This window comes from Callospermophilus lateralis, chromosome 18 (assembly GCF_048772815.1).
Source record: "Callospermophilus lateralis isolate mCalLat2 chromosome 18, mCalLat2.hap1, whole genome shotgun sequence".
Classification (NCBI taxonomy): Eukaryota; Metazoa; Chordata; class Mammalia; order Rodentia; family Sciuridae; genus Callospermophilus; species Callospermophilus lateralis.
The window spans coordinates 53,404,298-53,464,323 of record NC_135322.1 but is presented as its reverse complement, the minus strand read 5'-3'; the positions used below and the strand labels follow the sequence as shown (position 1 = coordinate 53,464,323).

Genomic DNA, 60,026 nt, shown 5'->3' with positions numbered 1-60,026 from the left:
GCTGGCTGCTTTAAAGAGGCCTGTGCTATTGCTCAGAATGGTAGAGGTTTCTACCCTTTGCAGGTATAATGGCTGCAAAGTAGTATAAAATGTCACTTACTGATTTTCATGTAAAAGTTGATCCTTATGATGGAATTGCTAGTCTTTTGTTGAACAGATTCTTAAATCTGTCGAAGTGGGTTTTTCAGTATTTGGCCCTTTGCACCAACCTCGGTCTTTGTGATTCCTTGGCCTTGGGCTTCTGCTAGATCTTGGTTGGCAGGAGTGCTGGGGCTGAGTTGCTGATGTGGTTGAGGCTCAGAAGCACCTCTGTGGGCCAGTGCTCAGGTCGAGCCCCTTGGTGCCTGGCTACTGTGCTGTAGATTCCAATCTCCCACTCCTTTCAAGATTTGAATTTCCTTAAGTTAAAATATATATCAATTTTGTGTACGATTTTGGAAACTCGGCTTTGCCAGCCAGCACTGGCTACCACCCCTACTTCGATCTCCATATCTCCAGTTGCCTTTATTGGGAATGACTTTTCAGGGCTCTGTGGTGAAGAGAGGCTTATAGCTGCTTGTCTGGGAAGGCTTCTGATCTCGGCCCTAGATTGAAGGGCTGGGAGAAGTGTGTCTGTTTATTCTGCAGGGAAAAGTTGGCTGGGGATGAAATCTTTAAAAATGGATTAAGGCTCAGGATGCAATGAAATAGGGAAAAGATTGGGGTTCCAGTTGGTAGTTTTATCACTAACAAGCTGTGACCTTTTTTTTTTTTTTTTTTTGTACCAGGGATTAAACCCAGGATGCTTAAGCTCTGGGCCACATCCCAGACCCTCCCCTCCTTTAATTTTTTTTTTTTTTTTTTTAAATTTTGAGACAGGGTCTCACCAAGTTGCTTAGAGCCTTGCTAAGTTGCTGAGGCTGCTGTGAATTTGTGATCCTCCTGCCTCAGCCCCCTGAATCACTGTGATTACAGGCATGTGCCACTGTGCCCAGCCACTCAGCTTCTTATCTAAAGTCTCTTAAGAAAAATTAGGCCAGACAGGTTATGAAAACTATATGTCCTATCCAACCTAGTTTAAAAGTAAGGAATCCCTGGCAAAGGACATTTGGTGTCCCAGGTGAGTGGGGGAGGTACCTGCTCCCCCAGCAGCTCTGTTTTAATGTTGGAACTGCCCAAGACTCTGTCTGGACCTACATCTCCAAGGTTTTCTTATAATTTTAGGCCCTTTTCATTTCACCCATCCTTGAGGTTCCTTTCAGCTATACCCCTGGTTCTCATTGGCTTCCTCAGATGATAATGATGCTTTCTCTAGAGGACAGAGCATTTCAATGACAATGTCTGTTCTCTGAAGTGGGCTCCTGAATCTAGCTTCAGGCCTCAGACTTGCTGGAGTGAGGGAACCGAGGACAGTTTTTACAAGAGGCCCTGGGCTCGGGCTCAGTCATGTGCCAGACAAAGTCATCTACTAGACAAAGTAGATGGGTACTGTAGACACTAGAGGTGTCAGTCATTAAAAGTCTGAGGCTGAGATGAGGGCTCCTGGGACCCCAGAGCTGGCTTGACAGGTCTTTTCTGCAGCAGATTCCCAACATGGTCCTCAATTGGGCTGCAAGGAAAAGGTTCAAAAGGAACGTTTATTTGCGGCAGATGGTGGTTCAGGCAGCTTCCCCTTCTCAGGGAGGAAGGTGGAACTTTAGTCAGGAAGGAGGTGGGCTGGGGGCTGATGTTTGCTCTGGATTCCTTTAGCTAAGGAGACCCATACTCCTGTGGGGAGAGGAGATCTGCTTCTAGCAGGATTCTGTTGTCACTGGTTTTCAAAAATGGAGTGCTGTCCTCACCCTGGGGGCCTGCGGTGCTTATTTATTTATAATCTCTTGGCTAAGTCCTAGCTTTGTAAGCATGTCTTTGCCATGACATGTGACTAAATTGGTCAGGGTCACTCCCGGTGAATTGGGCTAGCCAACAAATCGCACAGACACAGAAAGTACCTTTTTCTTGGGGTTCCCTGACAGCTCCTTTGCCTCAGCTCCCACAAGGGAGGCAAGAGGCCAGCAAGAGAGAGAGAGAAAAAAAGAGAGCATGCCCCCAAACCCTATTTTTTTGGGGGGGGAAGACACTTGAGAAAGTTCCACCCAAATGAGGCAAGGGATTGGGTTTCAGGGGTGTGTAGCCTAGTCCCATTGGGTGACACCCACTCCCAGAGCTGTAATTCCTGGCTGATGGAAGTTGAGGTCCACCTGCTTTCAGGCTGCAGCAGAGCCAGTTCCTACCTTCATTGCTCAAGGCTAAGGGTGTGTGCTCAGCTCCTATTCATGGTGGCCCTTGACATGTCTTTATTTTTTCCTTTCTAATTTTTATTGTAAAGTATACAAATCAAAATTTGCCATCTTTTTTTTAAAATTTTTTTTTTAAGAGAGAGAGAGAGAATTTCAATATTTTTCAGTTTTCGGCGGACACAACATCTTTGTTTGTATGTGGTGCTGAGGATTGAACCTGGGCCGCACGCATGCCAGGCAAGCGCGCTACCGCTTGAGCCACATCCCCAGCCCCAAAATTTGTCATCTTAACCTTTTTTTTTTGTGGTGCTGGGGATTGAACCCAGGGCCTTGTGCATGTGAGGCAAGCACTCCACCAAATGAGCTATACCCTAGCCCATCTTAACCATTTTTTTTTTTTAAAGAGAGAGAGAGAGAGAGAATTTTAATATTTATTTTTTAGTTCTCGGCGGACACAACATCTTTGTTTTGCATGTGGTGCTGAGGATCCAACCCGGGCTGCACGCATGCCAGGCAATCGCGCTACCTCTTGAGCCACATCCCCAGCCCCATCTTAACCATTTTTAAGTGTACAATTCGGTGACCTTAAATATATTCACAATGTTTTATAGCCATGGCCACTCATCCATCTTCAGAAGTTTTTATTTTTTTTCCTTTTCTCCCTCTCTCTCCAAGTGTAAAAGAATAGGATTTATTCAAGTGAGAAGAAAAGAAACTGAGTTCTTGCAGGGCGAGAGGGGACTCAATAGGGGTTGCCCAGGTCTTCTCATCTTGTAAAACTGAAACTCTGTACTCATTAAATGTTAACTCCCCATTTTCCTCTCCCCTGCCCCTGGGAACTACAATTCTTTGTGTCTCTGACTGTGACTACTCTAAGCACCTCACAGAAGTGGACTCATACAGTATTTTTCCTTTCGTGACTTTCACTTACAAAATGTCCTCAAGGTCTGTCCATGTTACAGCATATGCCAGAATTTCCTTTCTTCTTAAGGTTGAATAACATCTACTATATGTATCTACCACATTTTGCTTCTCCATTCATCTGTCCACAGATGCCTGGGTTGCTTCCATGTTTTAGTGATTGTGGATAATGCTGCTGTGAACATGTTATTAGGTCATATGGTAATCTATTCTCAGTTTTTTGGGTGTGTGTGTGTGTGTGTGTGTGTGGTGTTGGGAATTAAACAAGGACCTTATGCACGTACTACCACTGAGCCACATCCTAATCCATCTTTTTTTTTTAAATTTTATTTTATTTTAATCTTTTGTTGTTGTTGTTTACTTATTTATTTTTTTATGAGGTGATGGGGTTGAACCCAGGGCCACATACATGCTAGGCAAGTGCTTTACCACTGAGCTATCTCCCCAGCCTGAATTAATTTCTTTTTAATATAAGAAGTTCAAATTCCTTTTTGGGAACTCATTTCTTTGCTTTATTTCTTAAAGTGTTATAGCTAGGCAACACTCAGCTTCCCGACCTTCCTTCTATCTATAGAGAAACTGCATTTCTCTGAACCCATTCCCTCTACCCACTCAGGTCTTCTGCCCAGCTGGGCTTTCACAGCCTGATGGCTGGGTGACAGATCAATATTCTTCTACCTCTGTGCTCCCCAAAACACACAGCGTGCTTTGTTTGGTATAGTTACCCCTCAAGAAGTGAGTCAACTTTGGGAATAAATGCAATATTTATAGAATGTAAAGATTGGAATTTTGGTCAATGTATATGAAGCCTTGTGGAAAATTATAGAGATAAAATGCCTTTTTAGTAGACTAAATTTGGGATTTTAGTAACATTGAGCTTTTGTTTGAATAACTGGGCCATGCCTAGGACTAGGAAGCAATTTCATCAATACCATATTTTTCAGTCTTAGTTTTCTCTAGAAAATAAACCCTTATTCTAATCCAATTGGAGGGAAATAATCAAAAGAGCATAAACAGAGAACAACCAGAGAGGCTCATTCCTTATCTCACATGGCACTTCCAAGAACTTGCCCTTCCCACTGGCAGGAGCATCCATGAAACAAATCACTATTAGCAGTGGATTTTCTTGGCCTTTATTTGGCCAGGGAAGTGTGGGGCACTAAGGAACCTAACTTGCAGGCTGCTACCCGCTTCCTGGTCTGGGGGCCACATGTGGTTAAGATGACACCTGGCGGTCAGCCAGAAGGCTGTGCTGTGGGTTGTGATGAAAAATGGGACCACCTCTAGGATAGGCCCAGGACAGTTCATGCTTTCCCTTACAGCCCTACAGCCCTTTGTTCTGATTGGCTTCTGTACTCTATATTAGCTGTGTGTACTTCCTCAATAAACGAGATCCTGCCTTGACTGGTCTCCCTGACGCGTCTGATTGTCCTCCAGCGAGGGAGGACTACCCAGTCGGCCCTCTCCTTTCTTGGCTCGTCCTGGCCAGGTGTGCTCTCCCAATCTCTCCTGCAGGTCGGGAGGGAACGAGGACTAAAAACCCCGACAGGGAAGGAGTCAAGATTATTGAAAATCATCACCAACCAGTGGGTTTCTTTCTTCACTTTCCCTGACCCTCAGAAATGCAAGCTCTTTCATTCTTTCTCTTACTTTACCCTAGTAGCTATTTGTCTGCGTTACCTATAGACTAGAAATATACATTCTAGACATGTACTCAGTTTAACAAAATCTACAATAAAATACTTTAGCTGTCCTTGGAGTTTGTGATAATGGAATTTTACTTGTACTGAGGTGGCTAGGGAGAAAAATAAAATTGTTAAGTAGAGGAATGTAATATGGTGGCTTCCAGGGAGGAAGCAGATGGCTTGCTCTTGCTCCCTGACTTGGAAAATTCATCACTTTTTTTCTCTTTACTTTCTTTTGGGTCTCAGGATTACTTTCCTTTTTGGAAAAAAAGCTTTTTTTTTTTTTTGTATTTAAAATTCCAGACAGAGGGGCTGGGATTGTGGCTCAGAGGTAGAGTGCTTGCCTACATGCGTGAGGCACTGGGTTTGATCCTCAGCACCACATAAATATAAAAATAAAGACATTGTGTCCACCTATAACTAAAAAATAAATATTAAAAAAATTAAATTACAGACAGAGAGAGAAAGAAAAAACAAGAGCTAATTCAGCTCTTGTTGACTTAAAGATTAATCCAGGCAATCTGGAAGCTTGCTTTGGGAATGGTAGCTCCCTTACATAAGTGAAAGAGACCAGTCTCCTTTAGGATCCAGAGAAAACAGGGATGAGCATGTTGCCAAGACACCATCACTCACCCAGCCTGCTGTGCTCATGTCTTTATTTCAGAATTTGGACCTGGAGGTGGAAGTATGGTTCCTAGGCTTACTCCACTGCAGGAAAGTGGACAAAACTCAACAAAATGTTAGCATCTTGCAAAATAAGCCAGGGCCTTAACATATTTCTGTAAGAGCTAATCCAGGCCAAAAGAGAGGGTTGGGAACTCACTGTCTTCTGCAAACGTGCGTGGAAATGATGCTCAGGGCAAGGTGCTGATTTTAGCAATAAGAGGAACCTGAGGAACAGGGAGAAAAGGACAGTTTGATTTGAGAAGAAACAAATGAGGTGATTCCTCAAGGACTGACTGGCCTCAGGGTCCGGCAGCTCCGTTGGCGGTGCCTTCTTCCCTCTGGGGCCACATGGAGTTTTTGAGACTGTAGGGCTGAGTAGGGAACTGGGGCGCTCTGGGGGATTTCCATTCGCATGACTGGAGGAAGGCACCTATTCTCCCTTCCCCCACACTCCCCCAAAGGGACCGAGTCAGGGGAGGGGAGGGGTCTAGTATGTGATGTACTTGGATATCATCAAAATTCTTAGGTCAGAATGAGTCTTAATTTGCCTCTTCCATCATCAGAAGTGGAGACCGTTATCACCGGTTCAGGTTAACTAAGCAAATGAACCTGTCTTCTTCTCCCTATGTGAATTCCCATCTGATGATCTTTGAAAAAATAACATCACACTGTTGTTGTTTTGGCACATGGGACTAAGAAAGAAGACCTAACACAGTAGCAAGAGACAGATGGCAGACGTACCTGGGCAGTGAGGCATCCCAATGATCTTGGTGATGTCCACTTTTGGGCCCATTAGGCCACACACTTTCCCTCGCTGTGTGGGCTCCAGTTTGCTGGGGCCTAGGGCTTTGGTGCACATCTTTGAGTTCCCGGCCAATATCTTCTCCTCTATCTCATTCTTCAGCTTCTTGTTTTCCTGCTGCAGATGGACCATCACATTGTGCAGGTGGCTGTGAAAAGGAGAGGGAGGGGCACGTGGGTATTTGGTCTGCGTGACTCGCTTGGTTCCTTGCTGGAAAGAACCGATAAGGGTGTCGCAGGAAGGAAGGCAGGAAGGCACAGTACCTCTCAGAGCTGGGTTCTTAGTATACACTCTGGAAATGGAGGCCTGTGTGTGTCCCTTGGAAGAAATCCAGGTCTGGGGTTGGGGAGGACGACCCTGAACTAGGACTCCTGACTCCCTCTCTTAGCTGTGGATCCTTTTCTGTTCAATGGGGAAAATCAACTCTGACCTGCCTATTGGGTTCATGGAAAGATCCAGTTGGACAAATGGTAGAAATCTGAAGAGCCAGAAAGCTCTTCTGAACAATTATGATCACGTGTCCTTGGGTTCTCATGACTGTGCCTGGGCAACACTCACACGGTACAATGCCAAAGCCCCAGTTTTCTCAGCCTCCCTTTGCTTAAGAACAGGGAGCACAGGGACTTGCGGTCCTGTTGAGAATTCAGACAAATTCCTTACTCCCATTTCACAGATGAGGAAGTGGAGGCTGTGATGTAGGTGAAGGGAAAATAATTTAGCCTATTTCTCATGGATCAAAAAATGGCAACTATTATCAATAGTTGCATTTCTCTGAATTAATGTTGAGAACAGTGGATCACAATGGGTTCTGAAACAGGACTTCGGGAGTTGGAATTCTGGTTCTGCCACTTGCCGGCAGAGGCAAGTGACTGAGCCTTTCAGTTCCTCTCTTTGCTCATCTGTAAATGGTGCAACACCTACAGATAGTCCCTGACTTGTGATGGTTTGACTTACAGTTTTCTTTTCTTCACAGTGGTGTCAAAACCATACGCGTTCAAGTAGAAATCCTACTTAGAACTGGGCGTTTGGATCTTTTTCTGGGCTGACGATATGCAATACAATGTTTCCTTCAGATGCTGGCCAAAGCCGTACATTACAGCTCCCAGGCAGCCGCATGATCATGAGGGGAGGCAAATGAAGCTCTGTGGGGTACTGCGCTGTCGTGACTGGTAGGTTGGGGGTACTGGATGCATTTTTGACTTATTAATATTTCCAACTTCTAATGGGTTTATTCAGACATAACTCCACCTCAAGCTAGGAGCAGCTGCATGCTGAATTCATGAGGTTGTAGGAAAATGAACATGTGCAGCGCTTAGAACAGTGCATTGAACATGCAGAACAAGAAATATTAGTTGAGCTAGTAAGATTATTATTATTTTTTTTTCAAATAGGATCAGGCAAATTCTTGACTCCTTTGTGAAATAGGACTTCGGCAATTTGACACTATCTAAGAAAAGCCTGAAGTTATTGGCTAGTTTTCAGATTCGGATAACTTTTCTTTTCTAAAATCCCCTCGGGAATGTTTTTGTCCAGTAAAGAATGTCCTGGTCTTTTCTAGAAGAAACTGAGTAGTGAATCCTCAGCCTCTTCTCTGGGCCTATGCTCCGCCCTCTTGCTCTCCACAAGTCTTAAGCCATCTCTTTCTGTTGCTCCTCACTCCCCCAGGCTGGCTCACTCCCACTCTCTCTGGTGCCCTGTGGCCAGGCCAGCATCCCTGATGTCTTCAACATTCCAGCTGAAGTCCTGGCCATAGTTCAAGGACTATGTGGTCTTGTCCTTCCCTTCAGCTCAACGCCTGCCCCTCACCTAAAATCAAAGCCAAGGACCGAGCTTTGTGACTTGGAGCCACGAATGGGTTTCAGGAATGCTGCAGCCCAGTGCCCGCCAATCTTGGGGTAGGGTTTGAGGCAGCTGCTGCTCAGTCAAATTTGTGCAAAGCAGGCTCATCCCTTCTCATATAAGGTCCCAGGGAGCAGCCAGGGTGGTGTGGGTGGCTTACTCCTTTTCACCAGTCAGCTTGGCGATGTATTTGACCTGCTCACGGAGCTTGTTTCCTAGTTTCTCGTTGGCGATCCTGTAATAAAATCCACAATGGGAAAGAGTGGCTGGTTCCCCGGCCTCCTGTGAGCAAGGGCACAGGCTGGCTGGGTGGGGCACTGGGTTCTCTCAGCAAGGCTTCTGCTGGATCCCAGAGCCCCATGCATCATCCTGTCCCCAGAGCTAGAGTCTTCTTAGCGCCTGGCAACTAAGAGGACTCTCTGTACTTAAGTGCTGTGCAGAGTCACTGTGATCCCCAGGGGCGGTCAAAGGAGTGAGTTTAAGGGATCCAGGTGAAGCCAGATACCAAGTGGGAAGAGAAAACTTGGGCAGCCCTTCAATCTTGACTCTGCCCTATCCCTAAATCAACAGGACTTTCCTAACTTTCTCTAAGAGCTGGGCCCCCTCCATCTTATTCCCAACCCTTGAGTGTGAGCTGAGACTCCATCAGTTTCCAGGGACAGTGGGGGGGGGGTGTGTGACTAATTATTGGCATGTTGGTGCTTCCTCAGCTCAGCCTCGGCCCTGGGACCTGCCTCACTTTTCTCTTTCTTACTTACTTCTGCTCTTTTGCCCACTGTTCCATGTTGCACATAATCTGGTCGTTCTCTCGGTGGAGCCTACATGGGTCTTTGGGCACAGACCTCTGGGTCAGGCAGCAGGGCTTCCATACAAGAAGAAAATGAGACAGTAAGAGACGGGATCAGGCCCAAACACTTCCTTTTCCCCAAGCCAGGTCCCTTCTCTCTTCCTGGGAGAGAAAAATCAACTCTGCTGTCCAACCAGAGACCAGAGTTGCCACACCGGGACATTCATCTCCAGCTGCATTCTGCACAGAGGCGACACCTCGGAGGAGGCACCATTTAGAGTGCTCAGTTACAGCAGAGACCGTACATCTGTACACTTACAGTAATGGTTTTCAGGCCAAAGGCATTGACGTGACCTGTTCTAAGAAAAGCAGTATATTTTAACAGATAGGGAAAAACATCTGGAGGAAGAGATGGCTTCTTTCTAATTTTAACAAAGGCTTTGTAGCCACCTCAGAATGTCTTGAGGTCTCCTGCCGTGACCTTCACTGCTCAGGGAGTTGGGCACGGGGCATGTTCAGTTAGCCAATTCTACGGGTTGGGCCATGAGGCTGTCTAGGATGTGTTCTGGAAGGGGACTTCCTAGGAGGTCATCCGAGTCAGGGGTGTCTGATGTTCTTGAGTCGGGAATGGGGTCTTTGTTCTGGTCCATACCTCCCTAGCAATGAAGCCACCAACATAGGTGGTGGCCCTGGAGGACCCAGCCCTTGCATCGTGCTGAATGGAGGTAAGTAGGGTCCTTTCTTTTCTTCCAGCACCCCCACCTCACCGAGGGCTGCCTTGTTGGGGTGGACTGAGAGGAAGTGGCAGAAGCCGGGAGTGCCCACCTCCTTATCATCTGCGAGGAGGTTCTCCTTCAGCGTGGTCATCTCCTCCTGGAACTCCCTGAGCTGCATCTCTTTAGCTGCCAGCATCTTGAGGTCGTTCTGGTGCTGTTTCTGCCACTGCAGCACCTGGTTGCTCATCTCCTCTAGCTTCTTGTCGAAGGCGTGCACCTACTCAGGAATGCAAAGTGAGGAGGGGGACCCCAAAGACGGGCAGAGGGTGCCTTTCCAGCCTTGAAAGACTTGTTGGGGTATTTTATTTCCAGCGGCCAGCAGAGGGCACCCCTGCTCTGATCTTTGCTGCCTCTGCCTAAAGTTCCAGGAGCCAAGAAAATAGAGGGAACCCATGAGCCAAAGGGCATGCTTAGCGCTAAATAATTCGGGATGCGAACTGTGACCTTGTGGACTCCTAACGGGAGGCAGCTTGAGCGCCAGGCTTCTCCTCACCTCTAGCTCGCTCTGCTGGTGGAAGCCCTGCAGTTTTTTTAATTCCACATTGAGCTTTTTCATCCTGTCCTCATAAGCGACGATTTCATCCTCCAGGTGAGCTTTCTTGTCTTGGGCCTGTAACAAGCTTCGCTGCAGGTTCTTTGTCTCGGAGGTCACTTGATTGAGCTTCCGGTAAAGACAAAGGGATGAGAGTGGCTATCAGGACCCTCTGGCCCTCTCTGCTGAGTCCTGAATGGAAAAGGGTTCCAGTCCCTCCCTGTCCTCTGCCCAGGGTGGTGTAGATGGGTCCCTTACCTAGTGTTCCAGAGAGGGGGTGGGAAGTGACACTGGTTGGTGTTCTGAAGCCCTCACCTCGGCCCTCCATCCCACCCCCTATTTCTTTTTTTTTTTTAGGGGACAGGGTACCAGGGATTGAACTCAGGGGCCCTTGACCACTGAGCCACATCCCCAGCCCTATTTTGTATGTTATTTAGTGCCTCGCTAAATTGCCGAGGCTGGCTTTGCCTCATTTCTCCTCTTCCCAGTCTTTTGGCTGGATCTGGAGGCATGCTTAGCCCAGGGATGAGCACTCATTTCCCTGACAATCCTGGCATTGGGAAAACCTTGCCCCAAGTCATCCCTGAGGAGAAAGACTCGTTAGACTTGGCCTCCATCTTTTCCTCTCCCCTCAAAATAAAAGACACACTGAGAGGAAGCCATCCTTCTCTGGACAGAGAGCCTGTCGCAGGCAAGGGTTTGCAATGCCCTGAGGAGAGCCAGTTGTGCAGGAGAACTGGGGATGAGAAGGTGTGGCCTCACCTTCTCCAGGGCTTGCGTCAGGTCATCCTGGCAGGTGGTTGACTTCCGGCATAAGTTATCGTAGATTTCTTTAGCCACCATGGTCTGCATGCAGTGCTTCTCCTTCTGCAACGCCTTGTCCAGCTGGGCTTGCAGATTCGCTATGGCATCCTTGTGTTGGGCCATCTGTAGGGAGCAAGAGCATCACGGTCAGGTTCCAGTTCCTAGAGGTGCCCTCTCTGACCATAGGAAAGGGACAGGGGCTGGGCTCTTCTCTCTGCAGTAACCTGCAGAACAGTCTGTGTCAAGGTTCAAAGCCTGAGGTGTCTCTCCAGGCTCTTCTGCACCCCTCCCCCCACATTTCCTCCTTTGAGTTAGTATGCCCTCCAAATACAAGGAATGCCGGAAGTACTAGGGTGTGATAGGCCAAATATGTAAAAAGTCCCTTCCCCAGATTCTACAGCCTTTGATAAACACCTAGAATCCAATTCTAGGTTAGTCTTTTTTTTTTTTTTTTAATGATATTGGGGATTGAACCCAGGGGTACTTTTAACCAACACTTTTTTATATTTTAGAGATAGGGTCTTGCTGAATTAGTGCTCAGGGCCTCACTAAGTTGCTGAGGCTGGCTTTGAATTTGCAATCATCCTGCCTCAGCCTCTTGAGCTGTTGGAATGAAGTTTTTCAGATGGAATTTTGAGTATCATCAACTCTAGGAATCAGCGAGATGAAGAGCATTATATTGGACTTCTAATTCTATGTTTTACATGTCCTGGTGGTGAAACTGTTCCTAAAGATGAAATAATTTGGTTTTCTAGAAACTGAAGCACATTTTTTTTTTCTGGGGTTTTCCAAAAAAATGTGGAGTCAGCTGGGTCTCCCCAGTAACCTAGAGAAGTCATTAGGGAAATACAGTTCAGAGTGTTTGATAAGTGGTGGCTGAACAGAGAAATGTCACAATGAAGGTGAGATAGCAGAAAGAAGGGTGGTCAAAAAAATCATGGTGATGCTAGAAGCCAGAATGGAAGCTTTGGTAACATGAGTGATTTAGCTTAGAAAAATTGAGATGTAAATTACAGAATCAAGGAGTTCTAATGAAAGTTCTAATACAAGACCTACATTCTCTCCTGAAAAAGGCAGGCTATATATAGGTATAAATGGCTTTAGAGGTGCATTACATTAAGTCATCCCCAAATCTTTTTTTTTTTTTTCTTAGTTATTCCATCAGCAAGTCTGGTTGGTCTTGCCACTAAATTCCTCACTGACACCACTCTAGCCTGGACAGGAATAGCTCCTAACTCTGGCCTCCTTTGTTCCATACCAACTCCTTTCCAATCCATGATTGTGTGCCTGACTTCTGTTCTTTGGTATTCTAGTACACCTGTATCCTAAGCTGGTCACAAATACACAGAAACATACTCTTTCTTGCTTCATCTCCAGTAACTGTTCAATGTTTGAAGTTTGTACACACACACACACACACACGTATTTTTTGGGACATAAGACCTTCATTTATTTATTTTTATATGGTACCAAGAGTTAAACCCAGTGCCTCACACGTTCTAAGCAAGCACTCTACCACTGAGCCACAACCCCAGCCCTAGAGTTATATTTTGAAAACTGAAATCAGATCGAATCATCTATCTTATCCCTTTGAGGAAATATTATCAGATTAAGACCTATATGAGGGGCTGGGATGTGGCTCAAGTGGCGTGCTTGCCTGGTATGTGCGGGGCGCTGGGTTCGATCCTCAGCATCACATAAAAATAAAATAAAGATGCTGTGTCTACCGAAAACTAAAAAATAAATATTAAAAAATTCTCTCTCTCTCTCTCTCTCTTAAAAAAGAAAAAAGACCTATATGAACATAAAACCTCAAATTTCTTAACAAAAGCCTTAATGTCTGCCCCTGTCTAATTTTCTAATCTGATCATATACCAGTATTTCCCTTGATCAATACACTTCAGTAATACTGGCCTTATTTCACCAAGAATGTCCCAAGTGCCAAGTGTGTATTAAAGTGATACATGACACACATTCAGGATTTATACTAGAAATGCAAGGAGGGAACCAAATTAGGATCAGTTAATTAATTCACCAGATTTGAAAAGAAAGATATGATCATCTTGTTGGCTTTAAAAAAAGAACTTAAGAAAATTCTACATCTACTGCTAAAAACTTTTAGTAACTAAAGAATCAAAGAAACTTTAAAGGATAGCAATAAGAAGCCTACAAGGGTATCATACTAAAACAAGTGCATTCTACTTTAAAGTTAAGAAAGAAAAAGATGCCTGCTAACAGGGTTGCTGTTGACCATCATACGGAAGGTACTGACTGTCCAGTGCAAGAAAAATCAATATACATATTACAAAGAAATATTTATAAAACTGTTGTTTGCAAATGACATCATTATCTACTTAGAAAAATTCATGAGAATCAAGTGAAAAACTATTACAAATTATAAGTGAGCTTAATAAGATGTCCAAATTCAGAATCAATGTATAAAAGTGAAAGGAAAAAAAAAGCATATTTGGGCAAGAACTCAATTGTATTTTGCAAAATGGATCCATTGTAGAAAAAGCTGGTGATGGTTGTTTTTGGCTTTCTTCTGAGATAAAAATGAATAATTGCCACTTCTGTCTACACTTGGTCCATGTCAGATTTATTTCTTATTTGTGTAGGTCTTTTGAAGAGATTACTACTGTCTCTAACTCTAATTTTTGGATTAATAATTTGGCCTGCAATTTTCATTCAGAAACTAGCATGCTTCCTTCTGTTGTACTCTAGGCTGGGCTTGGACTCCGTATTTATGTACTTCTGGAAAAAGCTGTGCTGTAACTATACCTTAAAAAAGGAATTTAACTTCTCTTCCTAATTTATCTAATCAGAAATGCCTGTGCATCTGCTAATTTCTGGCAAAGGTGGGTCTCCAAAAAAGAAATTATCGTTTTAGAACTGCTTATGGCGTTAAGTATAAATAGGTCATTCCAGTTTTTGATAAAATGAAATCCCAAAATTTTATTGTGTCACATAGAAAATTAGTGACAGTACTATAATTGAAGTAGATCCTGAGACAAGAATTTGAAAGCAGACAATTTATTTGAGAGGCAATACAACCAGTAGAGAAATGGGTAGGTGATAAAGGGGGAAAAAAAAGAAATTAAAAACTGAAAAAAGGGAACTCTACAGTCTCTATTAGTTAACAGGTTTTTGTTGTGCCAATTTTAGGGGAAATGTTGAGGCTGGGAAATTACTATATGTATAGCCACGTGACAGAATGAATCATCTATAGATTTCCAGAGGATAGTTTTCCTATATTAAAGTGATTTCACTTCTGGTCACATCAAAGTTGTTCAGTTTTATTTAGATGATGTGTAGGTAGACTATTTGGATACAAATCCAAAGACATGTTTTGTAATTCAGAGAAATAAATGTTGATTTTGTAAACTGTCCTACCAAGAAAAGGTGAATGAACTTTCCTATTAAGAGTAATAAATTATATAATGTAGTGGAAAAATACACTACATCAAATACATTACAAGGATTCTATGATATATTGCCTTGTTTTCAGATGGGGAATTTTAATATCAACATATGGAATATTGATTAAAGGAAGTGCATTTTAGAAAGCAAAACGAATCCTATTTTTAATGGCTATTTCAATTGCTTCAATGAGTCTACCGTATGTGGGGTGTGCCTTTAGAAAAGTTGAACATGCTTACAAATCACAAAAGAAAAATCTTCCTGTTCAAGGAATTCTGAAATGAGTGCTTTGGTTTCCAAATGTACATGGAAATCTTTTGGCAAATGTGACAACGGGCCCATATAGTCAGTGTCCCTTTATGTTCAGACATGTAGGTGGCTTGTGGTTATAGTGTGGCTCAGATGTACAACTTTTCCATAATTACAGAAAGGCAGAAACTTATTGGACAGTCAATTCTTAGGATAGTCATACTATTTTAAGTTTTTAAACAGATTATGAAGAAGTAAGATCTGCTTGGTCCTTCATTTGTAACCCAAGTGACTATCTCCCAAGATACTACATATTTTTTTCTTGCCCAGAATGATGGAATGAACTCAGCTGGGAAAGTACTGCTGCTAGATGTTGAAGAGAGTGGGTGTTGGAACTGGACGGCCCAGGTTCAAACTCAGGCTCATCCCACCACTCCCTGCTTGGTGCCTTTGGAAATGGGGGATCACAGTAATGTATACCTTGCTGAGATGGAAGGTTTGTGAAGCGCTTATGCAGACATTAAATTAATGATGACTAAACTCAAAGCACAGGGCCTAGCATGTCAGATGCCACGTAGTTTTACTCATGCATTGAAAAATCTGCAGTGGAATGTCTCTGCTCGCTCCCTGTTTTTGTGCTTTGCCACGATTTTGGAAGTGTTCCCGAGCAAATTGCCCTGAACGACTAACTCACCCAACTCTGGTCTAAATTGTGGTAGTGGAAGACTTGATGCTGCAACCCAGCAAGTTTGGGGGCTCCACTAAATAGGAAATAAAACCTTCCACAGAGGAAGAAACATGTCTTGGCTTCAGAAACCAGGTCCTGAAGCGTTAACCCACTTCAAGCCTCAGGTGCCCGAGGCGCACAGTTGGCTGAGCCTGTTTGTGGCCTTGCTGTGGAATGGAGAGAGGGGTGGGGTTCCCATCTACTTACCTCTAAGTTGAGCTCTTCGATGAGTTGCTGGGAGGCGTTGTACTTGCTGAGAGACACTTCCAGCTGTGTAGCACATTGCTTCAGCTCTTCTTGGAGATTTTCTTTCTCTTCCTCCTGTTTCCTCAAATTTTCTCTCAACTGGTCACCCATTAAAGAGCAGAGCCCCAGAAAGTTGTGTTAACCACTCTCAAAGCTCCCTCCTCCTTCCCTTCCCAAGGTTCCCTTCTCTGCCCTGTGACTTTCCTACTCCGTCTCCTAAGCTCTGAGCACCCATGACCTCTGCATCCATCCTGACCCAGCTCCATCCACATCCATCCTGGGATTCGGGACCCAACCCTATCTACATTCTCCTTCTCACCATCTTTTCCTTCTTTTTATCTTCCTGTCGCAGAGCCTCAATTTCATCCTCCAAAAACTTCTCGTTTTCTTTGCTCTTTTTCAACTGCTCCCGTTTGTCCTTCAGGGTCTGTGTTAGCTCTGGTAACTCCTCTTCTAGCTTGTTTTTGGCTCCTAATAGGTCCCTGTTCTGAGAACATAAAGACTGGGCTGGAGGACAGCCTTGCACTGTATCATATTTGGGAAAAGATACGCAGACAGTTGCACCCGGGACGGTCCCTTAGTTTGATAGCATATATAACAAAAAAGTCTGCTTCGGTGCTCAGCAACATTTCTTCTTTGTTTAATTAATAGACCAATCAATTTTATTTATAGATCTAATTCCCACTGTGCCAGCCTTCTCCCACTTACTCTCTAAATCTTTTCACATAAAAACCTCTTGGAAAAAAGTTTTAAACAATCATAGAAAAGCATAAAAAGGATAATTCAGAGATCGAAGACTTAAAATTGGCTGACAAGGATAGCCTTTGGGTCCTAGTAAGAACAACACTGTTTCTTGATCATTTTTGAGCCTAACCCTTGAGAACACTTATAACTGGTGATGGGAACTGGTGACTGACGGAACATTCTACATAAATTCTGGATAATTCGTTTGCATGGTTTGATGGCAACCTCTTCTTAAATAATCTTCAGCAGGGCAGACCTTGGTGTCGGCTGCCTGCTTGCTGCCTACCTGGTACTGAACAAGTTTGACCTGGTCCTGCATGTCATTTAATTTCTGGTCCTGCTCTTCTGCTGTCTTCTGCAACTGCTTCTTTTCCTTGTCTGAGTTTTCCAGCTTCCCCAGGGTATCAGAGAGGTTTGAGGTCAGTTCATCTATCTGTTTCCTAAAGCAAAGGGACAACAGGTGGATGGACTTCAGTGCCTGTGTTGTTGGAAACTATGGAGCTGGCCCCATGATGAGTCTCTGATGTCCCACGCCTGGTGGCCGCCCACAGTGGTTGGCTCACAGGGACAGGGTTCTCTGGAGGTGAGCAGAAGGTACCTGTTGCTTGCCAGCTCCTCTCCAGCTGCTACGGATTCCGCCTGCAGCCTTTGAACCTCTCTCTGTAGATCCTGGATGGTGTCTGCTTTCTGCTGGTCTAGATAAATGCAGTCCTGCAGCTTCCTCTGGGTATCCTCCAGAGTGTTCCCCGCCTGCAAGGCCTCTTCCTTGTACTGGGCTGCTTGCTGAGCTGCAGAAACCAGGAGACAAGCTGGGGGCATGCATGTCCACAGGAGGAGGAGTGTGTGTCAAGAGCAGACTCTCAAATAAGACTGGCAAGGAAGTCTGTTCTTTCATTTTGTGACCTACTTCAATTCCCAATCTGTCCTCACTTCTTTCCATTTCATTATTGGTCCTAAAGAGCTCTGTTCAATTATCTGACTTCAACCACTCTCTAGCCAGGGGCTCTTCGGGACTAAAATGAAATAAATTGGTTAGAAATGGCTCAGTATGTCCTGTGTGACTCATCTTATCCTAAGGGACAAATCCTAACCTGCATGGAGTTTAGTCTGGAGAGGAAGGCATAGCCAGCCCACCTGTCATAGAGAACAGTGAAATGTTATTTATTTTTGGTGCTGGGCATTGAACCCAGGTCCTTGTGCACACTAAGCATGGGCTCTGCCCTCGAGTTACACCTCCAGCTAGAGATCACAGGAAGCTAAGCTCACATTGGGAACTCAGGAAGAGGATCCATGTGGGTTAGGATATTTATAGATGGTCTTGTGGAGGGACAGAGTTGATTGGGCCTTAGAGAAAGGAGAGTGGAGCTCCAGGTGTAGAACTATTAGAGTGAATGCACTGGATTGGGGGAGAATAGCAAGGACAGTTTGATTGGAAAGGGAAAAATGGAGGAATGGGGCAATGGAGTTGAGTAACAGGGTGGATTAGAGGGGGCTTTGGAGGATCATGAAAGCCTGAGAGAAATGTTTAAACTTGATTCAGTGAGAAGGGAAAGATGGGAATGCAATATTCCTTTGTCACACACCCTCACTCCATAGGGCAAGCACCCAGGGCTTACTTGGCAGAAGCACCCAAGTAGGTTCTCATTGCAGATCTTTTATGCTAAATATATTCCCTCGTCTGAACATTGTTCTCTCATTCCCTCTTCCAAGTTTCCTACCCAGGGATCCTGGAAGAAGGATGGCCTTACTACCAAAATAAAGGCATGCCTTGGAAGAAGGAGGGAGGAGGATTTAAAAAGCACTGGAAAGAGCTGGGGATGCAGCTCAGTGGTAGAGTGATTGCCTAGTATGTGCGAGGCCCTGGGTTCCATCCCAGCACTGGACCAAAAAAAGTGTTGGAGAGATAGGTTGTTTCGGAAATGCCTAGTGAGAGGAGGAGGTGGGTTGGCTCAGAGGAAGTTGTTCTCCAAAGACAAGACTCAGCACTGCTGCAAAGCCAGGGTAGGGGTTCTGAGTTTTGGAGGCATCAGCAGAGAAACATAGCTCTGGAGGAAGAGGGGAGCTCACAAAGCATAAAGAAGGGGAGGAGGAAGGTGGAGCACAGGTAGAGTCTTAAGGGATGGATGACTGTAGTTAGAGCAGGGGAAAAAAAGAGAAAAAGTGGTGATATTTGTGGAAGAACAAGAGAAAAACCCCTGAGAAATGTGGGTTCGGGTGCAGGCAGCTAATAGCCTCTGGAAATACAGAGTTAAAGGAAGGTGGGGAAGCAAGCAAGCTTCAGATCTTCTGTTGAATTAAAAGGAATTCGCATGACATAAGATTTACTATTTTAAAGTGTACGATTCAGTGGGTTTTAACATACTCACAACGCTGCGTAACCATCACCAATATCTAATTCCAGAACATTTCATCACCTCCAAAGAAACCCTGTACCTAAGGCAAGAAGCTATTGGTGACCTGAGAAAGCAGTCTCCTCAGGGGGTCCCTGACCCCAGTGCAAGCTGTGCAGAAGGGAGCGCGTTTGGAGGCAAAAAGGAGAGAGGGTGTTGAAGACCAGGGTGGTTGGGTGAAATGTGGGGTGAGGGGCCAGGGTCTTCTTCTGAGAGGGCTGAGAGAATGGGGGGAGGTAAGCTTGGGGTTGAGTGAGGAATTCAAGGGGACCCTGAGACGCAGGGGGCTGCTGTAGCCCCTGGGGTGGAGGCGTGCTGGCGCGGTGCCTGTTGGGACCTCACCTGCCAGCCTGTGCTGCTGTTTGGTGTCCTCAAGAGCGTCGCTCAGCTTCTGGATCTCGCCTTGCAGGGCCGCGTACTCCATCCTGGCTTTCTCCTTGAAGGTGATTTCGAGTTCCCTCAACAGGCAATGCTGCTCCTCCATCTCCACCTCCTTCTTCAGGAGGCTGTTCTGCACCTGCGCCAGCTTCTTCTCCAGCTCGTTCAGCATTTCGTCCTTTTCTTGGATTAACTGAGGAGAGCAAAGTGGGGGTGCTGAGAAAGGCCGGGAGCCGCCGCAGGTGGAGTCAGCCGGAGATGGTCCCAAGCCCTTATCTGAGTCATGTTCCCGCTAGCCTAGATACTGTGCTCCCAGCCACCACCACTGGTCCCCTTCATGCTGCTCCCAACGCAGACAGATGTTCTGCTTCTGCTCAGAACCCTCCACTACCTTCCATCTTACTTCGAGGATGGTGAGATGGGATGCGCATGGTCTGGTCCTGCCTCGGCCTCGTGTCTGGCCTCACCTCCTGCCATCTTACCCCTCGCTGCTTCGGGGACCTCCTGGACTGCTCTCAGCAGACCCACCGGGACCTTTGGATTTTGCTATGCTTTCTGTCTAGAATATTCTTCCTCAAGACATAGCCTGGGGAGTTCCCACTTCTCATGCAAATCTCTGCCCAAATGTCACTATCAGAGAGGTACTTCCATTACCACCCTGGGTAAAACAGTGGCCAAGCTGTTTCAGGAATTATCAGTCCCTAACTTCCAGATATCGGCATGGCACATTAATTTTGCTATTTATCGTCTGTCTCCCCACACTAGAATGGGAGCTCCACAGTGGCAGGGACACTGCATGCTTTGTTATATTCTCGGTGCCTACAACAGTGCTTGGCATATTGTAGTGCTCAAGAATATTTTTGAGTGGATAAATGAATGATTCAGAGCTCTTTATCCAGGCTCCTTGGTTTAGTGTGGCCATCTCTCCAGATACCTCCATTTTGACCAGTGGATTTCCTCCAGGCCTGGAAACATAGAGTTTTAATGACTGGCCAGCCAATCAGCTGGATTATTTTTAAGAGCTTGGATAAAAGTTCAGAGTTGGAATAGTACTGGCTATAAAAGCTTGCACCGGCTCCCCAACCTTTCTGTTTCTAGTTCCATTTCCAGGCTCTTCCAGGAACTTGATTTATGTTGGCAGTTACTGATCTTCGAGGGCAGAGCTCCATTAACATTTTCAAACTACCCCATCTGTGTATTCTTAGGATATTTTTAATTTTCAAAGGTGAAATTCACAATAAGGCTACACATTATTTTTATAGCATTTTCTTCTGCTATCAAGTGCTAAGGTAAGGGAGCAATGCAAGAAGGGAGTCTCACACTCTCTTGCGGCCCTTGCAGTGCTGGGGAAGAACGTTTTTCTTATAGCTCTTACAGAGTTGGTGTCTCTATTATGACCCCTGCATGGCCATGTCCTTTTATTATGTGGATAAGAAATACCAAGGAAGCACTGGAACCGTGCCTGGGCCCAGAAGCCCTCAGTCTGTCTCTGCTGAAGCTCCTGAAGCAATCACAACAGGTGGAGACCCAGAATGGGCAGATCCAAGGCCTGGCCTCACACCTGCCCCTGAGGCCTCAGGGAAATGGGCCTCACCTTTTCTTTCATGATTGCCAGCTTCTGGGTCTCAGTGAACTGCAGCTGCAACTCCTGCAGCCGGTGCTGCAGGAGGGCAGACTCTTTGTCCTTCCTCTCCATGTGGGTGGACGTCTCCTCCCGTAGCCCATGCAGGTCCAGCTCCAGCTTCATCATGTCTACACGGGGCAGGATGGGGTGGCTTGCTCAGAGGAAGCTCTACCTCCTTCCGGCTCCTGCTGCCCACCAGCCCTGGCTTTACCCTTCATGATGTTTTTCTTCTGTTCTGACACGGCCTCCAGTTCCGTGCTCAGGTCCTTCACGAGGCTCTGGTACTCCTCCACGTGCAGGCACTGGCTGTCTTTCTGTTCCTGCAAGTGCTTCAATATCTGGCAGTAAAAAGAGCAAGGCAGGATGAGGACACGGGGGAAGAACGCTTTCTAAAATGCCAGATGCCCAGAAAAAACAGGAGAGACAGGAGGCTGGGGAACAGGATGGGAATAACTGCAGGTGGTAGGGGTTTCTTTTGGGATGTTGAAAATGTTCTGAAATTAGATAGTGGTTGATGGTCACCCAACCTTGTAGATATACCGGAAAAAAAAAAAAGGATGAATTTTATGGTTTGTCAATTATATCTCAATTTAAAAAAGTTTTTGAAAAAGGATAATTTTAAAAAAGAATATGGCAGACTTCTCATGCTCACACAGAATGTGCACAAAAGACTAGTGTGAGCCTTCAAGTCCCCTGCAGTGCCTGCACTGGGTCACTCCTACTCCTTCCTCCCTGCAACAGGCAGTCATTGATGGAGCATCTACTCTGCACAGGGCCCTGTCCTTGGTGCTGAGGACAGTGGCGTGAAGAACACAGATGCTCGTTCTTGCCTTCTGGTGGGGTGAGGCAAAGAAAAATGAAATATTGATAAGCACCACGGGAGACAGAGGAGGGCAAAGTGGGTGTGGAGGTATGGGGGGTGGGGCAATTTTAGGAGATGGATTGGCTTCATGGAGAAGGTGGCCTCTGCGCAGGGACTTGCTGGAGGAGGGGGAGTGAGCCATGCTGTATCTAGGGGAAGGCCTTGCAGGCTAGTGACAAGTTCTTGGAGGGAGGACATAGGGAAGCTTAGTTGGGGTTAAAATGGGGCAAGGGATGGGGAGGATAGAGGAGAAGGGGAGGGAGTTCTGGGTGGTCACATGGTGCAGGGCTTGGAGTTCCTCTGCAAGAACTTTGGCTTCTCTCTGGAAGTCAGGGAGAGCCTTGTTTCTAACCCCGAGGAGGCAGGAATATGTGGCTGAGGAGCAGCAGCTGCTCATCTGGGCATCAGAGGATGCTGGGGAGGGTGGTTTGTGTGGTTTCAGAGTTGACAGAAAGGAGAGCTACAGCATGGAGACAGAAGAGGCGGCAGGAGAACTCCAAGGCCATCGCCAAGTGACCCAGCGTGGGCACTGCAGGGACTCGAAGGCTCACACTACTCCGTGCCAACTGAGGGAAGAAAGAGAGCCACTGGAAGGATCCCATGTGGATCGTTTCATTCCTAATAGCACATCCAGGTACTGTGAAGGCGTGGACAGGAAACGTAAAAAGGTGGGGGAAGGTATATTCCATTTTACAGGGAAGTTTGAATCATTTCAAAAGATGGGATGTCATGAGGCCTTGCCGGAGGTCAGGATGTGAGCAGCATGGAACTGATCTTTAAAACGAATATTGTCAGATATTTGTAGTTCCAAGGAAGAGCTACCAAGTTGAATGCCCTCCCATCCCTTTATTCATCCAACTTTCGGGGATTAGAAAGTCCTGGGAAGGGAAGAGCCTCTGCTTCTCCCACCAGGGGATCCCTTGGAGCACTTTACTCTCTCTGTCCCCTCTGCCCCATGGCAGCATCCTGCCTTGGCCTAAGCAGCCATTATCACTGCCTGCCACACAGCATGGTCGTGAGTGGCTGGGTTTGTCATATACATTAAGTTCAGGCATGACCTCACCTAGGGACCTGACCAAGTTTTGACTATTAGTTCATTGGATCTTGCAATTTGTTTGCATGGTATAAATGCTTATCCATTATAGAACCAACTGTTGGCACTGCTTTGAAGTTTACAGAATCTTCGAGAAGAGGTAATGAATTTGCATTAATAATCTTTTCTAAATTTGTAACTTTTGAACTCTGGCCAGACACTAAAAGCCTGGATGGTCCTTCTTCATCTGCCAAGCCAACAGGAGCGCTGTCTTTTTTAGAAGCTCTGTTTAGAAATAGGTACAGAGATAGGTGCAATTCCAAAATCTAATGATGCCACAATCTTGGGGACTTGGCATAGTCCCAGTATCCTTGTGGCAGGGCCAATGGTCCCATAAATATAAAATAAAATATAAATTATAACATAAACATAAAAAATCAGCAGAAAAACCTGTTTAGCCTTCTCCCACCAGGCACAAATTAACCAAAGTGCCCCACCTTTTTGATGTCCTCACAGTCTTCTGCGGTACAGGGAGGATGTCTGTGGGTAGCTGTGTAAGAAGCAAAGTCTGCTTGTAATTTTATCAAAGCCTCTTCACGCTCCAGAACCTGCAAATGAGAACAATTCAGGGTGAATGATCAATGCCACTTCTTTTTAAAAAAAATTTAATTTGTTTTAATTAGTTATAGGTGACAGTAGAACTCATTTATGCACTTCTATATATCATATATAGATAGGATGTAATTTCTCATTTTTCTGAGTGTACATGTTGCAGAATCATATTGGTCATGCAGTCATATATATATATATATATATATATATATATATTACTGTATATATATATGCATACAGTAATAAGGTCTGTTTCATTCTATTATCTTTCCTATCCCCACATCCCCTCCCCTCCCCTCCTATCACTTCCCTCTATCTAATCTAAGGTAATGTTATTCTTCCCTAGTGCCTCCCACCTTATTGTGAATTAGCATTCACATATTAGAGAAAACATCTGGCTTTTGGTTTATGGGATTGGCTTATTTCACTTAGCATGATATTCTCCAAGTTCAACTATTTACTGGCAAATGCCATAATTTCACTCTTCTTTAAAGCTGAGTAATATTCCATTGAGTATACATGCCACATTTTGTTTATTCATTCATCTATTGAGGGACACCTAGGTTGGTTCCATAGTTTAGCTATTGTGAATTGAGCTGCTATAAACGTTGATGTGGCTGCATTACTGTAGTATGCTGATTTTAAGTCCTTTGGGTATAAACAAGGAGTGGGATAGCTGGGTCAAATGGTGGTTCCATTCCCAGTTTTCAGAGGAATCTCCATATTGCTTTCCATAGTGGCTGCACCAATTTGCAGTCCTACCAGCAATGTATGAGTGTGCCTTTTTCACTACACCCTCACCAACATTTATTGTTGCCTATATTCTCAAGGATTGCCATTCTGACAGGAGTGAGATGAAATCTTAGAATAGTTCTTATTTGCATTTCTCTAATTGCTTGAGATGTTGAACACTTTTTATAGACTTGTAGACCAATGGTATAGAATAGAGGACACAGAGACAAACTCACATCAATATGGTTATCTCATACTAGACAAGAGTACCAAAAACATTCACTGGAGAAAAGATAGCCTCTTCAACAAATGGTGCTGGAAAAACTGGAAATCCATAGGTTGCAAAATGAAATTAAACCTCTATCTCTAAGCCTATATAAAAATCAACTCGAAGCAGATCAAAGACTTAGGCAATAGAATGGAGACCCTATGCCTAATAGAAGAAAAAGTAGGCCCAAATCTTCACCACGTCTTTTTAAAAAATATTTATTTTTATCTGGACACAATACCTTTATTTCACTTATTTATTTTTATGTGGTGCTGAGGATTGAACCCAGGGTCTCGCATGTGCGAGGCGAGTGCTCTCCCACTGAGCCCCACCCCCAGCCCTCACCACATTTTTTATCGTTGCTGTTTTTGCAGGGTGTTCCTTTCTGCAGCCTAAGTGTGTTGCATTGCTCTGTGATTTATTGTGCACGTCCTGTGGGGTGAGCAGGGAGAAGAAATTATGCTCTCAATCTTTTATCAAGGTTATCTAGGCACAGAGAGCAATCTGCATCAAGTGCTTGGGCAGCCACATTTTGGAACTCCATCCTGAACTTCTTGTGGGGTCCACTTTATGAGACAGAAGACAAATCTTGGAGGCCACAGTGGAGACTTGTGTCTAGTTGATCAGAGGACAAGGTAGGTTCAGAGTTTGAGAATTAAGGAAGGAGGTTCCTTATGGGGTGGATGAAGGTCTATGTACTTTCTTTTAAAAAAATTTTTAGTTATAGATGGACACAATATTTTTTATGTTTATTTATCTTTATGTGATGCTGAGGATCGAACCCAGTGCCACACATGCACCAGGCAAGTGTTCTACCACTGAGCTACAACCCCAGCCCTGTTTTTTCTTTTTGAAAATAATTTAAAAAAACATGAAATTTTTGTCTCATTGCTGTGATTTTTTGAAGTTGTTGAAAAGAATTCAAACAAAACCCAAACCTTGAAAAAATATGAAAATCTCCATATTATTTTCTCTACCCTCTCTCATTTCCACAAAGGGAGTATACTTTGCATTACAATAAAGAGATTTAAAGAAACAGGATTCTGTAACTTATTCTCAACCATGTATCACAAAGATCTGCTTCATCCCTTTTACCACCTGCATAATAAGCCTAACTCTTTCAGCATTTTTTTTCTTTCTTTTTCTTTTTCTTTTTCTTTTTTTTTTTTTGGTACTGGGGATTGAATTTAAGGGCGCTTGACCACTAAGCCACATTCCCAGCCCTATTTTGAATTTTATTTAGAGACAGGGTCTTGCTGAGTTCCTTAATGTCTCATGTTTGCTGAGGCTGGCTTTGAACTCGCTATCTTCCTGCCTCAGCCTCCCAAGCCGCTGGGATTATAGGCACGTGCCATGTGCCTGGCATTTTTGAGCATTTCTCTTAATCTCTTCAACCATTTACCTACTGATGGGTACTTAGGTTGTTGTGTGAGAAATTTTGAGTCTCTTTAGAATCTCCAACTTAATATAAAAATAGCTCCCTAATAGCATGCCACAGAGAATATGAACAAAGGGTGAGGGCAAGTATATGTGACATTGTTTAAAAATATTTACTTTTTAGTTGTATTTGAACCAATGCCTTTATTTAATTTATTTATATGTGGTGCTGAGGATCAAACCCAGGGCCTCGCTCCTGCTAGGTAAGTGCTCCACCACTGAGCCCCAGCCCCAGCCCTTATCTGTGACATTTAAGGATTCTGAAGGAAAGAGATTAATTTAGGTGACTCTTTCCCTCCCCTCTTTTCTCATAGTTTCAATATGGGTCTCTCAGAAAAATGTTCTAGAACGAGGAGCTTACCAAAGCATTACTGCAGGCCAGTTTATTTCGAAGCTCCTGGATTAGATCATCCTGCTCAGAGACCTTCTGCCAGACTTCAGACAGTCGCTTCATGGTCTCCTGGTGCTCTTGAATCATGCAGGGAGAAGGGTATAGACGCACCTTTGAGTGGTCACCCTTGTTCTCAGGCTCCTGGGATATTTAAAAACGATGAGTTAGTTTTGTTTGTAATTTGTGAGTTAACTTCCGAATTCCATGAGCATGGAAAAGCATATGTTCATATAATGGGAAGCATGGTTTCCCCAACAAAAGAAAAAAACAGTCACTAGTGCAGACACAGGGCCAAAAGTCTATCTAGTTATATGTTAGCCCTCTGGGACTCAGGTCCTGTCCTTGGTGACTGTCTGTGTCACCAGGATTCTGGGTACCCTTCCAAGGATACTCTATGATATTTGTGCATGCATAGGTGTGTATTTATGTAACCCCACTCATTTCCTTACACAAAAGACTTTTCTACATACTATTCTAAACTTTGTGTTTTTCACATCATTATTTGTAGACCTATCTTATTATTCTTTTAAAATTAATTCTAAATCAAACAAGTAACTATGTCTATGTTATCTTTCTAAAACACTCTACCATAAAGACTTTCTTTGACCAATACATCTTTCCCCTGTCCCTCTCTAATTTCCAGAGATGACAAACTGTGTGTCTCCTTCTAGAACTTTATCTATATATTTACCTACTATAAATGAATCTATAGAATATGGATTATGTTGGCTTTGTAAAGCACAAAGTGGATTTTTTTAACTTTACAAGATATCTTAGGGATTTATCCAAGTTGGTCCTAGTGCTTCTGAAATGTCTTTTAAAATTGTTTTTTTTTTTTTAAAATTCTTTATTTTTTTAGTTGTAGTTGGACACAACACCTTTATTTTACTTATTTATTTTTATGTGGTGCTGAGGATCGAACCCAGGGCCTTGTACCGTACTAGGCGAGCATTCTACCACTGAGCCACAACCCCAGCCCCTTAAATTGCTTTTATATGTTTTTATCCAGTTTCTTACTGATGGCAATATAGGTTATTTCTAATATGAAACTGAAGTGATTACTTTTGTCCATAAATCTTTGAGTACTTAACTTGGTAAATGTATAGATTAAATCTGTAGATGTAGGACCTGTTAGTTCATATTTAAAACTTAGATGTTGTACAATTGTCCTTCAAAAGAAACTGTAATAGTAGAACCCCATTAATCTGTTTTCTTTCCAAGAGCTGTATTTTTTTTTGTTTTAAAAATATCTATCCTAGATCATCTGAAATCATGCATGAAGGTCACTACCTTCCCAGTTTTCTGCACTGATAATGGGGTGAACTAATGCACATAGGAAAAAAAAAAAAGAGTAAAGAGTTCTAGTTTGCATGGTAGGTTCGTTTCCCATTAAGCCTGCCTCTACCTGAGCCTTTCAGGCCAAGTTAGAAATAGTTCATGTTCATTGAGCGTGAAAGCTGCACATGAGCAAGCTGCAGAAAGGCCAGTCAGAAATCTAAAATTAACCACAAATGTCATTTGTGTAAATAATTTAGTGTCTAAGAGGGCAAAGGCATCAAAAACATAACAGGAAAGTTAAAGAACAGGAAGAAGATATCCATAGGTTTTAATATCTTTTTAATACTTTGGGAAGGAAAATGGAAATTGATTTTAAAAGTAATAGAAGAAAAATTCTCTGAATCAAAGAAAAGTGTAGATCTTCAGATTAAAAGAGAGTAAAGTATTTTGAGGGGCTTAATGAAAGATAAAACATCCTTCACCTAAAAACCTCTCGAGTTCAAAGAGATGAAACAGATGACCTACAGACAACAGAATGACATCCCCAAACTGATCTTCAGTACTGGGTGGTGGGAGACCATGCAGCACTGTCTTCAAAGACTTAGGGGAAGGTGCTTTTGAAAGTTTATCTGTCCAGCCAAACTAGCATTCAAGAACGAGGTCAAAACAAACCTCATCCAGACATGAAAGTATGGAGAAAAATTTCCACTCACAACTGTTTCTGAAAGAATTAAGAAGAAATTATTACAGCAAAAGGAAAAGTTCAATAATGAAGAGGAGGGATAGTACACTGCTGAGCACAATGATGTGTAAAGTTTGGGTTTATTTGTGATCTTAAAGAAGTAGACATTTTGTATGTTATAGGAACAGGTGAAAATATAGGTGAAAAGCTTTTCAACTCATATTCGGATAGCAAAATTCAGACATCATTATGAGACGAGAGCACAAAAATGTAAGCCATAAAATAATCCTATTTCTGAAAATAAATGCAGAGAATAAAAATTTGACACTTTTTTCTTGAACTGGCTATTGATCTCAGGGGTACTTAACCACTGAGCCACATCCAGTCACCACAGCAAGACACAACCAGTCTTGCTGAGTTCCTTAGGGCCTAGCTAAGTTGCTGAGGCTGGCTTTGAACTCAAGATCCTCTGGCATCAGCTTCCCAAGCTGCTGGGATTACAGGTGTGCACCACCATGCCCAAACTTAAATAGTTAATTGTAAGTAAAGCAGTTTATTAAAAAAACACATCATGAGTAGAATTTATTTCAGGGACGTAGATTATTTTGTATGTTTTGAAAATCTATTAATCTGATTTCCTTCATTAAAAGATAGATGCTCATAAAACATCTGGTAAAATTCAACATTCATTTCTGATAAACATTCTTATAAGCCAGATATAGTCATACTTTTAATCTGAAAAAGGACATTACACAAGAAGCCACAACAGGCATTATGCTTAATAGTGAAATTCTAGAAACATTTCCTTTAAAGTAAGGAGCAAGGGCTGAGGCTGTGGCTCAGTGGTAAAGTGCTTGCCTAGCACGTGTGAGGTGCTGGTTTCGATCCTCAGCACCACCTAAAAATAAGTAAATAAATAAAAAAGTTAGGCATTGTGTCCAACTACAACTAAAAAAAATTAATAAGAAAAAATAAAAAAATTAATAAAGTAAGGAGCAAAACAAAGATACTGTATTTTACATTGTTCTGAAAGTTCTAGTTGGTACAGTGAGATAGAAAATAAGTTGTGTAAACTTAGAAAGTAAAATCAATTTGGAAAAATTCAAGATGTTTAGCTAAAAATCTCATAAGAACTCAGTAGGGTGGCAGGCTGAGAGATGTTTCCTACACCTACATTAAGTAGTAATTCTTAAGATTAAATACATAAAAAAGTTCTTACTCATAAAACTAATGGCAACTGTAACATATCTAGGAATAAACTTAGCAAGAAATATGTGAGATCTATAAAGAAAAGTATAAAATCTTAGTGAAAGGGTACATCCGAAAATCCGAATAAAAGAACAAATATGTCACATTCCGAGGGCATTCTAATTTCCCCTAAATTAATATATAATGTGAAAGTCAGTCAATGAAAGTCTAAATTTCATCCTGAAGAGATGTACAAAAATGGCTAAGAAAAATTTGAAATATAGAATAATGAATGAGGACTGGCTCTAAAAGGAGCTATAAAACATGTTATTGGTTAAAGTCACTAAAAAAACTCTGACATCTGTAAGAATTGGAAAGTAAAAGCAAAAGAAAGGTACCCAGAAAGAGCTCTGTATATGGAAGAATCAGTATTATGAATTGGTACCCAAACTAGTGGGGAAAAGTTGGGATGTTCAGCTAATGATGTGGGGGCCATTAGAGATCCACTTGGATAAATAAAAATCAGAGACATCTAATTATATATAATGATACATATATATGATATATATATATTCCAGATGGACTAAGGACAAAAACATAAAAATGCAAAACCTATATAAAAGTGCTAAAAGAAAATATGAGACAGACTTTCATAATCTTGGGAGTAGAGAAGAAAACCTAGGATCTATAAGGAAGGACTGACAGATTCAACTCTACAAAAATTATAAAACTTCTGTATGGTGAAAAGTTCTACTCATAAAGTTAAATGAAAAGTTACAGATCATGGAAAAAAATATTTGCAGCATCTGTGATAAAGCATTATTACCTGTAATATATTAAGAAGTCCCTATAAATCAACACAAAAAAGACTAACAACCCAGTAAAACATGGGTTAGGGATGAAAACAAATAATTTGTAAAACAAAACTCCCTATGACCCATATGAACGGTGGTCAATACACCCTCACATGTGGAGGTGACCGATGTGTCGCCCAGATTCCCTTTGACAGTGAAGAACTTGCTGGCCCAGCAGCTGCCAAGGGCTGCTGCCAGGAATCGGCCCTTTCTGGGGATTGCCTGGGCTGAGGAAAACCGCTTGCCCAAGGTCACACCTCTCCCAGGGGCAGCCCACATCCAATAATCCATCAACATGGAGGTACAAAGGCCAGGTCCCTTTTGCTGAGCTTAAGACTGCTCTGGGGTTGCATCCAGTCCCACCCACCATGGAGTCGGCTGAGCCTTCGTTGAGACAACACAGCCCGACTTCTCTGGCCATCTCTCTTCCTTCCCCTTCCTCTCATGGGGGTTAATAACACCAGCTGTCCCTAAATGTCCTGCATGCTCATCTGTCTTGGAGTCTCCTTCCTGGGGAACCCAACCTGTGACTATTAGAACTAATGAAATGAAAATTATTTAATAAATACTAAGAAAACTCCCGCCTCCACCGCTCTACTCCTTAGTTTAGCACAACTTCAAAAGACTGAAAACAGTGTGAGAAGGTGTGGAGGGGAAAAAAATCTTTTAGTTATTGTTGACAAAAGCGTAAACTGGTAACATCTTTTTGGTATATAATTTAGAAGTATTTTTAAACATTAAAAATAAGCATATCCCGTGACCCAGCAACCGTGCTTCGGAAATTACCCTGCAGAAATAAGGATGTTTATTACAACTTGTTTGTAACAGAAAATAAAATAAGTCAATAGATGGTACATCTAGAGGATACAAGTAGTGATGAAAATTGTTAAGATATGCATTTTAAAAGCTAGTTATGAAATCACATTTATAATGCCCATTTATGTAAAAAGAGAGCCCTGGCCACTTATATATGTAACTACATCACAGAAGCCCCGGGGTTCCCAGTGCAGTGACCGAAGGGCAAGGCAGGCTGACGGCAGACTTTCACATTTAACCTCCATACTTTGGTCTAGAGAGTCTACACCGTTACTTGTGAAATTAAATAATAATAATAATAATGAGAAAAGAAACAAGCCAGGCCCGTTGGTTCTTCCTCTTTACATTTCCTGGCCTTCTCCTGTTTGGTCCTGAAGTCATGGTGGCAGGAGTCCTGGGACCTAGAAGAGCTCACTACCAGACCTCCATGAGGACATGGAAGATTGGGGAGCTCACTGGCAATTCTCATTCTGCTTTATTGGAAGTGGTGGTTCTTGATAGTCATCAGGGAACCCTCAAAAAGCTAAGGAGTAACCCTAAAGAAAATATGAAACCTGGAAATTAAAAAGCTGAGGGCTGCAAAATTCAAGGGCAGGAGCTGACACCTGTTGAGGGTTTGGATTTCTGGTGAAGGACCATTGAAGGGAACCATGCGGGGGCCATTCTGCTTGCTGGGCTGAGGAGCCTGGTGTGCGTCCTACCTGACTGATGAGCCCGCTGAGCTCTCCTTCCAGCATCTTCACTTGGCACTCCAGCAACTCGATGTTGCTCAGGGAAGTCTGGTATTTATCCCTGTAGAGGTTCAGGCTCCTTTCGAGGGAGATGATCTTGTCCCCGGCCAAGGCAAGCTGCTCCTGTGCCAGATGGAGCTTCTCCCCTGCGTTCTCATGATTTCCCATTTCCTCCTCATAGAGAATCACCTGTTGGTGGAGGAACAAAACCACACAGAACCCGTGAAGCATCTAACCAGTAAAGGGCATGTTGTCAGACCCTAGGCAAAGCATTCCCAAGTCTAAACTGGAAACCTGGATGAAGGGAATAGGTGCAGTGCAGATCTAAAAGCCATGTGTGAATCAGGATGGGAATGATTAAAAATAGAAAAGGCGGTCCTATTTAGAACCAGGGACTATGCCTATTGGCTGGTATGTGGTAAGAACACAATAAATACTTGTTGAGCAGGAATGGATTTGTACTGCTCCATTTTTTTTAAAGAGCTTGAAATTCCAGTGTTCTTTTTTCCCTAGGAATTCTCTAGAGATCTAATTTGGAAAATGTAGAGTCCCTCATGTACGCTGGATCACATCAGTAAAATTCCCAAGAGATGGTGGGGAGGCACAAACCAAAGATCCCCTGAGATTTTCATGATCCTGATTTAGATTCCTTTTCTTCCAAATCAATCAATTAATCATCCATCTGACAGATATTTATTGAATGCTCATAAGCACTACTTAGGTGCAGAGGGGATATATGCATATGAGAGAGACTCATTTCTCAAAGAGTTAAAAACTCTCATAACCTTGGGGGGGATAGAATTTAAAATTAGCAAACAACTGTATACAGTTGAGTGTGCTAAATTGTATGGTTGGAACTACATGTCTTCAAGGAGTGAAGAGAAGAGGAATCATCATGGAAGACTTCATATTGGTTCCAATAGTCCAATGCTGATAGAACACATTCCATAAATATAAGCTTGACTTATTTAACTTGCCTCTCTATGTGCCTCCTGGAACTACCTCCTGAACTAACTACATACATGTATTCATATCCTGTCTTAGGGTTCAACTGTTGGCTGAACCTAACCCTAGGCAGCAGTCTGTTGCTTCTGTGTTACAAAGCACTGGGGGAATTTGGCAGAACACCTCAATAAATTTTCCAATACTAAGCCAGGCGCGGTGGTGCATGCCTGTATAATCCCCATGGCTCCGGAGGCTGAGACAGGAGAATTGTGAGTTCAAAGCCAGCCTCAGCAATGGCGAGGCACTTAGCAACTCAGTGAGACCTTGTTTCTAAATGACATACAAAATAGGGCTAGGGATGTGGCTCAGTGGTCGAGTGACCCTCAGTTCAATCCTGGGTACCAAAAAAAAATATTTTTTTTCCCCAATGCTTTCTCAGTGTCCATTACTTGCCAAATCCCATATCTATCCTCTTCCTCCTCCTCTTTAGTAGCAGAACCTTGACTTAATTGGTGCAGCAATACCCCTCTAAAAGCTCCACTTTTCCCAGGCTTCCCAAGAACTAGCTATAGCCATGTGACTAATTGTGGCCAATGATACATGAATGAAAGTGTTGTGCAGTTTCTGGAAAGTGTCCTTAAAAAGGAGTGTGCCTTTCTTTCCATCCTCCCGTTCCTCTCGATTATGTGGAACAGGGATGTGATGGTTGGAACTCCACCAACCCCTGCAGGTGACCTAGACAATGGAAGCTGTGTGGAACCAGCCAATATTAACACAGTTCCACTTTAGCTTTATGAAACCATGGTTTATGCTCACAGTCTTTGTCCCAAATTGTATGTTGTAGAATAACTCTCCTTTGTCCTTCCCTTCTCAATTCTTTTCAGCAAATTCTCACGGTAATCCCTTTAAAAAAATTCTGTATCTCCAAGGTCCCTCACAAACCCCTGGAGATGGTCCTAAGCAACAGCACCATCTAAAACCTCATTGGGATTTTCTTTAGATCTGGAGGAAGAAAATGCCAAGGGGAAACCCCCGGGTATAAGTTTGCCCGTCCATTACACAGAACCACGATTCTATTGCTGTTAGTGCTACTGGTTTTAGTTTTGCTGCTTCAAGTCTTTTGAATTGAGTCTTGGGATTCTACAGGGATGCTATTCTTTGGTTGGAAAGGTATTGCCCTGGAACATGAATATAAATGAATGTCCAGAATATACTTAAGCTGAATTTATAGGATCTAAAACGCCAGTCTCCCCCAAATGATCTGGCACTCTCAATGATGGAATCAGACCCAGCATCTGGTTATCTTATCAACTGTGTAAGCGTCAGGAACTAATAATCATCAGAACCTGATTTTTTCTAAAAATAGTTGATGTAATGGGTCTCATATCTTTATTTTTCTTCAATAGCCCTTGGAGACCTAGACTCTTTTTGCATTTAAATTGGGATGGTCATGGAAAGAAGAAAATGGGCTCACCCACCAACAGATGCGCCATGCATGCTTGCATCCCACAGACTCACATTTGTTAGCCCTGGAGCTCTCATGTACTCATGCCATCCTGTTTAGTTTCCTTCTGCTCAGCTTCAGAAAGATCAAGAATTAAAGAGGGAAAGTTTGCAAAACCTGCCTGAGATGTTGCAAAGCTCCCCCCTGTAAGGCCCCTGTTTGCTTTCTAGCAGGGGTGGCCTGATTTCTGCATCTCCATAGTTAAGCTCACTGTACCTCATCTTCTTTCAGCTTGCAGTGATGGTGCAGTATAACCAGGTCAGATGTCTGCTTCTCCAAGATGGACTGGTACTGCAGGAGGGAGCAGTAGGAAGTCTGTAATTCATCGGTGCGAAACTCTAGTTCTCGCTGAAGGGCCAGCAATTTTTTCTTCAGTTGCTGGAGTTGCCTCAGATGACACTCTTTCGCTGACCCAAACTCCATCAGGGAGTCCTCGAATGCCAACACCTGGGCTTGCTGCTGCTTCTGCCGCACAGAGGGAAAAGGCTTTAGCTTGTCACTAAGAGAGCAGCTTTTCATTTGTTTAATTGTTCACATACACCTATCTACCCTTTCATCTTTTCATCCACAGAGGACTTACTAAACATTTCGTTCTGTTCACAGGGAGATATGGCATTTCGTATTCCCACTCTGTAAGCAGGATTCAAAAGAAAAGAATAAAAAGGTGGTTCTTACCTGTCAGAAAGCTTCTTGTGAGGTCAAGAAAAAACACAAATATGTAAAGGATCTAGATACGTAATGAACATGCTAATGTTTTGACCTCACATATAAAGACAAGGTAATTGACTTGGAAGAAAATGGATTTTTGGATTATGGTTCTTGGACCAGATTTGGAATACCTGGGTAAAGGAATACTGAAAGGAGTCAAGGTAAGTTCTTAGGGGTTCTGGAATACTAGAGAATGGGGTGCAGAGAGAGGGAGATACTGTCCACATGTAGGCACTGCCTCTGTCTCTACCTCCTGAAGGCAGGTGTGACCTTGGAGAAACTGAGTGTGCATGTGTGTGGGGTGATTTCCATCTGCCAATCCACATCCTACCTGAAATGCTACTAGACTCACCCTGTTACCATCATATAACATCGTTTTATGACAAGTTAATCATAATAGTCCATCATTGTTAAGAAATACAGTTCAATGATTTGTAATCAATTTATAGAATTATGCAGCTATCATTACAATTCTAGTTTTAGAACATCTCCATCATCCCTAAAATTCTCTCCTGCCCATTTGTGGTCACTACTGTCTCTACCCCCACCTCTAGGCAGCCACTGATCTGCTTTCTGCATCTATGGATTTGCCTTTTCTAGGTGTTTCATACATGGAATTGTATAATACTTCACGTTTTGTATCCGGTTTCTTTCACTTGGCATAAGTTTTGAGGCTCATCCAGTTTGCAGCAAGAATCAGTATTTAGTTCCTTTTCATGGTGGATAAAAATATCCACCCATTGGTGGGTATCTGAATTGTTTCAGTTTTAGCTATTGTGAATAATGCCACTATGAACATAAACATACTAGCCTCTGTGTGGATATAATGTTTTTATTTAATTAATTTTTTAAATTTAATTAAGTATTTTATGGTACATTTACTATATCAAGTACTGTACTAAATAATGAAGATAAAGCAGTCTTTGAAATAGACAAGATACCTGCCTTCATGGAGTTTGTATATAATCGGAAGAGAAACAAGATAAACCAGTAAATTATGGAGTGTATTAGGAGGAAAAAGTGCCATAGAGAAGAGTAAAACAGGGAGAAAGATGAGGACTGCCAGGAGGGAGGAGTTGGTACCATTTTTATGGAGGACTACATTGAGAAGGTGATATTTGAGCCAAAACTTGAAAGAGGCAGGAGATGGAGCCTGGTAGAAATCTGTCGCAGGAATACTCCAGAGAGAGAGAATAGCAAGTACAAAGACAAGAAAGTGGGAATGTGCCTGGTGGCATTTGAGGATCCCCAGGGGGAGTGCTAGCTACTCTGTTCTACTTGGAGTAGAGAAAGTAAAGAGGACAAGGGGGACCAGATGAAGGGAGAAAGACAAAGGAGGTGAGGTCCTTCAGGGTCTTATGGACCGTTTTAAAGACTCCAAAGACTCATGTAGATGAAAGGCCACTGCAGGATAGTGAGCAGGGAGTGACCTGATCTCCCTCAGATTTTACAAAGGACACACTGGTTGTTCTATTGAAAATCAACTGAAGATGAACTCCATTTTCTCTGGCAAAGACAGAAGCAGGGATACTGGATATGAGGCTACCAAAGGTCTGACAAGATGGCGGTGCAGACCAATGTGGTTGTAGTAGAGGTTGGGAGAAATGACTAGATTCTAGATATTTTGAAAGTAGAGTTTGCAGAATTCACTGCTGAGGTAGATGTCAGAGGTAGGTAATGCTGGTCATCCACAACAGGATGACTTCAAGGTTTTGGACTGAGATAACTGGAGAGATGGAGTTTTAGTGGGAGTAAGCTGAGAATTGAAAGAGAAAAATCTTCTTTGGTGAGAGTGTGTGGTGGCAGCGCAGATAAGGTAGAGAAGGCTCAGCTCAGCTCAGAACTAGAAAGACAATGGTTGGTTGTGTCAGTTCAATCTGAATTACTCTTTTCCACTTCCCCTGGAAGTTTATCTCATCCTAAATGACTCAGAATTGATAGACAAAAATGGACCACTGTAGTCATCAGGCAAAAGAAATTCTAGGCAGAGACAAGCTGAACTCCTGGCCTGAAAACCTAGTGTAAATGGCTAGAAGGAAGTTCATGAGAACTTTTTACTAAGCTGAACAAAGTTGGATTTTGTATTTACTCTTTGTAACCATAATTGTTAACATGTATGTTAGATATTATTAAGTGCTTTCCTTCTTTCCAAGATAAGAATGCTGCTATTCTTATGGTATTGGCACCAAAACAGACTGGTAGACCAATGGTACAGAACAGAGGACATAGAGACTAACCCACAAAATTACAATTATCTTATATTAGAAAAAGGTGCCAAAAACATGCATTGGAGAAAAGAAAGCCTCTTCAACAAATGGTGCTGGGAAAATTGGAAATCCATAAGCAACAAAATGCAGTTAAATCCCTATCTCTCACCATGCACAAAACTCAACTCAAAGTGGATCAAGGACCTAGGAATTAAACCAGAGACTCTGTGTCTAATAGAAGAAAAAGTAGGCTCTAAACGTCATCATGTGAGATTAGGCCCCAACTTCCTTAATAAGACTCCTATAGCACAAGAATTAAAATCAAGAATCAATACATGGGATGGATTCAAACTAAAAAGTTTCTTCTCAAAAAAGGGAAACAATCTGTGAGGTGAATAGAGAGCCTATATCTTGGGAGCAAATTTTTACCCCTCACACATCAGATAGAACACTAATCTCTAGGGTATATAAAGAACTCAAAAAGCTAAGCATCAAAAAAAAAAGTAACCCAATAAATAAATGGGCCAAGGACCTGAACAGACACTTCTCAGAAGAGGATATACAATCAATCAACAAATATATGAAAAAATGTTCATCATCTCTAGCAATTAGAGAAAGGCAAATCAAAAGTACTCTAAGATATCAACTAACTCCAATCAGAGTGGCAGCTATTATGAAGACAAAAAACAATAAGTGTTGTTGAGGATGTGGGGGAAAAGGTACACTCATACATTGCTGGTGGGACTGCAAATTGGTGCAACCAATATGGAAAGCAGTATGGAGATTCCTTGGAAATCTAGGAATGGAACCACCATTATATCCCTCTCCTCGGTCTATATCCAAAGGACTTAAAATGAGCATACTACAGGCACATTAATGTTTATAGCAGCACAATTCACAATAGCTAAACTATGGAACCAACCTAGATGCCCTTCAGTAGATGAATGGGTAAAAAATGTAGCATATATAAATAATGGAATATTACTCAGCAATAAAAGAGAATAAAATCATGGCATTTGCAGGTAAATGGATGGAGCTAGAGAAGATAATGCTAAGTGAAGTCAGCCAATCAAAAAAAAAGAATGCTGAATATTTTCTCTGGTATAAGGTGACTGACTCATAGTGGGGTAGGGAGGGGGCGCATGGGAGGAATAGACAAACTCTAGATAGGGCAGAGGGATAGGAGAGGAAGGGAGAGGGCAGGGGGTCAGCAAGGATGGTGCAATGTGATGGACATTATTATCCAAAGTGCATGTATGAAGACATGAATTGGGTGTCAACATACTTTATATACAACCAGAGATATGAAAATTGTGCTGTTATGTGTAATAAGAATTATAATGCTGCTGTCATTTATTTATTTTTTTTAAAATCTATTAAAAAGAAAAAGAGAGAAAAAAGAAAAGAAAGAATGCTGCTATTCTAATAACTCATTTCTGGTTGAGGTTTAGAGAGAAGGGACTTGGAAGTAGTGAGAGAGAGAGAGAGAGAGAGAGAGAGAGAGAGAGTGTGTGTGTGTGTGTGTGTGTGTGTGTGTGGTGTGTAGGGAGGGCCTCAAGAGCCCAAATCTCCCTGTCTACACACAAGTAGCTATAGAACAACTGCCAGGGGCATGAGGAGCTACTTGGGAAAACACATGATCACAGTAAGCACTCATTGTGGATGTAACTAAGCAAAGGCGTAAACGCCCTGGGATGGGGTTCATTCAGAAGAGCTTGTCTTATTGAAGAAAATACTCAATAAAATCCTTATCATTGTCGGGAGCCTAATCCCAGCAGCTCAGGAGGCTGAGGCAGGAGAATCACAAGCTGGAGCCCAGCCTGGGTAATTTAGTGAGACCCTGTTTCAAAATAAAAATTGAAAAGAGTTGGGGATGTAGCTCAGTGATGAAGTGCTTCCTACTACTACTACTACTACTACGGATTGATTTTTTGTGGGGGTTTTGGGGATTAAACCCAGGGGCATTTTACCACTGAGTTATATCCCTAACCCTTTTTGTGTTTTATTTTGAGGCAGAGTCTCATTTGCTTAGGGCCTCGTTAAGTTGCTGAGGCTGGCTTTGAACTTGAGATCCCCCTTCCTCAGCCTCTTGAACTGCTGGGATTACAGGCATGTGCTACCACACCTGGCAAAAATCCTTATTATTTTTTGCCCAAATCTTCTCCTCTTGGCTTCACTTAATGTGAACTGGTCTCTTGAGGGTTAAGAAACTGGATTCCTGGTGCTTCTAGTTCCCATGTGTAACCTCTGATCTGGAATTCCCTTCCCCCACAGGCTATGTACGACCCAGATGAAACTCAACTGTGGTCTCCTCACGTACACATGAGAATATATTCTTTCTTTGCCTCTCCGTCTTTCCATGTGCCCACTTTCTCTTCATTGCCCAACAGAATGAGAGAAACACTATTTGTTTAAAAGAAGTCAAACTTTCTTCAGGGTTTCTGTTCCTAGTATCTGGTATGTCAACCATACTTAGATGTGCTCAGAATTGCTTTCAAGATTCCTGTGGGTAAAGAGTGTCTTTCCTGAATGGGGTGTAGAGAGCTCCCCAGTCTGGCAGTGATGCTGACGAACCACTAAAAATTTCTCTTCCTAAAGGTTATGTGGAGCCTTCTGGATTAATTTAGGTCTGGGGTAACATGATGGACCAGCCAGATGATGGGAGATCTCTTAACATTTCCAGTAGCAGACCTAATTATAAAGTTTCCCAAATTGCCTATATCTAGAGAGAAATTGGAATTTTGCTGGATGGAAATGCAAATATTCATGTACTCCACAAAATTATGGGTTTGGAGGAACAAATTTGCAAGACTTGGAAAAAAATGTCTAAACTGACTAAAGACTTGCAACATTTCCACTTATTTATCCTTACATATTCAAAAGTTTATTTTTATTAATTCTAAGTGAATAGAAAATGATGTGCTATGAATCCATGTCACAGGCTATGAAATTGACATTTCACTCATATCTGTGCTAAATAACAGAACAGTTGCATAAAGGTACCAAAACCTTTCCTTTCTTTTGAAAAGTTTTTTTTTTGTTGTTTGTTTTTTACACTCTTCTTTGGCTTCTAAACTGAGATCTGGAGAAAAGGAACAAGTTAGAAATGATTTTATGGAAGTAAGATTAATTCTTAAGGTGACCGTCCAGAGGTAGATGATTCTGGGGGCCATCTGGCCTATCAGGTCTCTCAGCTAGATTTCTACCTGGCATCAGCTGTTTGAAAAGATGGAGCACGCGGGCCACCCAAGGAACTTGTTCCCATATTTAATCAACCTTTCAGCCCTACTTGTGGTCAAAGAGATTATAGCTATTGCTCCTTCCTTGCCTATGTGGCCACTTGATCACAGAAGGAAATTAATTGGCCTGGCATGATTTGCCTTTTGAAAAGTCACGTTGGTTTCCACCCAATACTTTGTGCTTTTCAAGTTGATGCTAATTGATTGATGTTAAGTTCTATATTTTCCCTGATATTGAAGTTAAGCTGACAGGTCTATAATTACCAGGATTGTCCTTTTTCCCTTTTTTAAAAAGATGAGCACTTCATTTACCCTTTTTCAGTCTACAGGGACTTTCTTTATCCTCTTGAGTTCTCAAAAATAATCACTAGCAGCTATGTAATAACACCTGCCAATTCCTTAAGTACTCTTAGAAGAATGTCATCAGACCCTGCTGATTTGCCTAAAGCCGGCTTTTCAAAATACTTTTTAACCCTTTTATTCCCTACTCTAGTTTGCATTCTTTTCTGTCACAAGTTGGCATTGTTCTGATGACTGGGTCTCTGATGATTTTTTTTTTCCATTTAAGAGCTGAATGTCTCCCTATCTTTTCCCAGTCATTGTTATAAACTTATTTTCCTATCTTTGAGGCGTTAGGTGAGATATTTTCTTGGAATGTAGGTTAGTCTTAAATCACTGAAGAAGGTCGATCTCTTCTTAGGTTTTTCTCTAAATTATATTCCTTGTATTTTTTCGTGTATTGGTAGCATATAGAACTGCATACTTAACTGACCTGCATTTCTTTTGCATGCATCTGTGGCTTTGACATTCTTCTCAGCAGTGATCTCTGAGAGTCACTTTAAAAACATACACTATTTCAGAATGATTTTCAAGTTATGGAAAAATTTCAAAAGTAGCAAAGAGAGTTCCTATAGAGTCTACATCCAGCTTCTCCTAATGTTAAGTTATTCTCACATAATGTGATACATTTGTCCAAACTAAGAAATTAATGTTGTTACATGATTATGAATGAAACTAGAGAAATTTTGTCAGATTTTTCACTAATGTAAGTTTTTTTTCTAGGATCATTCAATCTAGGATCCCATATTACATTTAGCAGATTCACTTAAAAATTCTTTGTTTTTCATTAACAATGATTCAAAATGATATTGTGTAGACAAACTATGGAACCAGTCTAGGTGTCCTTCCATAAATGAATGGAAAAGGGAAAATGTGGTATATATACACAGTGGAGTTTTATTTAGTCATAAAGGAGAATAGAATTATGTCATTTGCAGAAAAATGAATGGAATTTGAGAACATTATATGAAGTGAAATAAGCCAAACTCAGAAAGTCAAGTTTCCTCTTATATGTAGAAACTGGAGAGGAAAAAGGAAAAGAAAAAGTGTCGGGGGTGGAGATCCCATGAAAATTGAAGGGAAAGATCAGTAGAGGAGAGGAAAGGACCAGGGAATGGAGGAGGAAAGAGAGAAATACTGGGGAATGTGATTGGTCAAATTATATTATATTTTGTGCCAAATTATATTTTGTCACATACAAATATGTGACAACAAATCCCATCATTTTGTACAACCATCGTGCACCAAGAAAAATTATGGAAAAATTATCCAAAATGATACTGTGTGATAATGTCCATCAGGACTCTACTAATCTTTACATGTCCAACTAATTACTCTCATCTACAGGAATAAAATTTGCATTATGCAGTTTTTATCCTAAAAATAATGCCTTCCACATACCTCACAGCTTAGTCTGACAATCTAAGTTCAACTGAATATCAGGATACACTCCCCACGTTTTTGCCAGGGAATGGGGCCTGGGAAAATTATTCAACAGGACCCTTCTATTCCTGATTTGATCTTCATTTTATTATGATTCCTCTCTTGTTCTTTTCTCCTTTTGTTTTGAGGCTGTCTTTTGGCTTCTGGACAGGGCCAGGACTGGAGTTAGGGAGGCAAGGTACAGATATTAAGGAGGTGCTCAGTCTCAGGGTCAAGCAAGAGCAGGTTGCACCGAAGAGTCAGTGCCCATAAATTCTGCACCAGGGGCACCTCGCTTGCTCTGTTCCGGGGTTTTAGAGCATAATGAATTATTCTTTATATATAAGGTCAGATCATTTAGTTTTCTATCATCCACCTTCTCGCTTCCATTTCTTTTGTTACATGTAACATCTGATGTAATTTGCTTTTCTCCCATAACTGTGGTCCTGAACCATGACCTCCTGCTTCTCCCCACCCCTCCCTTTCAGATATTCGCAAAATTCCAGAAAGTCTTAGGTTTCACTCTCAGATGCAGATGACCTTGAAAATAGCCAGAGTGAAAAGTCCTGAGGTAGGAGTGGTATTTTCATTGTGCGGGTGTGTGTGTTTATTTCTCTCATTGCTTGCTTGACAAGTACTCTTGAATGACTAGTGGAAGAACTTTCTATTGTTCTAGCCCTGGGTAGTCAAGGGAACAGGGGTAGGTAGCAGCTGCCCAATTCCTTCCGTGGCTGCTGTTCATCATGCCCTCCTCCACACAGAGATGGTTCTCTTTCATATTACATTTCCTTGCGGAAAGCAGATTTTTTAAAGGGATTTTCTGAGTAGATGAGTGTAGGTCTACATGTAATTGTGTATTTGTATGCATAGTCTGCAATTTAAATTTTGCACTAAGTGCTAGGAAAAAAAGAGAGCTTGTTTTAAAGCTTGTTTCAAGCTGTTAGACCTTCTTCTGGGCAATTAGAATAATAAAATGCAATTTAATACTTTTCTCCTTTCAAGTTGCCAGGTATATTTATAAGCCACATGGCTTTCCCTGACTGGGGGAATAAGTAAATCCATGAAAGCCCAGGACAGTGAAAACATCCTAGAATGTTAATATTTAGAAAGAAGTAGATTACGATCATCTTCTTCCTGAGATCCATTTAGAAAAACCAAAGATTTTTCTATATTCATGACTGAGAAAAGGATGCAGTGCTTGGTAGGATTGCTTTGCTGGTAGCATTTTTGGGGGCATTGCAGAGAACAATTTTTGGTTTCCATAGCGAGGTGATAAGTCCTGGGGGAACTCTAACAGACATCATGACAGAGACCAGATCCCTGACGACCAGGAACACTGTGGTTGCTTACACAGCACCTGGGGGTTCAGCAAAGACCTGTGCAACCAGTACTTGCTTTATGTTTGTGTGGAATTCAAGTCACTAAATGGAAATAAAGACCGCGAGTAAGAAATTCTTGGAAATCAGTTTTTAGAAAACATATCCCAGCGGGCTCCCCAGTTTGTGTGGATAAGCTTAGAGTGTGGTTTAAAGACCTTAGGTTTAGAGTTTCCAAAGAGAAAGAACCTCAGGCTGAAATAAAAACCACTTCAGCTGGTGGATTCCCTAGATCAGTATTAGTTCAAAATCACTCCAGAAAGATGGTATGCCGGGGGGCCTAACTCTTCACACGCAGGCAGGATAAGTGGTACTGAGTGTTTCAGCTTGGGTTGAAAGAAAGTAGGCCCTGAAACAAGGAACTGAGTGACTGTCAACTAGTAGTTTATGTAGGAGGAGACTGTAGGAAACTCTGGTAGAGGAGCCAGGGAGGGTGTGTCATTAAGCCAGTTATCACTGTGGGCAAACGGGGGTGGGTCCCATTGAGGAATTCTGGGAGAGAGCTAGGAGCATGTCTTGAGTCAACTCTGACACAGGTGAAGGGAGCTAGGTTATTTAATCAACCGTCTCCCGACTTGCCATTACTTGGGTTCTGCTCCTAGGGGCAATCCTCTTCAACGCTTCTGCTTGTCCTGTGACTGGGTTCTGGCCTCCGGAAGGACATCTCAAAGGCAGTGAAGAGGCAAGCATGTCTGTAACAAGCACCCATGGCACTGATGAAGAGTGACACCCGGAGTGGGTGCAATGGCTTTTACTTTCATGGTTGATTAGAAGTGTGTCTAAGATCCATCAGGAGATACTGCTCTCCTTAGATCACTGTGATCTGGCATTTTCAGGGAAATGGGCTACCAACTCAGGTGTGAGAGGCCAGAAAAGGGAAAGAGAGGCAGATGATTGTCCCTCATGGCTTGCTCAGTAAGTGGCCTTAAATGACCCAGGAAAGAACTTTCTACTGTTCTTGCTCAAGGGAGCAGCGGCAGGTAGCTGCTGCCCAATTCCTTACGTGGCTGCTGTTCATCATGGCCTCCTCCACGCACAGCTGGTTCTCTTGCAAGGTCTTCCCGTGTCTCTTGCAGACATCGTGAAGGTTCTTGATGTCGAGTTGCAGGCTCAGGAGCTTGCTGCTAAGGTTGCTCACTTCTCTGTCTCTCTCCCCCGCCTAGGCAACAGGAAAAACAAAAGCATCCATTATAAACCATCAAGAAAATGCTTACTTTCAGTCACTTATCAGGTTGACAGAGACTTTAAATTTACTGGAAATTTGTCCATCAAGCCTTTACTATTATTACTCATCCCGTGTAACATTTACACAGCATCCATTTGCGAGGTGTCTGAGTGCCCTGCATTATTCAGGCAATTACTTATTTATATTAATTAATCTTCACCACACTGCTGTGGCTGCATCAGACAATTCCCCTGTTTTTCAAGAGGAAGTCAGCGCCTAGAATAATTCCAGGCATCCAGTGAACTGTCTATAAATATTAATGGCTCTGCCACCGATGAAATGAACATATTGAGATGTCAAGTGAGCTAGTCAAGACTTGAGTGACTCAGTGATGGAGTTGATGTGAGATTCTGAAGTCCCACAGAAGGATAATGGATAAACTTCCTCTTTATCCGTTATTCCAAACCTCCCTCACCTATAAACCTCGTGCTTTTCTTTACAGGGGTTCCCCAATGGGAACAAGAGTGAAATCCTTGGGCTGATTGGGTAAGATCCATGTCTTTGTGTAAAGGATTAGCTAATTGTTGCTGGGTCAGAATGGAAAATAGTGAAGGGGGTCAAAATAGAGGCTGTGGAGTGCAGCAAAACTTGGGTAGCGTAGGGTGGGGATGCAGAGCAGTGACAGATGGGTGGGCCCTCTGTCATATCATGATGTCCCTTTCCACTCTGTCACGGGTGGCAGCAGTATGAAAAGGAATTTGGAAGAAGCCCTCATGAACCTATGTACACCCATCCCTGCCTTCTCTCTTAAAAAACTCTCATGAGACTGTTGAAGTCGCTTTGCCTGGAGGATCCCATCACTTTGCCTATAGGATCACTGCTGGCTTATCGTCATTAATAAGGGCAGGTGTTGCCATCTCCGACTTTTAGATTTTGGAAGTGAGACTGGCGCAAAGTATGGGAAGTGCTCATCTCTTAGGTTAGACTCCCCAGAAGCAGCTTCTTACATGCAGATTTGTAGCATCTATTAAAGAAAAGCTCCAAGAGAAACAGAAAAGAGGAGGATGCAGGTTGGGGAAGGGGAAGAAGCCATTCAAGGGAGCAGTTTCAGACAATGACCTTGTGAATCATTTTAGCCTGAGCTCAGGAACTCTGGAATGTGAGTTGTATCTTAGAGTCTGCCCTGAGTTGTGGCAATGAGTGCTGGGCTGTCGAGCTCAGCATCAGCCAGTTGATGGCTGAGGGTTGCCCCAGGGGAGGTAAGTTCCCAAAACCTTCCAGCTCTTGATCCTATAAGGCAAAGTGACTTCAATTGTCTCAGGGCCATTCTTCTAAGAGAGAAGGCAGGGATGGTGTGCATAAATGGGTGCGGAGATCTGAGCCACAACGTCCCAGGTACCCCAGACCTGGTTAGCAGTAGAGCCAGGAAAGTGCAGACTTCCCATCCTATCCAGTGCTCTGTGGCCATATCTTACACACTGGTCTGGCTTTTGAAATATATGAGCTACATGACACGCATTCCCAGGGGAACTGGAGCCCTGATACGGACGTCGTAAATCAAGTCCTACTGGACAGGTCAGTTTAAGAGACCTCTGTACGAGGCCAAAGGGGGCCAGAGCACAACGTGAGACTCGGACACTGCAATGTCACAGTGTTCGGAATTCAGAAGGTTTCCCAGAAGCACTGCTGTCTCAGCTGATTTATTTCTTCATTTCCATTTAGTACCTGGATTTTTTTTTTTTTTTTTTTACCACTTTACAGTTTAATTAGGTTAACGGCATGGCTCTGTCATTAAAAGGATTTCATTATCTCAAAACTCTCCCTCCTCCTCTCTTGCTCCTGTCCCTTGTTCCTCACTTTCAGAAAAATAACAGTGGATGACAACTGCCCCAAGCATGTAATTACCATTAAGACAATTACCAGGGACTCTCTTAAGAGAATATGTGTAGAGTGGTTAAAAGAAATAGTGTGCGGACGCTATTTTCTAACTTGAAAACAAAATCCTTGACCCAATAAGAAGTAGCAGTTTGATTCAAGTGCTTGGGAATAGGTTATGGAGCCTCACTTGGGAGGGAGTGGGGACCTACAGATTTCCTCTGCACTTGCCACTGAGCCATTTTCCTTTGACATCAATGAGTAAATTAGGTGACGACGTGATGCTCGCCCCTCTGGAGAACTTAATCCCCTGTGCTCTCACCTCAGTGCTGAATGTATGTGTCTTAAGCGGAGGAGCACGTCACCAGGTTGCTCCACACGGAGCCTAGTACACTGAGGTCTCACTAGCAAAAAACCAAATGACGTGCAACTTGAACCTCTAAGTCAACAATTGGATATTCTCTCTCGGGTTAATAAAAATGTCCTGTCTCTCTAGTTTTGGATGTCCTCTGAGTAAAAGGCCTGCTAGCCGTATTCTTTTATGCCACGAGGACTTCAGAATTGGATCTTTAATGGAGATGATCTCATCTAATTTGGATATTTAGCGCCGGCTCAGAGTCTCTGAGGAAATTTCTTCATTCATAAAACAAGAGGTTTGGAATAAATCATCTTTCTTTGAAGATTCCCTAAGACAGTTGAATAACAAATGACTCTTGCTGAATGTCACATGAAATCTGCATTTGAAATCGAAATCTAACCGTTCCTTCCTAAAAACCAAACCATCAAGGAGTTCTGAAGCCCCAGAACAGGAGTAGAAATACTTGAGGAGCAGTAGACTATGTCCATGAACCATGTTCCCTTTGTAACTACAGGTAGTTGTTAGAAGAAGCTGTGCTGACCTCCGAACTCCAGAAGGAAGGTTTTCCTGGAGTCCCAGGAAATTTAATTTCCTGCTAATATCTTGCACAGATTTTAGCTGTGAACTATTTATAATCCTATCTAGTTTATGAAGGCCAAATTCCAGGAGGATGCCTTTTTAGTATCAATATGCAGTAGGAATGGATTTAATCTGACATTTCATCCATCATAGCTCTGCAACCAGGACTGGGGCTGGAGACGAACTGAGAGTCATAACACTGACCCTCGGGCACCATCTGATCCTATCCTGGATCTGGAGTCATTAGCGATGGCTGAAATCACAAGTCCTTGCTGCCAGGTGGGTTTTCATTCAGACAAGCCATATATTTAGATGTCCAGTTTTGCTTGTATAAAGGTGGAACCTGGTCACTCTGTTTAGAAGCATGTGACACCAGCAGACCTAACAGCCCACAGGCAAAATGATGAGTACTGATACCGCAGTTGCTACCATATGCATGATAATTAAAACAGGCTATTTACGGAGGTAAATTTCTGTATTGATTAATTAGCTTTTTTTTTTTTTGCCAAATAGCATGCCTTCTCAAATATATTTCAAAAAAATAAATATGTATTTAGTCTTCAAAGGATAGTTTCATATTTCTTCTTGTCAGGGAGTTGGGGTTAAATTAAAGCTTGGAACTCAGTATCAATTTTAGAGCTCAAAAGCACTATGTAGATTCAAAATGGCAGCATTCCCAGGGGTTTGGCACTTGAACAAGAAAGCTTGGTGCAACATGGGTGGCAGTTTTTAGGGTAATTTTAGAGTCAACCAACAACACTATCAACGCTATCATCTTTGAGAAAAGGGCAAAACTTCAATAAACAATGGAAAGGCATTTTTTTTAAAACTATCACTAATACCACAACTATTCAACAGATTCCAATTCATAGTGATGGCCATGCTTTACTGAACAGGAAAGCCTGAAAACTAATTGTGCTTCAGGAATCTTGTACCTGTCGTGATAAGAGTTTATAGTTATCTACAGCAGTTTCCAACACTAATTTTGATATCACTCAATTTCCAAGTTACATTCACATTGATAGAAACATTGCAGATTTCACGTTACATATGATGGAGATTAATGGATACTCACGCAAGGTTTTGCCTGTGAACAAGAATTTTGGAACAAATTAAATGAAATGAAGGAATGGACTTCTAGAAAATCCATACCAGATCGCAGTTTCCTGCAAAACGGGCAGCAAATCCCTAATGGCTCCTAATCTGGCAGTCAAGGGGCAGAAATGCCTGTTTTAGAAGTTGCTCACCTCTTAGTAGGAGGGTTGTTAAAAAGCATAGGTCATCTGGGATACCGCTCTACTAACTAAAACAGCCCCCTTCCATCCTTTCTGGAAAAAGTCAGGAAATACATGTACAGTTTGATCAAAATGTTAGACAAATCAGAGGACTCCGTTTCCATCTCATTCCAGATAAAAAAGCACCTTGGCAACTCTAAGAAACATTTATTAAGTGCTGTTTTCCCGTCGTATCTCATGACCCTGCTAGCAAGCCTGTGTCACTGATATTTTCTGGGTGAAGCAAAGAAAACTCAGAGAAAGTCCTATTCAATGTCTTGCTGCTATGAGATGCGGACCCAGATCCACTCTAGCTCAGGTCTGAGCTCTTGAGCTCTATGCTCCACTGTCTACTTCTATCTGTGATATTTTGTGATGCTTATCCCTGGAATTTGAGCCATGAGACTTGGAAAGAAAGGAAGTCCCTCCTAAGTCAGTTTCAACTCCATGTGTGCGGCCGAGTTAGGAGCCTTACCTGATCTTTCAGCTCCTTGGCAGTGCTCAATTCTCCATTAAGCTTTAGCATTTTCTGAGCTTTGTTTTAAACCTGGAAAAGTCCAAGTGTTTAAGATGGAAAAAGTATAAATGAGTCTAACCCTTTAACAGTTTTCTCTGCTGGATCTATGCCCTCAGCAGGGGGTTTGGAAAAATTTTCCTAACGGGTTAGCAGTACTTACTTTCCTATCCATCTGTTTGTATTTTTAAAAGTGTGTTAAAACCTTCACCAGGGAGACAGGACCACTTTTTAAAAAAATATCTTTCCCAGAATTATCACTACTTGGTGGACTAAATAGTTTCCGAATTCACCCTTCCTGAGAAGCAGAAACACGGTATGTAACTTGTTTTCTAGATTTCTAAGTATTCTAAGGCTCGGATATAGTTGACATCAAACACACAGGATGTGCGTGACCCAACTTCATTCTCGCAAGAATTCTGGAGACAAGTACTTTGACTCTCCTTAATTTACAGAGGTGGAAGCTAAGGCCCAGAAAGGCTAAGTGATTTACTCAAGGTCACACAGTCTCTCCTACTATTCCGCAAAGATCTCCCATTTATTTTATAATTGTTAATCTGAAATGTTGGATGATGGGAGCCTTTTGAAGCACCGACTTGCCATAATGCTGGTGCTTATAAAGTCAGGAAACTTTGTAAAGTGTTGAGAATTATCTAGATAAAAAGCCTCCAGTGAAACCAAAGATTTTTGCACATGTATGTGTAAGTACAAGGTGATGCATTTGAGGTCATAATACACTAAACTTATTAAAATAATCGATTCACTATTTTAAACTCTAGAACTACAGGAAATTTCCACCCGGCACTTACCTGCAGAATAGTTCCAAGAATGAGAAGCTATCAAAATACTCATTCTTTATAATGAACCACATCCCCCCCTCCTAATATAAGCCAAGAGAAAGAAAGAATGCTGGCGATCCATGGAATTTAGAATGCATTATGGAGTTGTATTCTGATTTTCTGCATTGTGGACCCTCCTAAGCCTTCAGCATAGAGATGCATTATGGGAATAATGATGTAGATCAGGCTTACCTGATAGGGATAGGCTAGGTGATGTCGCAGTAACAAACAACCCCCAAATCCCAGTGGCTTAAAGCTATGAAGGTTGATTTTTCCCTCATGACACGTCCTTTATGAGTCATCTAGGGCTCTGCTCCACATTCTCCCTCTCTGCTCCTCATTGTCCTCAGCTGGTGGAACTTCTATTATCTAATATGTTGCCTGTTGCCATGGCAGCAGAAAGGGAACTTAGTGAATCGCATACTGGTTCTTAAAGTGGAAGTGAAACACTTTCCTTCTGCTCACATTTCACTGGTCAAAAGAAATCACATGGCTGTGCCTAACTTCCTTTGTCCTTCAAGAAAATATTGATGAATGTCAAACTAATTTCACACTAGGCAAGTGAAAAGACTGAAAATAGTGTGGCGTAAGGGGATAATCAACAGGACTCTAGCAAAGCTTGGACACTTGTGGTACCCAATAGGAAGAGTGTCCTTTAGGAAGGCCCTCATGTCTCTGAGCCTTTTTTTTCCCCCTGCCTCTGGAAACTGATCTTTAAGGTCTTTCCTAGCTCCAAAGCTTATCAATTCAGTGTTCTCACATGATGGACATCTTTCTTCTGTAGGAACTTTAAACTCAGCCTGAGTATTATAGGAAAGTTGTGATGAAACAAATGTATCCTTGGGGAGATATTTCTCTACAGGCAGACCCACTGGATAGTCAGCGGATGATTCCTAAGTCAAATCTATCTAAACACACACACACACACACACACACACACACACACACACACACACACACGATTTTCTAGATTGTAATGGCTTCATCCACTAAACACAGCTACCAATGCAAGGGTCAAGAGCATTTCAAAGGAAAAGTGGAAGACACAGGTTCTGATGTTTGAATGAAAATATTCTAGATTTTATTAAAGTAAAATAAGTCAGAGGAAAAACAGCTGAATTTTGTTCCAGGAGGGAATATTCCCTTCCCCACCCGCCCCCCTCCTACATGAGCCTTGGTCTGCAACCGTCTCTCAATCTAGGAAGACATTCCTCCAGGGCCCTGGTGTGCTTGGGGATCACATGCACTGTCTCAGGATCTCTGTCTCAGGACCTCTCCTCTTACACTCGTCTTACCAAAATTCTAGGCTTTGCCTTGGAAAGGAGACAGGTTGCGAGAATCTTGCTCACTCTTTTGGTGTTGATCAAAGTGCCTCTGCCCCTGGATTGCTAAAGCTATGTGGGATCTATCATTTTTCTCCACTTTTACTGCATCTTATAGATCTTACCAGGGTCTAAATCTCTTGCTTATATTTCAATTCCCCATCCCTTCTTTTTCCCAACTCGGAGGATCATTGTATAGTTTTGGGGAGAGGAAGGATAAAGGCACAACTGAGCCAGGTCAGTAAAACACAAGCTGAGCAGGTCAGGACGGGCAATAACAGAGGGTTTCACAAAGGCCACAATCCTGGATGGCCGACATTGGCTCTCTCCCCAAGGAACGGTAACTGCCTGGGTGTACAGTGGACTGCTGGTCTTCAAACAACATGGTCTATTCCTTTTCCTTTTTGATCTGGATAGAAGAATATCAAGCATCTGTTTCTCATCATTTAAAACATGTTTCAGGGTTTTCAGGGAAAGAGATGCTATTTAGTTTAAAGTTGAAACTATCCTCAGAGGTTAATCAAAACTAACTTAGATTTACCTATGGCAGGTTTCAGAGTTTTCTTCAATGTTCTACTTCCTCCCAATTAAAAAGTGTGATAATCCCAGAGCTTATTTATTTATTCTACTTGTACATGAGAGAAGAATGCATTTCAATTTATTGTGCACAAATGGAGTGCAACGTTTCAATTCTCTGAACGCTGTGTAGAGAAGCACTGTTCATGCAATCATACATGTACCTAGTATAATGACATCCATCTCATTCCACCATCTTTCCTACCCTTATAGCCCTTCCCACCCTCCCCTTTGCCCTTTCCAAAGTTCCTCCATTCTTCCCATCACCGCCCCCCGCCCATATATCAGCATCCACTAATCCGAGAAAATATTCAGCTTTTAGTTTTTGGGGACTCGCTTACTTCATTTAACGTAATATTCTCCAACTCCATCTATTTACTTGCAAATGCCATAACTTTATTCTCTTTTAAAATGGAGTAATCTTCCATTGTGTATATTATATACCACAGTTTCTTTATCCATTCATCTATTCATGGGCATCTAGTTTGGTTCTACAGTTTAGCTATTGTGAATTGAGCTGTGTAAACACGGATGTGGCTGTGTCACTGTAGTAGGCTGTTTTTAACTCCTTTGGGTATAAACTGAGGAGTGGGATAACTGGGTCAAGTGGTGGTTCCATTCCAAGTTTTCTGAGGAATCTCCATACTGCTTTCCAAAGTGGTTGCACCAATTTGCAGTCCCACCAGCAATGTATGAGTGTGCCTTTCCCCCCATGTTCCTCACCAACACTTTTTATTGCTTGTATTTTTGATAACTGCCATTCTGACTGGGGTGAGATGAAATCTTAGAGTAGGTTTGATTTACATTTCTCTGATTTACTAAAGATGTTGAACGCTTTTTCACACACTTGTCAATCGCCTGTATATCTTCTCCAGAACTCTTAATTATTGACATGATGAAAGATCACCAACATTTCCTTTATTTTTAAAGATATGTGAGCACCATGGATGGATCAAGATGCTCCTGGTATGATACCTTTTCTTTTCTACTTGGGACGTATGGATGGAGCTATGGCATGTGGAACCTGGCAGGAAGAAAATCCACCTATTTGGATCAAAACCAATCTCCCAAAGAGAAATTCCCTGTTCTTGTGGGGTGTGCCTGATGGGGGAGGTGGTAGGAGGGTCTGGGGTCCTGCCTAGTAACAGAGAATAGGAACTTGATATTGAGGTTACCAACTGGGTCATAGACCAAACTTAGGACTGACGTGCTTCTGGAAAGAAAGAAGGGCTGGTTGAGTCCCCCCGGAAAAGACTTTGGGATGACAGAAGAAATGAGGGGCGTGGAGGAGCACAAAAGAGGTTCCAGGATTGGTCAGACTCGCCATCCTAAGTGAAAATGTCTTCCTGAGCTCTCTCGCTTGGTACCTTTCACAGAAGCTGCTAATGGCCTGTTTTAATATCCATTCTCTTACCTTCCTTAGTAACAGACCCCTACATATATTGGAGGGTCCATGTACTCATCTAGACTACACCACCAGCCCCTTTTGCAGCTAGGTATGGTGATATGTTTAAGTTTTGGTCAGGGAGATATAAGGAATTTTGTGAGGAAATCTTAGAGGGGGATGATGCACAGATTTTTGTTCCTTTCCCCCTTCCTAAGCCTGCAGTGCTCATTTAATGCCTGGTGCTTCAGAAGCCATTTGGAACACAAGTTGATGCTCAAAGACATGGAAGGAGCCCAGGCCCCTAATAATGTAGAACTACTGTGTTCACCTGGAGCAGTTTCTATCTCGTTAAGTCACTGTTATTTCAGTTTCATGCAGATGAATTACATGCAAATGAACAAAGTACCCTCAAAGAGATCTCTTTACCATTCACTCCCCATTCCTAGCACCTCCACTAGCTGCAAAATGCACAATAGACTGTACATTTTGGAAATCTGATTTTGGTATGGACCAATGCTTTGTTTTTACTATGGATGTAGGTGATTTGCTTTTCTCTCCAGAAGTGGTCTATTCAGGTGAAATAACAGGAATATACAGAATTTTGGAAATAATTTTAGATTTCTAGAAAAGTTGCCAAGATAGTACAGAGAGTTATTACATATCCCTTTCCTTGTTTCCCCAAATGTTAGCATCTTTCATAAAAGGACAAGGAACAGAAGAAGTTAACTTGGATCCAGAACTATTTAAAAAAAAAAACACAAACAACTACAGACTTTGTTAGAATGCCACCAGTTTTACTATTGGTGTCTTTTTCTTTTTTTTCCCTGATCTAGGATCCAATTCAGAATCCCACAATGCACTCAGTTGGGGTCGGTCTTCATCTCTTTAAACTCCTCTAATCTGTGATGGTTCTTCATGTTTTCCTTGTCTTCCATGACCTGGACAGTTTTGAAGAATACTAGCCAGTTATCTTCAAAGTACGACTTTGAATTTGGACGAGTCCTCTGTGTTCTTATGCTATCCATTTGGGGCAGGTGTATCATCTGCCCCCTTAGTGAATCATAGTAGGGGATACCTGATGTCAATATATCATTGTCATTGGTGACATTAACCTTGGGTCACTGGTTATTTGGTGTCCACTGGGTTAATCTACTATAAAGTTACTATTTTCCTCATTATAATTAATAAATACTTTGGGGGAAGATACTTTAAGAGTATACAAATATCCTGTTTTTCCTTGAATTTTAGCAAGGTGGATATTGCCTGCAAAAATTATGACTATGACATTCCAGTGATGATTTCCTAGTTCTCTTATTCCTTCTACATTTGTTCATGGAATTCTTCTGGAAGGAAGAGTTGCTCCCTTTCCTCATTTAATTATTTGTTCATATCAGCAAGACCTCATGGATATCCATTTTAATGTTTGGGCTACATTGTAACACGACTCTTTCTGTGGTTGCCCAGTTGTCCCAACTTTGGCTGTTGGGAGCTCTGTCATGTTGGTTCCTGGGTCCTTTCTACAAGCCCCCACCCTTTTGGGGCATTTCTGCACAATGTCCTCCAGACTCATCTTACATTGTCCTGTCCCAGCCATTTCTTAGTGGAGCCAGGGATCACGTTTTGATTCAAATCCCGTGACAGTGGACAGGTTAACTTTTTGGAGTCTCAGTTTCCTCACTTGGAAACAATTGCAATAAAAATACTTACTTGACAGGGTTATAATGAGAATTAAATAAATAACACATGCATAACATGGGTCTATTATAACATTTTTAGTGGGCTTTTGTATTCTTTGCCTTCTTGCGGGTGGATTTTGCTTCTTGAGCTGCTCTCAGCTGCCTTCTGTCTACTGTGCAACAAAACTCTGGTCTTGAGAAAGAATTTTCCAGTTTTCAAAAATCTTCTCTCCTCCTCTTTGACTCCTTCTCCTTGGCTTCAAAGAGTTCAGTAAAAAGCCAAGAGCTTTTGGAGGCGATATTACAAACTGGCATTCTCCTTGGTGCCTGTTCTCCAGCAGCACAAGGGTTAAATACTTTGTGATAACTTCAGCACTGAACTGCCAAGTCTCCTGCGTTCAGCTCAGCAATCAAACTGCATAACCTAATAGAGCCCCTGGTGCTACGGGAAACACAAGACACTGATTTATATTTTAATATCAGTAATTTCCACAAGAGCAACATTTCTGAGTGTCATTTTACAATTTCTGTCAAATGCCAGCTCAGTTTTTCTTAATTCTGTTTATTGTGTCTGAATTTGCAACCTCATCGGCAATGCAGATTCCTGGCTCCCAGGAGAGAACATTTCCATCTCTCTCTGCAATGGGATGGATGGAGCAGAAATGGGCCTATAAAAGAATTGGAAATGTAAATGAAGTACTGTTTATTAAAAACAGTTATTGAGTACTTTTAGTTAAAAGAAAAAAAGAAAAGAATGATCCTGAACAAACTTTGAAAAAAAAAAAAAAGAGAGACAAACAAAAGGAGTATTTGGGATCTGAACTGAAAATTTCCCTTGCAGAAGGAAGAACTGTGTACACTGCAAAAAATTGAGAAGAGGGACTGGTTTGGGGGCTATGCCGCCACGTTTGCTGTAAGATTGCTGCTATGGCCATTAATACTGCAGTGGGTTGTAAAGTGCTTTGGGATCTTTCAGGATCAAAGGTGTACAGCTACATAAATGCCAGATGTTGCCATTAAGAAGGAGCCTGGTTCTCTCCTGTATTCTTTGAACATCTAATAAAAGAACAAAGCTGGTGTTGCTGGCACCAAACCACCTCTTGCGTGCTTAAGGGCTTGGAGTGCTTCCCCAGGCTGTGGGCTGCAGATGCAGACCCTCCTGGGCCTGGGGTCCTCCTCTAGTTCCCTATCCACCTGCAGCTCCAGTTTCTGCATTGGTCCTTTCCCAGAGGGCTTCTGAGCAACTTCCTGTAAAAGCTCAACATAATGCTCTTCTTCACGGCCTAAAACTTAGCTCTGGTTAGAGATCATCTCTTCCTTGGTTGTTACAGAAAGCCAGGCCCTGGCCACATTCAGGGCCCTTCCCAAATGGGAGTGTTGTTATTCTCCATGATCCTTTTTTTCTCCAAAGCCACTGTTCCTGTAGGTCATCTGGAACCCAAAGCCACTTGTTTTGCCCCTGGTTGGTGTGAAGACCTCCTGCATCTCACCGGTGTCCTTCAGTTTCATACACTCTAAATCCAACATCATGTCTCATTGCCCAACCTCGGGCAGAAGCCGTGTTGAGTTTCTCAGTGGAGCTATCGACCACATTGACTGCAGCCGCGGCAACGTGTTTCTCCCCATCCAAAAGGGTAAAAATAACAGGAACAAGTTGTCGGAAATGAAATTTCAATTCATCCACGCCCTTTCTACACTTCTGCTGCGACTCCCAAGCAGGGATCGATAGTGTTTAGACAGCCAAGGAGATTTTTTCCCCTCTTAAAGCACCAGATCAATAGTAAAAAAAAAAAAAAAAAAAAAAAAAAAAAAAAAAAAAAAAAATCCTCCTTCCCTCTGTATGTGTTGTAGTAAATGTGAACAAATCAGAGGCCTTCGGCTAAACGGATTGACTGAAGACGGCAGCCGTCCGGAGCTTTGTAACTAAGAGCGCATCAACTGCACAGGTGGTGACCAGGGAGGACGTCCTGGTGCTCCCACGGTTCCGGTAACAAGGAGACTTCAAAGGGAATTTCTGTCCCTAAAATGAATGGAAGAAACAAAAAGATTCCTGTGCATTGCAGCATCCGGGCATGACTTTTTAGAAGAATTATAAAATACTCGACAAGGATTGCTGACCATCACGGAAGTGTTTTATTGGAAGACAGCTCTAACTGTAGGAACTCTTCCTTCCCATCCTGTGGATTGCTTTTTTATGTGTGCACATAGGTAAAATTCTTAACCATCTCATTTTCTAATTGTTTCACAAGTTTTCCTCCCAGAATACTGTCCACCTTCCAAATATCTCCTCTTAGGAAGATTCGGAATCCTGCATCTCTGGATTACCCGTTATTTGTCTGACTTTACATGTTTTCCTCCTTTGCAACCCTGGATGTTCTGTGAAGCCTGTTTTTGCTCCTCTCCTTAATCCCATTATTCATGTGAGAGAGGAATTAGGTCAAAATTCAATTCTGATTTTCCTCAAATGATTTGCCCATGAACAGCCTTCTTCTTCCATTATGAAAAAATTCTTATATTTTATTGTGCCCTTTTCCCCCCCCACTGGAGATATATAAAAAAATACAGTGTGCAGATAGTCACATGGATTAGACTGATTTCCAAATTTGGGCTTTTTGTTATGAGAACTGGAGAACTATTAGATGATAGCCCCGGCTATGGAATGAGAAACTCAAGACCTTTAAAGTGGACTGCTATAAAGCAGATCCTCAATTTTATTTGGAAAAACTAATCAAAAGACTGTTGCTAGCTGGTCCTCCTTTATCGGGTTAAAAAATTCTCCAAGTTGCAAAACCCAAAGGTGAAGTGGCAGGAACATATTAATGCCAACCTTCACCATAAAAGACCAGTTATTCTTACCAATGATTGTCCTGCTAACTTCTAAAATGAATTGCGATTATATTTGAAACAAAGCACTAGCTAAATCTGGTGTAGAAGTATATTAAAAAGCTAGCATATTAACATGTGTTAGCTTTATTAATATATGGTATTCAGCATACCACAGTGACACAGCCACATCAAAGTTTATAGCAGCTGAATTCACAATAGCTAAACTGTGGAACCAACCTAGGTGCCCTTCAATAGATGAATGGATAAAGAAACTGTGACACACACACACACACACACACACACACACACACACACACAGAGTGGAATATTACTCAGCATTCAAAGAGAATAAAATTATGGTATTTGGTGAATGGATGGAGTGGGAGAACATCATGCTAAGTGAAGTAAGCCAATCTCTAAAAATCAAAGGCCAAATGTTTTTTTCTCTGATAGGTGGATGCTGATCCATAATCGGGAGGCATGGGATGAATGGAGGAACTTTGGAAAGGGTAAAGGGGAGGGAAGGGAAGGGAAGGGAAGTAGACATGGGGGTAGGAAAGATGGTGGAATAAGATGGACATTGCTATCCTAGGTACATGTATGATTGCACGAATGGTGTGACTCCACTTTGTGTGCAACCAGAAAAGTGAAAAATTGTGCTCCATTTGTGCACTATGAATCGAAGTGTTTTCTGCTGTTATGTATAACTAATTAGAACGCATGAATTAATTAATTTACAAAAAGAGAGAAAAAATATATGCTCTCTAATATAGATTTACTATATAATTACAGGTTTGTAATCATAGACAACAGAAGTGATTCTCACGGATTGCACTGTGGATGGAAGCTTGTCTTGGAGCAGCTTCCTGCCATATATGAGCCCTTAGTTCAAATGAGACCTGTCCTCTGGTCATGGTCACTGGCGAATCTCCAGCACAGGAGAAAGGGAGATGCCCTTCAGGCACTTCACAAGTCAAAGAGATTAGGTGATAGCAGGAAATGTCCCTCTCCATGGCTATTTCCAACCATGGAAAAAGAGAAACTGAGACTAAAACTATTAATTTATTCAGAAATTCATAAATACTGAGAACCCAGTGTACACTAGCCGAGGCAGAAATGTACAATGACAGATATAACTAGGAGAATATTGGCACCATGTATAAAATAGCTCACTTTCCTCCTGTAGGCAGCCTTGGGCCGAGCGCTGCTTTGTAACTGGTAGCCCCTCCCTCGCTGATGGTTCTTATTATCATTTTTAAAGTTTAAACAGTTGAATATTTAATGCATTCATGAGTCCCAAATGTGAAAAGGCACTGGCTGGGTTTGCAATTGCTCCTCACATCCACGGTTTCCTCCTCTGCCCTTGGCTCAGTACCCCTGAGGTGGATGTTATGCTATAGCACCCTGCTGTCTTGTCCTCTGGTCTCTGTTGTTTTGGCCAATCAGAGCACCAGCAGGTGGTGGTAGTGGGGGGAGAACTGTACGATGCTTGCCTGTGTGCCCTCAGCTCCTGCCCTGGTAGTTCCCAGGAGTGACTGAGACTGCCTCTCTCAGGGTCTTCTCTGAGCAGTTTCTCCATTAGGGCATTTTAAGTCTGTTCTCCTCTGGCCCCTGAGGCCTGGAGGTCATCAAGGCTGCCTCTGGGCACTACGTGACACCCTTTAGCTTCCCTCTAGCGTTCCCACACCTTTGTGAGATATTCCACAAATCACTCAGCTTGAGCATGCCACTGCTTCCCATCCAGACCCTGATTAATAAGGTAAATGGTGGAGAGTCTCATTAGCAATTGTATTCACTTCCTAGGGATGCTGCAACAGAACAGGTGGCTAAAAACAACAGAAATGTATTGTCTCAGAGCTCTATTATCTGAGGGGTTGTGATCAAGGTGTTAGCAGGTCTGGTTCCTTTGGGCTGTGACAGAGTCGGATCCAGTGGTGTAGTGTGCCGTCCCCCTCCTACCCGCCCTTGTGGTGGTTTGCTAAAACTGTTGGGCCTTACTTGGCACCTCAGCCCATCACTCCTGTCTTTGCCTTCATATTTACCTGGCGTTCTCCCTGTGTGCACGCCTGTCTCCAAATTATGCCTGGTGTAAGGACATCAGTCAGAGAATGGGGGCCCCTCCTACTCCAGTATGATTGCATCTTAATTAATTGTGGTTGCAGT

General features: G+C 42.5%; 1 protein-coding gene across 1 annotated transcript; it reads right to left on the bottom strand.

Moving 5' to 3' along the window:
- Positions 1 to 4,559: 4,559 nt before the first annotated feature.
- On the bottom strand, positions 4,560 to 49,249 carry Pmfbp1 (polyamine modulated factor 1 binding protein 1). The gene is given in 22 exon segments (XM_076837580.2): positions 4,560 to 4,712; positions 4,961 to 4,974; positions 6,272 to 6,506; positions 6,509 to 6,542; positions 8,332 to 8,406; positions 8,930 to 9,033; positions 9,784 to 9,951; positions 10,228 to 10,395; positions 11,029 to 11,193; positions 15,674 to 15,811; positions 16,032 to 16,199; positions 16,743 to 16,896; positions 17,055 to 17,244; positions 19,189 to 19,417; positions 20,819 to 20,976; positions 21,060 to 21,186; positions 23,241 to 23,351; positions 26,154 to 26,324; positions 31,703 to 31,921; positions 34,398 to 34,646; positions 44,476 to 44,631; positions 49,199 to 49,249. Coding segments are annotated over 22 exon segments (3,237 nt in total).
- Between the last annotated feature and the right edge of the window lie 10,777 nt (positions 49,250 to 60,026).